The sequence below is a fragment of the Oreochromis aureus genome, linkage group 3 (genome assembly GCF_013358895.1).
Source record: "Oreochromis aureus strain Israel breed Guangdong linkage group 3, ZZ_aureus, whole genome shotgun sequence".
NCBI classification, from domain to species: domain Eukaryota; kingdom Metazoa; phylum Chordata; class Actinopteri; order Cichliformes; family Cichlidae; genus Oreochromis; species Oreochromis aureus.
Window position 1 is genome coordinate 75,029,465 of NC_052944.1, and position 72,089 is coordinate 75,101,553.

The 72,089-nt window shown below is 40.8% G+C and overlaps 2 protein-coding genes across 2 annotated transcripts; both read right to left on the minus strand.

The window, feature by feature from the left end:
* Positions 1–8,084: 8,084 nt before the first annotated feature.
* On the minus strand, positions 8,085–21,090 carry LOC120437614 (programmed cell death 1 ligand 1-like). The gene is made up of 3 exons (XM_039608164.1): positions 21,061–21,090; positions 8,764–9,099; positions 8,085–8,663 (listed from the first exon to the last, which is right to left on the minus strand). Exons 2-3 carry the CDS (start codon positions 9,026–9,028, stop codon positions 8,494–8,496), a joined length of 435 nt encoding a protein of 144 aa, XP_039464098.1. The 5' UTR covers positions 9,029–9,099; positions 21,061–21,090; the 3' UTR covers positions 8,085–8,493.
* A 20,723-nt stretch (positions 21,091–41,813) lies between these two features.
* Positions 41,814–52,145, minus strand: LOC120437612 (CD226 antigen-like). The gene is made up of 3 exons (XM_039608162.1): positions 52,010–52,145; positions 42,121–42,453; positions 41,814–42,020 (listed from the first exon to the last, which is right to left on the minus strand). The coding sequence occupies exons 1-3, from the start codon at positions 52,074–52,076 to the stop codon at positions 41,839–41,841; spliced, it is 582 nt and encodes a 193-aa protein (XP_039464096.1). The 5' UTR covers positions 52,077–52,145; the 3' UTR covers positions 41,814–41,838.
* Positions 52,146–72,089: the final 19,944 nt, after the last annotated feature.

Consider the following 72,089-nt stretch of genomic DNA (forward strand, 5'->3'; position numbering starts at 1 on the left):
GGTTACAGATGAGCTTCCCAACCCCTGGAACCACGGCCGGCCCGCTTACAAATAGCATATTAGTCCTCTTTTTAAAACGAACACCTCTGTGTTGAAACACACGCAGAAATTAGCATGGTGTGAAAATCTACAGAGAGACTAATATATATTTGACTAATATCATCATGCTGTTAAATGTAAAGTCAGGTCATTATAATCCAAACTGGGCTTATTTTACACATCATCACAGGCTTCCAGTTTCAAGAGAAGATATTAGTCCCACAGCAGAAAGTGGACAGTACAAGTTAAGAGCATTAAAAGTTAAGTAAAAAAAATATAGAATACGATAAAATGATAAAATAATAAAATAATAACATACTTTACAAAATAGAATAAAATAATTTGTTATATCAGGAAAATTGCACATTAGGGAGACTGGGCAAAGATTACCATAGTGTGTGTCTTTCTGTCTGCACGTGTGTGGTCATCTGCAGAGACCATGTTATAGAGTCCGACAGCAGTGGGAAGGAAAGACCTGCGAAATCTCTCCGTCCCACATTGTGGGTGCTGCAGCCACTGAAGTAGATGGTGAAAAGGAACGGAGCCAGAACCGTTCCCTGTGGGGCCCCCGTACTGCAGACGACCCTGTCCGCCATACATCCCTAAGTCCTCACATACTGTGGTCGGTCGGTGAGGTAGTCCAAAATCCATGTAGTGCATTGATGGTCACTAAAATCAATATTGAATCGGTGTGTAACTTTGCCAAAACAATGTCGGACTCTGTAGTTTTCTCTGGTCCCCTCCCCAATCAGACCAGGAGTGACATGTTTAGCCGCATGTTCTCCTTAAATTGCTGGCTGTCTGAGTGGTGTCCCAGAAACGATGTGGGCTTCATAGATAATTGGCAAACCTTCTGGAGGAAACCTGGTCTTGTTAGGAGAGACGGCATCCATCCCACTTTGGATGGAGCAGCTCTCATTTCTAGAAATATGGACCAATTTATTAAACCCCCAAAATATGACTATCCAGAGTTGGGACCAGGAAGCAGAGTTGCAGTCTTACACGCCTCTCTGCAGCTTCTCTCCTCCTGCTACCCCCCAAAACCCATCTCCATTGAGACTGTGTCAGCTCCCAAAAAGACAAAAACAAACTAAAACCAGCAATAAACAACTTAAACATAAAAATCACAAAGAAAGAACAATACAGTATCCACATCTGAACCAAAGAGTAAAACAGTGAAATGTGGATTATTAAATATTAGGTCTCTCTCCTCCAAGTCTCTGTTAGTACATGACTTAATAATTGATCAACAAATCGATTTACTCTGCCTTACAGAAACCTGGTTGCAGCAGGATGAGTATGTTAGTTTAAATGAATCAACACCCCGAGTCATTCTAACTACCAGAAATCCCAAGCACAGGCCGAGGGGCGGTGTGGCAGCAATTTTTCACACCAGTCTATTAATTAATGAAAGACCAAGACAGACTTTTAATTCATTTGAAAGCCTGATGCTTAGCCTCGTCCACCCCAGCTGTAAAACTCAGAAACCAGTCTTACTTGTTATCATCTATCGTCCACCTGGGCCTTACACAGAGTTTCTCTCTGATTTCTCAGACTTTTTATCTGATTTAGTGCTCAGCTCAGATAAAATAATTATTGTGGTGATTTTAACATCCATGTAGATGCTAAAATGACAGCCTCAACATGGCATTTAATCTGTTATTAGACTCAATTGGCTTCTCTCAAAATGTAAAAGAACCCACCCACCACTTTAATCACACTCTAGATCTTGTTTTAACGTATGGCATAGAAACTGAACATTTAACAGTGTTTCCTGAAAACCCTCTGCTGTCTGATCATTTCCTGATAACATTTACATTTACAATAATTGATTACACAGCAGTGGAGAGTAGACTTTATCAAAGTAGATGTCTTTCTGAAAGTGCTGTAACTAAGTTTAAGAATATAATCCACCCACTGTTATCATCTTCAATGCCCTGTACCAACATAGAGCAGAGCAGCTATCTGAACGCTACTCCAACAGAGGTCGATTATCTTGTTAATAATTTTACCTCCTCACTACGTGCACGACTCTGGATACTGTAGCTCCTGTGAAAACTAAGGCCTCAAATCAGAAGTACCTGACTCCGTGGTATAATTCTCAAACACGTAGCCTAAAGCAGATAACTCGTAAGCTGGAGAGGAAATGGCGTGTCACAAATTTAGAGGATCATCATTTAGCCTGGAGAAATAGTTTGCTACTTTATAAGAAAGCCCTCCGCAAAGCCAGAACATCTTACTATTCGTCACTGATTGAAGAAAATAAGAACAACCCCAGGTTTCTCTTCAGCACTGTAGCCAGGCTGACAAACAGTCAGAGCTCTATGGGCTCAAAATGTGGTCATAAATATTTTGTACTTGTAAATCAGTTTTGTATGTGTAAAAAGAATTTGTGCGCACGTAAAAAGATTTGTATGTGTAAAAAGAATTTGTGCGTATGTAAAAAGATTTGTATGTGTAAAAAGAATTTGTGCGTGCGTAAAAAGATTTGTATGTGTAAAAAGAATTTGTGCGCATGCGTAAAAAGATTTGTATGTGTAAAAAGAATTTGTGCGTATGCGTAAAAAGATTTGTATGTGTAAAAAGAATTTGTGCGTGCGTAAAAAGATTTGTATGTGTAAAAAGATTTTGTGTGGACTTAGCCAAAACCCCCTGCAAGTTACAAGTACAATTTTGACCCTATTTTTCTTCCTGTCATCTGATTGGTCAATGTCATGTCAATCACAAATGTAACAATCCAATCAGAGAACAGATGGGTTTGGCTGTCGGAGGGGCACGTTTTTGAACTGCAGGTCCTTGAAGGGAATAAATGCCCTTTTACATGCCAACCCAGCGTTTTCCTTCATCACCACGAAGGAAAACAGTCTGTGGTCCGAGTTTGGTGATTTTTGTGTCACAGGTCTACGTGCCTTATACAGGGACTTCCACAGCCTTTTCAACAGCGGTGCGGACCGCGGGGGGCAGTGTTTTGGAAATGACAGTCTTCATTACAAAGCTTTCTTCATTATGAATTAGCATACATGTTTTTATTGAACATTTGAAGAACTAGCAAAAAAACCAGAAACTGTTATAGAGGACATAAAGTCAGAGATAGAAACGACAAGGAGCAGGTGCATCTAGTACAGGTAGAGCTGCTGCAAAAACCCACAGAGCTCAGCAGCCAGCGCAACAAATTCTGGATCCTTTGCTTTTTAGTTAGCAGTTAGCATTAGCAGCACATCCTGTGTCAGATGTGAAAGGACCTTTATGCTGCACTGTGACTCACAGCAATGGTCCCGGTCAGCCCTGACTTTGTGTTAAACTAATCCTAAAGTAATAATGGTATTTCTAACCACTGACATACCACAACTTTATCCTTTCAACAGCTGCTGAAAGTTAGCGGACCTAGCTTCTATCGGATATTTATATAGAGATCCTCCAGCTTCAAACTGTATTACCCTTCAAGGACCTGCAGTTCAAAAAGTGCCCTCCGACAGCCAAACCCATCTGTTCTCTGATTGGATTGTTACATTTGTGATTGACATGACATTGACCAATCAGATGACAGGAAGAAAATAGGGTCAAAATTGTACTTGTAACTTGCAGGGTTTTTTTTTGGCTAAGTCCACACACAAATCTTTTTTACACATACAAATCTTTTTTACGCACGCACAAATTCTTTTTACACATACAAATCTTTTTTACACACGCACAAATTCTTTTTACACATACAAATCTTTTTTACGCACGCACAAATTCTTTTTACACATACAAATCTTTTTTACACACACACAAATCTTTTTTACACATACAAATCTTTTTTACGCACGCACAAATTCTTTTTACACATACAAAACTGATTTACAAGTACAAAATATTTATGACCACATTTTGAGCCCATAGGAGCTCTACTGAGCCAACCATCCCTTTAACGTTAACTAGTAATGACTTCATGAACTTCTTCACAAACAAAATTTTTATCATTAGAGAAAAAATTACCAATAATCATCCCACAGATGTAACATTATCTACAGCTACTTTTAGTACCATCAATGTTAAGTTAAACTCTTTTTCTCCAATTGATCTTTCTGAGTTAACTTCAATAATTAATTCCTCCAAACCATCAACGTGTCTTTAGACCCCATTCCTACAAAACTGCTCAAAGAAGTCCTGCCATTAATTAATTCTTCGATCTTAAATATGATCAACCTATCTCTAATAATCGGCTATGTACCACAGGCCTTCAAGGTGGCTGTAGTTAAACCTTTACTTAAAAAGCCATCTCTAGACCCAGCTGTCTTAGCTAATTATAGGCCAATCTCCAACCTTCCTTTCATATCAAAAATCCTTGAAAGAGTAGTTGTCAAACAGCTAACAGATCATCTGCAGAGGAATGGCTTATTTGAAGAGTTTCAGTCAGGTTTCAGAGCTCATCACAGCACAGAAACAGCTTTAGTGAAGGTTACAAATGATCTTCTTATGGCCTCTGACAGTGGACTCATCTCTGTGCTTGTCCTGCTAGACCTCAGTGCTGCGTTTGATACTGTTGACCATAATATCCTATTAGAGCGATTAGAACACGCTGTAGGTATTACAGGTACTGCACTGCAGTGGTTTGTATCATATCTATCTAATAGACTCCAATTTGTTCAAGTAAATGGAGAGTCCTCTTCAGACACTAAGGTCAATTATGGTGTTCCACAGGGTTCAGTGCTAGGACCAATTCTATTTACATTATACATGCTTCCCTAGGCAGCATCATTAGAAGACATAGCATAAATTTTCACTGCTATGCAGATGACACGCAGCTCTATCTATCCATGAAGCCAGGTAACACACACCAATTAGTTAAACTGCAGGAATGTCTTAAAGACATAAAGACCTGGATGGCCGCTAACTTTCTGCTTCTTAATTCAGATAAAACTGAGGTTATTGTACTCGGCCCTGAAAATCTTAGAAATATGGTATCTAAGCAGATTCTTACTCTGGATGGCATTACCTTGGCCTCCAGTAATGCTGTGAGGAACCTTGAGTCATTTTTTGACCAGGACATGTCCTTCAACGCACATATTGAACAAATATGTAAGACTGCTTTCTTCCATTTGCGCAACATCTCTAAAATTAGAAATATCCTGTCTCAGAGTGACGCTGAAAAACTAGTTCATGCATTTATTACTTCCAGGCTGGACTACTGTAATTCTTTATTATCAGGATGTCCTAAAACTCACTGAAAAGCCTTCAGCTGATCCAAAATGCTGCAGCAAGGGTACTGACAGGGACTAGAAAGAGAGAGCATATTTCTCCTGTTTTGGCTTCCTTCATTGGCTTCCTGTTAAATCCAGAATTGAATTCAAAATCCTGCTCCTCACATACAAGGTCTTAAATAATCAGGCCCCATCTTATCTTAATGACCTTGTAGTACCATATCACCCTATTAGAGCACTTCGCTCTCGCTCTGCAGGCCTACTTGTTGTTCCTAGAGTATTTAAAAGTAGAATGGGAGGCAGAGCCTTCAGTTTTCAGGCCCCTCTTCTGTGGAACCAGCTTCCAGTTTGGATTCGGGAGACAGACACTATCTCTACTTTTAAGATTAGGCTTAAAACTTTCCTTTTGCTAAAGCATATAGTTAGGGCTGGACCAGGTGACCCTGAATCCTCCCTTAGTTATGCTGCAATAGACGTGAGGCTGCCGGGGATTCCCATGATGCATTGAGTTTTTCCCTTCCAGTCACCTTTCTCACTCACTATGTGTTAATAGACCTCTGCATCGAATCATATCTGTTATTAATCTCTGTCTCTCTTCCACAGCATGTCTTTATCCTGTTTTTCTTCTTTCACCCCAACCGGTCGCAGCAGATGGCCCCGCCCTCCCTGAGCCTGGTTCTGCCGGAGGTTTCTTCCTGTTAAAAGGGAGTTTTTCCTTCCCACTGTCGCCAAAGTGCTTGCTCATAGGGGGTCATATGATTGTTGGGTTTTTCTCTGTATTTATTATTGTGCTATCTACTGTACAATATAAAGCGCCTTGAGGCGACTGTTGTTGTGATTTGGCGCTATATAAATAAAATTGAATTGAATTGAATTGAATGATTCTCACAGTGCTCCCAGCGGTCTCCAGGTGAGAGAGGAACGATGTAGGAGGTGAATGACGGCATCATCCAGTGCAGTGCCAAGTAAAGCCCGCCCTCTTCCTCTGAGCACCAGCTTTTCTATTGGTTCAAACACAGAGGTGGAGGGCTACATTTTTTCTTTGTGAAAAGACAACTTACAAAAAACATTCAAACGTGAAGCTTTTATCTAGAAAAGCCAACAAAAATGTATCATTGAGTAGTTTTTCAAGATAATCTCAGTTTTTGTTGTAAATATTTATATGTACTTATATGCCATAATTTTCCTCTCTTAAGTGCTTTCTGTCTAACATTCAAACTGATGGATGCATCAGACAGCAACTTAGGTTTTGTATGTTGACCAAGGATATTTGGCATGCAGACTGGAGCAGCAAGGGATCAATTCACAAGCTTTATAATTAGTGGATGATCTGCTCTACCTCCTGAGATGAAGCCACTCCAGGAATGCCAACAATTATCCATCTGTTTAATGGAGACATCAGTTGTCCCCTTGTGTCAACATCTTGTAGTTTGGTTAATGAATAAATTTCCTCCCACATAGTTTATTTATGGCCACTAGAGGGAGATGTTGGGCTTTAAAGACTAACATGGATGTAAACAGATCATCATCATTTCTTTAATATTTTGTCAATAATAAAATGACAGTAATGTGATAACACTCACCAGTGTTAGTAATGAACAAAACCACATAAAACAAACAAAGAAAAAACCCATCTCAACATTTATTTATTCAATGGACTTTATTGTTACCAAACAGAACTGTTCTGGGCTCACACGTCCAAGTTAATAGCACCAACATGTACAGATAAAGAGCAACCGTGATGGCTGAACCCGTGGCCACACTCTAAAGTCAGTAACTCTTCATTTTTTCATTTGAACATAATAACACACTTTAGTTTCCAATAACTTTATTGATTGGTTTGGATACATTTGTTCTATTTGTAAGCGCCACATTTAGTTTACTTATGTATTCACACCACTTCATTTTTGACTAACCTTTGTCTTTTTATTTCTTACCTGCTATCATCCCTGGGAGTTGCTGGACAAAAGATGGTAGCCAAGGTTTGAAACCATTATATGCAAAGGGGATAATTGGACCACACCACCACTTCCTATTGAAGGGAGAATATGTGTTTTCTTTACTTTAAAAAACAAGTATTTGTATTTAATTAAATATTTGAGTTTAGGGTTTAATGGTTTTGATTTTCTTCTTTAGTGTTTAGTTTATTAACAAACTAGATTGCACTGCATTGTGTTGTGATTTATAATTGTGGTTGTTTGTTACCCTCATGTGTCACAATGGTCTGATCAGCCATTATATATACCCTTGTATGTCATTTCATGTTAGGTCAGTTATGTTTGTTTGGGCAGTCATTTGGTTTGTTAAGTTTGTAGTCTTAGCCTGAGTTCAGTTTTGTTTCTTTGACCTCTTTTATAAGCTCAACATTTATTGCTTTTGTAAATATAGTTTTGGGGTTAAATAAATGGCAACCCTATTTTTCAAATAATTCCTGTGACTCCTCTTGGTTTTCAACTCGGTCCATCACAGCAACAAATCACAAGTTCATCTACTTCACTGTTTCTTTTATGTGCAGCAGGTTTCAAGCGTGACAGAGATTCTCTGCTACAAGCGAGTTGTTAAGCCGTACACTAGACAATAGTATATACCACTAAACAAAGCTCCAGCTGTGGGTCTTAATGTTATGGACATGTGCTTATGTTATTTGGAGAATGTAGAAATATTCTTGTACTTGATTCTAATCTGCTGTCAAGTCTCATATACAGAAAAATTGCAGTTACTAGAACACAGAACAAACACCAGGTAAAGCTGTTCAATCAATAAAACTAATTTCACTTTGATCTGAGACAAACTGAAGTGATTCACACATCTCTGTTATCAGATTGTGTTGAACTACCCTCACAGTATACACTGCAGGTTTTTTCATCTCTGTGAGACTTGAATTTGTTTTAATATGAGGTATATAAAGGAACTCACAAACTGAATATTTTGTGTTTACAGGCTGAATTTTATTTTATTTTTTTTATCTCTATCAACATTTGAGATTTTTGGGGGTTTGAAAATACAGGATATAAATATGAAAAAAATATGCTACAGAAAAGTACCAATAAGATGAGCAGTGAAGATGAACAAACACTAGTAGTTCACAGAGTCTCTGACAGACAGCACAGAGACACACTAACACAGTCTGAACAGGTTTGATGATAATCAGAGAAATTGAACTCTGACGTTTTTGATGTCTGTCTGCTGGATGATCAGATCATCTGTCTGTACCTGATTGTTCACTGACAACACGGAGTTTGAACAGCAGCAGGAGAAAAACTGAGACATTTCAAACAACCTGCAATTCAACAGGAGGCTGGTATGAATCCTGACTCTGCTTTTGTTTATGTTTTCTGTAGATCAATAATCCAACAATAGCAGCAACAAGAAGCACAGCAGAAACTGACAGACCAATTTTCAGTTCAACAGATCCATCCTCTGTGTGTCCTCCTTGTTTTCCTAGAAATGAGAAACACCTGTGAGATGCTTAGAAAAAATAAAACAGCAACCAGGAAGCAGCTTCACCTCTGATCACACACACTCAACTCTACTCACTCACCTGGAGGATCAACGACCAGGTTGGTGCTGTTGATTAGAGTCATAGGTCCTTCTACTTCCTGGAAGACACGACACTCGTATGTTCCAGTGTCATTAATCGTCACGTCCTTCAGAATCAAAGACACGTCTCCATCCTTCATCTGTCTGTCCTGCAGATCCACCCGGTTCTTAAAAGATGGATGCTGGTCATCTGGTTCAAATCGGCCATCTCGGTAAACAAACACGTATTCATCTCTAAGGTCAGCTCTGCTCCACTCTACAACCATGATGTTGTTGTTTGAAGCTCGACATGTCAGAGTAACATTCTGTCCAGATGCAGCTGTGATATTTTTCTGGTCTGAAAGAGGAAACAACACAGAGCAGAGAGGTTAAAGGTCAAAGTACAACTGTACAATTCTGCAGATGAGTCCAGATTGTGGGATGGATGGACCTTCCTCCTCCTCCCTCCATGGCATTCTCGGCTCACACTCAACAGCCTGGCATACCTTTTCACATCAAGCTCATCTAACAATACTTATGAGCAAGTTCAAGCTCTAAACACTCCACTTCATGTCCAGTTTACAGTCCAAGTGTACCCCAGGTACCGGTAGTCCTCAACGATCTCCACATCAGCCCCTCTGATGGTGACAGGGGTAGGAGGAGGAGCCTGACTCCTAAAGTCCATAATCAGTTCCTTTGTCTTTGTGATGTTAAGTTGTAGGTGGTTTAGCTCACACCAAAACAATCTTGAATTAGAATCATAAATGGATCCAGTTGCACATTCAGGCCTGTGAGACTCATGTAGACACTCATGCTACATGCACACATCTCTGCATCTCTAGCATTCAAACACACTTTGTAGACTTTATGTAATGAACTGTATATTTGGTCTTTTTCAAGGAAGAAATTTTCAATAATTGTTTTCTCAAAAGCCTTATTTTATACATTTACTACTACTCGGGAAAACACACATTAGGTTTAAGGCCTCGACAAGTCTGAAACGTTTTGTCCTTCATGATGGAAAATGGCTGAAAATAAAAAAAAGTAATAAATTCAGCTCTGCAATCTCCAATATCACTGAAATGCAGCCAGATGCTCATTTACACTTTCACTTGTGTCTTCACTTTTTCCCAACACACTTGCATTTAAATCGGTTTCATTCTTTGTGTGTATCTGGCCTAAACATGCTGTCTTGGGAATGTCTGACCCCTGCCTTGTTTCACATAACAGTATGATCAGAGTCTGTCTTTGCCTGTGATTGGTCGCATGGTGTGCCCATCAAAATAAAGGCCAATCAGCACACATTGCTGATTGCAAGCTTATATAAAATAATATATACATTTTCTAGCTGTATACTGACTCCTGAAACTACAATGCATCACACATTACACTTCTTTGTGTCTGTCACAGCTGGATTACAGTCCACCCAGCCTCATGTCACCTTCACACACACACAAACTAAATCAATATGAAAATAACTCTTTGAGAAATATTAATAATAATTTAACCAGAGTGACACTCAGTTTGTTTTATAACAGTTAAATCTCACCTGCAGAGACAAACAGGACAAACATCAGCGTGGAGCAGAGTGACGCAGTTACAGCAGACATGTCCGTGTTCTCTGTTTCTGCTGATCTGACTCTTAGTTTGTTCTAAATGTCTGAGTCTGTTGGTGTTTTCACTCAATAACTGAACCTGAGTTTAAATCTGAACACATCAGATTACATTTAAGGTTTAAATAAAGCTAAAGCTGCGGTTCAAACTCTTCCGTGTCCCGTGAGGACGTCGCGTTAGAGTGACATTTGGTAGGTTGGACTGAGGATGCGCAGAAATAAGTGCGTCACAACAAACGAGGCGAAGTGGAAAAGTTTTAGCGTTCAGTTGTTGAACGATCTCCACAGAACAAAATCAGAACCTCTCATGTGTCGTCATGTATGAACAGTTTGTGTTTCAGTCGCTGAAGCAGAAATACGTTTTCTTTCTGACGGCAGTTAGATTCTCGTTTATCCGCACAAAGAAATACTGAATCAATATTTCCCACGTGTGGGACTAATAAAGGTTATCTTATGACAATAAGTCTCAGGGAAATATTTTTACTGTGCAGCCAATACTTCCTGTTTTATGTCAAAGTTAAATCTGACCTGCAGATACGAACACGACAAACATCAGCAAAGTGGAGCAGAGTGACGCAGTTACAGCAGACATGTCCGGGTTCTCTGTTTCTGCTGATCTGACTCTTAGTTTGTTCTAAATGTCTGAGTCTGTTGGTGTTTTCACTCAATAACTGAACCTGAGTTTAAACCTGCACACATCAGATTAACTTTAAGGTTTAAAGAAAGATGGAAGTTTTGTTGTTTAGCCACTTGTCAAACTAGAAACTTATGTAAGCAATGCAATACTCGAATCCGACAAATTATAAACCCTATGTTATATCTTTAGATGCCGAAAAGGCATTTGACAGAATCGAGTGGACATATTTATTAAATGTATTAGAAAGATTTGGCTTAGGTGAGGGTTTTATTGCATGGATTAAAACTATCTACAAACTTCCAGAAGCTTGTGTCATAACTATGTTGTACAATCATCAGCATTTCCACTGCAAAGAGGTAAGAGGCAAGGCTGTCCCCTGTCCCCTCTCCTCATTGCATTAGCACTTGAACCTCTAGCTGAGGCCATTCGCCAGCACCAAGATGTGCATGGTATAACAGTGGGTGGAACAAATCATAAGAAAGCATTGTATGCTGACGATATTTTGCTGTTCTTATCAAAACCAGAACAATCAATACCAGCCATTATGTCCACTATACACGAGTTCAGCTCATTCTCTGGTTACAGAATTAATTTTAGGAAATCAGAAGTCATGCCACTGGGTGATCAGATTAACTCTTTGCCAGATATTTCTAATCCCTTTCAATGGTCCCCCAGTGGCTTTACATACCTTGGGCTAAACGTTCCACCAGTTCTTAAAGATTTATGGAAACTGAACTTGTCACCAGTTATAATAAAAAATAAAAAAGATTTAGATAGATGGCAAAATTGCCGCTTTCTCTTATGGGGCGTGTGAACTTAATCAAAAAGAGTATTCTCCCGCGTTCATTATATCCCCTACAAATGCTACACTGTAAAATATAACTTGTTGTTTCAACTTAAAAATATGAGGTAAAGGGCTGCCTTAAAATTTTAAGTTAAGTCAAGAAATAGAGTTTGTTCTTATAACACAACCAATTGTTATCTTAATGAAAAATCACATGTTGTCTAAACTTTCGTCTTAGTTCAGTTGACTGAGATTTGTTAGTCAGTTCAACTCCTTTAATTGTCATCTTTACTTGGGAAAACCCTTTCAGCTAAATTAAAATAATCTATTGTTTAAACTCTTGTCCTAGTTCAGTTGACTTGGGTTTTTTAGTTAATTCAAATACTTTAGTAGTTCTTTTAACTTAGGAATCTATTTTAGCTTAACTAACATAATCTGTTAGCTAAGTTGATTTAAGTTTATTAATTAACTGAGCTCCTTAAGGTAGCTGAGTGAACTTGTAAATCAGTTTCATTTTAATTATCAGAGTTGATTGACTGGATGTAAAGAAAAATGTGTATTAAACATCTTAAGTTTTGTTTTGTTTTTTTTTGGCTTTCTAACATCCATTTCAGCAAAACTACCTGTTAGGTGTATCTTAGATCTCAGGTTTAAATATCTACATTCCTTTAAATTAATTTTCTGTTGTTTACAGAAAAAAATAAAACCCCACAGATTCCATTAAAGTCTATCTGATCATTTCATACAGAAAGTTTGTTTTAAGAACATGACAAGACAATTACTCATGAGCACCCAACATTCACCATTTATTGTGCCATCTTAGTCATCTGAGAAACAGAAAAATCAGTGACGTAGCTCATCAGGCTCACAATCCATCAAAACTCAAAGGCTGCTCCTGTGAAACAATAAATTTGAACTTGGTCTTGAGCCCAGTTTGGGTGAAGATGAAATTCTGACCAATACTCTAGGAGCAGTAGTGATTCTTGTGAAGTAACAACATAAAGTCTGCATTAATGTAATGTATCAACGGAACACTTGCTATTTTAGAAAAGTTATTCTTTACATTTACAAAATTTTTAAACTTCATTGTGCTCAGTCACACCTGTTAGCATAAAACTTGAAATATTAAAATAGTACAAAACCTTTGATAAGTGACAGTAAAGATCAGTTTATAACAACTAAGACATCAAACTCTTGTATTTGTCTTCGTTTACAATTGCAACAAATTCCACAGAACCAATATCTCTGAAAATGACTGCATGCTTCTGAAACATTTGATAATATGGATATTTCAGAAACATTAGTTTGAGTCTGCTCAATTGCAAAACAAAGGAAAAACTACTGACTTGCATGAGATAAGCATCTGCAAAGTCCACCATTATATTGTTGTTCACATAAGTTTCTTAAACCATGAACAAATGAGTAATTGTCTAATCTGGAATGTAAAGTGTAGTCATTTAGTGACATACAAAAGTGAGAATGAGAACTTGCAAGAATAAAAAACAAACAGTAAAATAAAAACTGTCCTTAACACTAAGGATCATACAATTACAGTTCTGCATGGCTTTCTGCAAGAGTCTGTTTCTTAGACCATGCACTAGTGAGATGCACTGCCTTCCACCAATGTTCATTAGGATGTTCTGAATGACTTCAAAGATGTCCTTAAGTTCCTTTGGATAGTGTATGTTGAGGGCAAAAAGAAGGCCCATCAGCATGGAAATGGCACTTGAGACATCCCTCAGATTAGACAGGATTACTGCCGCCTCAAGGACAACCAACACATCGATGTCTTCTTCTTTCACCATCGCAATGCCAACTTTCATCCTCTTAGAAAACGTGTCTTCAATACCTGTCGGCTATAAAAGGGTTCAAAGAGAAAAAAAAAAAAAAAATTACACAATTACAATTACACAATATCCCTTGTGCTTAACAATTCATGTCTTTCAAAGAAGAGCCATACTGATGCCTTGGATGATGGTGATTGGCTTTGGGTAACACTTATTAGTTGTTAAAGTTTTTCAGAATGAGATATGCACCCCATGTTACAAATCCATTTCTTGCTTTAAACAAAGACCATGTTCATAAATAACTGAGCATGTCTTCAATTGCAGAATTCAAACAAAATTTTCAATTTAAATGGTAAATGGCCTGTATTTGTATAGTGCTTTACTAGTCCCCTAAGGACTCCAAAGTGCTTTACACATTCAGTCATTCACACACATGGGTGGATGACTGAATCGTGACTCAAGAGTTGACAGTTCGTCTTATAATTGGAAGGTTGCGGTTCGAGCCCTGGCTCCGACAGTTTCAGTCGTTGTGTCCTTGGGCAAGACACTTCACCTGTTGCCTACTGGTGGTGGTCAGAGGGCCCGGTGGTGCCAGTGTCCGGCAGCCTCGCCTCTGTCAGTGCGCCCCAGGGTGGCTGTGGCTACAATGTAGCTTGCCATCACCAGTGTGTGAATTTAAATCTACTTATGCTAAATATTGGCTGTGCTCTAAACCAAATCTGGCTGAGAATACATGAATGTGCAAACTGCAGCTACACTACAGGATCAGATTATGGCTCCATAGACAATGCTTCTTTAATCAGTTTATTGATTAAAGTTTTATTTTTCCCCTATATTAACAGCATGAAAAAGAGCATATAGACATGGCTGAACAGGTTGCATAATTGGCACTGAATATCAACATCCACCTTTACCCAGCTGCCCAATGACTCTCGGCCAGTAACCTTTAATTGCTTACCCAGTCTACACAGTCTCTTTTCCAGGGTCCAGGACATTTCACCAAAGTATTGCCCCCACAGCTGTAGCAGCCACTGCAGCCCCTTAAATATCCTAATATCTCTGCCATTACAATATACAATGTGAGAAATCAAACGTAAAGCTGAAGTGAACAGTACAGTGGCGAAATGTCAAAGACCCTGGTGAAGACATGAATAAACACAAGACACTAATAATATCAATGCTAGCTTGCCAGTTAGTTTCTCTGAAACCCAGACCAAATCCAGTGTCAAACATCTTGTAATAATACATTTGGTGAGGAAAAAGTACACATGTACTTTTTAATTTAAAATCCACTGTGGTGCTGTCATTATTAAATTTACTAAAAGAAACAATGCTAACCTTCACAGTCTTGAAAGTGTGTGAGGGATCTTCCTTTAGAAAATGAGGTCCTCTGTCCTCTTCCTTTGTGTAGGGCTCTGGTCAAAGAAGTCAAAAGAAAACAAAAACACTTTTTAAACAGTGTTTATGAAACATGTAGACAGCTCCAAATTCACAGCTTTTTGATGCATAATTCCATCAATATATGATTACCATTGGAGATTTTGAATCAGGCTTATCAGGACATTCAAGTAGAATATGATATCCAACCTACCACCAATATACATAGATTCTGTAAAAGTTACCACACTAAATGTCCAGTTGTGAAATATGATGACAGACTTTACTTATCAGCTTTCTTTCAATGAGTTCATCAGTTGAACTGGATAACCTAAAACTTAAACAAAGGATTAGATTTCGCAGTTGAACACTTACATCATCTCCGAAGCATCTTATGAGCCTAGTTAGCCCTTCTATGCCACTCTTGATTTTGTACAGCTCCACGAACCTCTCCATAATGGTCAAGCACAGCAAAAAGGAACCCTTTCAGGTCAACAGATGTAAGACGGGCAAATTCTGCTTCAACCTGAGCAATAGAAGAAGAGGGTGGAGAGTACAGGCAGAATAAAAAAAAGATTCTTTGAGACCCAAATTTAAGCAAACAGTCATCTGAGGCCCATTAGAGAAAACACAAACACACAAAAGCAAACAAACAAAAGATGCACTTTACCTGCCGTTCAGCAAACAAGGAAGTTCAGAGAACAATAAGCTCTGTCTCGAAATCTTTTAAAGTAGAATGATTGTGAAAATGACTTATGTGATGTAAAACTTTAGTAAGCGTGCGATTAAAAGAACACTGAGTAAAAGGACAAGTAACAATTTCCTTATTCCTCAGATGTTTACCTTGATGAGCAATACTGTTTAGTCCAACTGCCTCATTAAAGTTACACAACAGGCTTTTTACATTAAAGCCAGCAAGTCCATTACATACTCCCTTTTAGATCTGAAATACTGTGCACATTCTGTGTATATGTAGTGGACAGCAATTTACCCCAAAGAGCGCAAAGTTTGCAAGTCCACCTCATTTAAATGACAAAGTCAAATGTGATCATCTAGACCTGTGAAAATAAATTAATGACAAACTTGCAGTTATGGATGTTATTACAACCACAAGAACCTAAACAGTCTGCTCCATTGCTTTTGTTAATGAATCATTTGTTGGTAGCACGTCTGAATATTTAGTTTATGCCACCTGCATGTGATCATCAATAGTGCCATATTACTTCTTAAGAAGTACCCTGACACTACAATCTTTATATCATTTGTTCTACAGAGCTATTAAATTACAATATAATCTGAGGTGTTTCCAGTATGACAAAATGCACAAATTGTAACTTACCATTTGACTCCACTGACAAAAATAAATCCCCAGCATCAAGTTTGGCTTCACAGACCTAAAATAAGTAAAATAAAAATATATGTTATAATTATATTGTTTTCGCCATTTATTCATGTTTGCTAATTTTCTGACATATAAACAATGTTAGTTTTGTTACAATACAGAGAATGCAGTTTAATTAAAAGGTAAATTATGCAAAAAAAAAAAAAAAAACTTCTGCAGTATACCATGCCAAAAATCAGTGTCTCTGATGCCAATTATTTTATCACTACAGCTCGTTTAGTATGGAAACTCACACAATCTAGTCATACTGATCACAAGAGTTCAAAAATAAGTCAAAATAGTGAGCTGTTGTTAAGCATAAAGCATTTCAGGGTAACAAATAACTGCACAATATAATTAAAGCAAAAAAATAAACACACTGGAGGACTATCTGATAAAAACTAATATAATGCTGGTTTGTAGACCATATTTTGTCTCAGTCCTCAGTGCACTCTTGCAGCTTAGCATGCAGCAGTTAATAACACCTTAAGTGATTACATAGGGGTAAACAGATGACAACAAGCATCGGAGTCCTGCCAAAAAGTTCTTTTTGAACCCAGCCAGTTATTGGAAATATTGCCAAAATGAACTTCCACCAAAATACAACAGCCTGTGAACTTGAAAGAAATTTACAAGTACAGAGACAATATGAAATAAGCTTTATTAATTAGCTGAGTTAGCTTGCTAATATCGCAACAGGGTGAGTGCACAACCTTAAAGCTAGCGGCACAATACTTGTGATTTGCTCAGCGCCACATTAAACCCATAAAAAAGGCCATGTGTCAGTTTATTAGGTCAAGTTTGGTCATGACACACAAGCTGGACCTTGTCGGCTAAAGTTACATTAGCTAAAGCAAACATTTCGGTAAAAGAGAAAAACACACGTCATGCCATAAATTCAAAACATGTTCCAACTTTTGTAGCTCTCTTTCCTTATAGTTATAACCAATGTTACTCACCTTGAAAGCATATTCCAAAGAAACGATTAGAAAACGTCCAAGTAAAGTGAGCATGTCGTTAACCGCCAATTCCCCATGATGCACCTCGGTAGCAGTCACGTGAGGCAGTTTTGAATCCTGCTGTGCTCAACTTACCCGCATTGTCAAGTTCACATAAGTTTCTGATTTAGCTGGACATGAGTTTTCAAGTTAGCTTTTTTTGGTGTAATTGGGACGTTTTTAACTTGTAATTCTATGTTATAACAACAACTTCAGTCATCTATCGTCAAACTGATATAGAATAATATGTTGAAATAACAAACAGCTAGAATTACATTTTACAGTGTACCTTTACTGATCACCCAGAAAGTTTCTTGTGACATAGAAAAAGCCTTTTCAAAATTTATCTGGCGTGAAACCTAGATTAAGGATTGGAACTTTACAACTGCCTATATAAAATAAAATATAATATGTTTCTTTTTTTAAATAAATAAATAAATAAATAAATAAATAATTTCATGGTTCAGGCTTTACAGGGTTAACATCCATTATAAAGGATATGACATTTTAAATCAAGTCTCACTCATTTTTGAAACTTTTTAGGCAAAAGGCTGAAAATTATTTTAAAAGATACAGCAAATACTTACTTTTACTGCTGTTCTTAAGAAAGTCTTGAATCCTCAAACACTCTTCTGATCATCAGGTTGGGAAAAAAATCCATATGAAGATAAAAAGTGTGAGCTTGGTATAATCCATCTGCTTTCTCTGTAGGTCAAAAGGAACCTGATTAAGGTTTGTTCAACACGAGCAATTTAAAAAAAGTGAAAAAAATCTATAGCTGAACTCAAATCTACCACATAGATGAATGTGGCGGAGTTTTGCACGTGTGTGTGTGTGTGTCGCATACGTTACAATGAACTAACTGACTCTTGTTTCGCTTTGACATTCTGTTTTAGAGACGTGCCTCAGGTATGTTTGCTTAGCAAAACCCACACGTTTGACGACATATGCAGTGGAAAAAGGGGTTAGTTTCCACCAGGGGCGATTTTAGCCCATTTTTGGGGGTGCTTCAGCACCCCCAAAATGAATCAAAGCACCCCCAAAGATTTCTTACTTTTTTTTTGACAATATTTGCTGTTTGTGTGACACACTACTACTAAAAATAAAAAGCATACAGTACTTGGTTGAGACGGAACATTTTAACAACAAAAGTATAGATAACCCTCCCCTCCCAAAATGGTTTGTTCCAGCTCGCCCCCCACTCCGGCTCTAGGGTCGTTGCTGCCACAGCGATGGTAGCTGAGACGCAGCGGAGCGGAGGTGGAGTGCCTGGATTAAAACAGGACATATTAGCAGCATTTAACCTTCAGTTACTCTTTATGTAGTTAGATAGGAGTCATGTTTCTTTTTAGCTGAAAAACCTTACACCCAGGTAACCTGCAGTGTTGAAAACGTGTTTTCCAATGATGTTTGCTACCCTACAATCCGTCCTGCTCTGTAGTAAATTCAGCGACATTTGACCGTCCTGTTGCTCCCATTGAAATGTATACAGCCTATTTAAAATCTAAAACTTAACATTGTCCGTAGCCTGCTGTTGTTACCACTGTCCTGTTTGAAATGGATACTAACTAGCTAACTGACTGAATGCCCATTAACCTTATAACTCCTGGTGTGTGTGTGGGTGCGTGTGTGTGTGTGTGTGTGTGTGTTTGTGTAGAGAGAGACAGCCAGGTTCATAATGGATATAAGGAAGTTTTTTCAAAAACAGGAGCCACATTCAGGTAAAAGTGTAAGAACAAATGATCCGTCAATAAAGGATAATGTTGGATCAGTGTTTCAATATTTTATATCTTTTATTAGATGTTCATGTGGTTTGGTTATTTGCCTTTTGGTTGAAAGTACACTGAGAGAGGACTTTTCGCTAGTGATCTTAATAATTTTTTTTTTTCATATTAATGTAATTTTTTCATCTAATTGAATCCAATCTATTTGTGTATGATTGTCAGTCCAAAGAGGGAGAGGAAAGAGGGGAACATGAGGAGAAAGTACAAGGTCAGGAAGAACCAGGAAGGAAAACAGACAGGGAACAGTGACAGGCAAAACAGAAACTATTAAACTGACGAAGAGAAAAAACCTGATTTTACTCATACAGTCTGGAAGTTGTGTCCTCCCTATATTAAAGCTGCTATACAGAATCTGCAAAACAAACTGGGTTGAAACATTTTTGACCCTCTTCAACAACATTCCAACATAACATTATCATTGATTGGGGAGATTAAAATTAATTATATATTTTTATGTGGTTCAGCCACAACTCTACTAAAACCTCAGCCAGTAATAGGTAGGCCAACTTTTGGACTGTCCAGTTGTCTGTATGAGAAACACTGATAAGTGTTTCTCAAACTTTTTACAGTGTGTACCACCTGAGAAAAATGTCAAGCTCTCCCAAGTACCACTATGAAAGCATGAAACTCATAAATCTTACAACACAAAATTAGTATTATTAAATTAGTTAAATTAGTATCTGCAGTAAAGATTTTTTCATACATTGTATACATTCTATCACAGGCAAAGTTGCCTCCATTTTTATAGTTTTTTATTAATATTTTGTAATAATTTATTCTGTTTTGGGAGTGTTTTTTATGTATCTGTATTATATTATACATACACATTAAAAGTGAATCTCTGTCCAAAACATTCACTCAGTTTACTTCTTACTCACTATGAGCATCATTTAAATAACCTTTATCAGATTTGATGGTTTTGTTACAGACTTCTCAAAAAAGTGTTTTGCTTTTCTTTCACAAATGTGGGGGTTGTGTTAAAATGTACAAAACGGTGATGTCATGTTTTGTGACGAGGACCCAGGCAGAGAGAGACTTGATGAATTTAAGAATCTTATGATTTAATAAAGAAATTTGCAGACTTGCACAGAGATGGTAAAATTATGATGACTGATAGCGGAGATGAAGACAACAGACGATGAGGACAGGGAGGAACAGGGGTTTAAATGCACCAAGGAGACAGTCAGAGGGAACTCGGGACAACTGGAAACATTTAAGGATGCAGGGACTCACAGAGACAGGGAAGAAGTCTCATCGTGACGTGTAAAGTTTATCTTGCCTGGCTGGGCAGCTCTGTGGGTGCTCAGCACCCCCAAAGCTCTGATCCTAGAATCGCCCCTGGTTTCCACAGTGTATTTATGTTGTGTAGGTATTATGCACCATGCTAGTGGTTGACACATTAGATAGAGGTATGAGTTGTTTGTGTGAATATGAAGGTGTCGTCCACAAACCTTTCATCTTTCAGTGCAGATTGAGACGCCTCACCACAAGCTGCAAAAAACCCCTGCAGTGTGAACTCTCACATTCAGACCAACTGTGGTCATCAGCAGGAGGTTGATGCTGTGTTTTACATGCAGAACTTTAGAAATGATGCTTCACGCATAACTAAAGATCTTTGGTCTCTTTATGTGTCTCATCTCAACGACTTGTTTGTGAACCACATGCGAGCCTCATAGGTGCAGCTACTGCACTGCCAAATACTCTGTGATCCAGATTGTGGCCAAAAAATCATGATATCAAAGGCTAATAACGTAAAAGCTATATGACAGTTAGCTAAATAGATGCAGCTGATGCCATCCAGCATCACAGATGCTAACAGACCTGCAGTTGGTCCTCGTGGTGTTTTGAACTTGAATTCAGCCTGATTTGTTTTTCATGTCTTCTCCTCCATCATCAGTTATCAGGAGAGCAGACAGTCAAAGTACAAGAATTCAAACAAACACAGAGATTCTACTTACAGAGCAGACACAGCACAGATGTTTCCTTCATCGTCCTTCTCACTCATTTGAGCTTTTTTCATTTCTCTCACTGACACCAAGTAAAGCCCGCCCTCTTCCTCTGAGTACCAGCTTTTCTATTGGTTCAAAGACTGTGGCGGGAAACTGACTTTTTCTATTTGCTTAGAGAAAAACCTTTCAGTTAAGTTCATTCTGCATGTGCTGTTTTGCTTGTAAACAAAGAAAAAGGCCCTAAAACATTACACACACAAAATCTCTCATTTTCATGACAGAGGTGAAATCTATTTCCTTTCCATGTAGTGGACGTCCCCCTCAGTGAGAGAGGCAGATATGAGCTGAAACACAGGAATCAAACCAGGGACGCTGCTGTTATGGAGCTGAACTGGAACCATTCAGACACTGAGGCCCTCTGAACACATTTTAATTACAGCTGTGCAGAGACACACTGATGACTGACTGGAACACTATGATTCACATTTTACATCAACACCATCCTCACACATGGTTTATATATGACCACTAGAGGGAGATGTTGGACTTTATATACCAACACAGATACAAGCAGATCAGTGATGCTTTCAGTTTCTTTTGGCATGCTGAGCATGTACTGTTCATGATAAAATGGCCGTTTACTTTATTTCAAATATAGTCAGAGTAACAATGAGATCTGGGCTCTTTGACTGAGTTCAGTCTACTTTCTGATCAGGTTAGAATACTTCTACTGTAAACTGTTTATTCCGTAGTACAGTGAACATATTTCATAAATACAGTCAGCATTAAAAAGTACTTTCTGCTTCCAGTCTGTACTTTGCTGATCCACATATGTGCTGTTAAAAAGAAAAGATTGAGAGCTGACATACAAAGTAAGAAATGGAGTTTATCTGACATGTACAGAGTCTATGTACAGTCTGTGGGTGGAGGATGATAAACAAAGATAATCACCATTAGCTGATAAATTAGCAGTCCACACTGTATGCTCATTCTCATCCCATGGGGACAGACTCAAAATGATTTGAATGTTTTTCTTGGTTACCTCTGTTCTTCCTGCCTGCTCAGCAGTTTATTTGGGCTGATTCTAGATCACAAAGCATCTGGATCAGCTGGTTGAACAGGTCTGAAAACTTTTTGCAGCCACATAAAACAAATGAATAATGACTACAAACATTCTGTGCCAATATATGCAAATCTTAAGTATTGTTAAGTAATGGACAAAGTCATGGATGAAAAATAAATCATCAGAGTGTAAACAGCTCTTGAAATGTTCAAGTTACAGTAAAAGACTGAAGATCCTTTCTCATGCAAGGAAGAGTTAAAAAGTTAGTGGGATCAGGCTAATTGATGAATTTAAATTGCTCATAGTTGTAAATGTGAGCATGAATGGTTGTCTGTCTGTGTTGGCCCTGCATCAGGCTGGCAACCTGTCCAGTGTGCACCCTTCCCCTCGCCCAGTGGTAGCTGGGACAGGATCCAACCCCACCTCATGTGGCCACGACAAGAATAAGTAGAAGAGGATGGATGGTGTTGTGGAAAATGTAACAATAACCTGCAACACACCGAGTGAGCTTGATTTGAAGTGTGTTTAATAAACACATTGCAATGTGGAGAGAGCATCCCAGTGAAACACCAGGACCATCTCTGGATTGTGGTCACTGCCCTTACATCTTATATACAGACACACAGACAAAGAACATTCCTCAAACTCTTACATGTTGGCCCCTCTGACGCTGTTATGTTTTTAGCGTCTCCCATTACAATGGCCTCACTGTGTGTGTAGAGCATAAAGCCCCTCTGTAGTGAACATGCATACAACTAAGTGAGAAAGTTAAATTACTGTTAATAATGTGAAATGATTAAATACGTGATTAATACAACAGAAAAGAAATCTGCTTCCACAATGGAAGGAAGATTTAAATAAAGCTTCAAGGATCGATGGAGGAAACGTCTGACTCTGCAGCTGCATTTAACACATTTTCCCTTTAGTTTAATGACAGTGTAAGTCTCAGTCATTGAGTTACAACTGACAAAGGAATCCTGAACACTATCAGATTATTGATGAGCTATAATTCACAGTATTTTATATGTTCATAATCACATAAAGTGTTTCTGTTGTCAGTTGGCTCAGTATTTGTAAATATTCTGTAACAGCTGATTACTACATGAAGTTTGTGTGTTTCAAGCCTCACAGAAGAAGCTTAATGTTATAAACAGCTGCTGAACATGAAGTTAATTCAATTTTATATGTATAGTGTCAAATCACAACAGTCACCTCAAGGTGCTTTATATGGTATCATTGTGGGTAAAGGTAATACAAAAAAAATATCAAACACACACTGATTCTGATTTCATGAATCATTGGGTGAGAACACTGAACATGTGAGTTCATGCAAAACAGTTTAAACAAATTTAATGAAAATCTCACAGACGAACACACACAGTAGTTCACAGAGTCACACTAACACAGTCTGAATACGTCTCATGATAATGTTAAAGAGAGCAAGCAGCACACAGGCTCAAGAGCCAGTTCTGTGAAAGTGTGGATTAACAGAGAGAATCGGACTAACTGTGTTTTGGATGACAGATGGCAGAGGAACCACAACAAGGCCTGAGAAAGACAGACTAGAGGGAGGGAAAGAGAAACAGGGACAGTGCTGTATAGCTCTAATTTCAGAGAGTGTTGCATAACTTTAATATTATTTCTAGCAGTTAGTAATGAATCCATTCACTCAATAATCTCACTCATAATTTCCTCAGGGATTAATCTGATTCTGATCTACACAAACATAATACAAATCAAATAAACCAAAATATTTCCCAAACAAAAATAATGAAGTTACATATTTCAAAAGTGAAAATGATTTCAAAATAATTGAACATATCTTTACAGACACACAACTGAATTTAAACTGTCCACAACATTTGCTCCCAATACATGATTACTGTTAAACACGGTAAACATAGCGGTTACCATGAATGCCATGTTAGTCATAACACAGGAATCCTTTTAACTCATGTACTTGATACTGTTTGGTTAACACACTCTGAAACCTCAGGATGCAGAGAACACAATTGTTTTTCAGCTGATATCTGTTTTTGAACCAGTTTGGCAGCATAACAGTAACTTTTGGAGTTTTGCACCTGTGGAATATTTGTAATGCTAAAATATAATTATTGTTGTTATGCATAAATTTTCAAATGTACTATTTTACAAAAAAACAGAAATAAAAAAAAAAACACTAACTAAATCATATTATTTTTTGGTTGATTAAGATGCTAAGTTATAGTGATTTACTTGTATTCCTGAGCAAAGAAAAATTATTTCAGTAGTTTATTGTTATGGTTGATTAATTTCTGATTTCCCTGTGAAGTGTGTTTGTTTCAATACAAATTGGATGTCTGTCTGCTGGATGATCAGATCATCTGTCTGTACCTGAATGTTCACTGACAACACTGAGAGTCTGAACAGCAGCAGGAGACTCAGAGTTCATTTCAAACAGGCTGCAGTTCATCAGGAGGCTGGTATGAATCCTGATTCTGCTTCGTTTTACTTTTTACTTTTCTATAGATCAAAAATCCAACAGCAGCAACCAGAAGCACAGCAGAAACTGACAGACCAACTTTCAGTCCAACAGAGCCATCCTCCTTCCCTCCATCTTTGTTCCTTCCATCCTCTTTGTTCCCTCGTGATTGACCTGCAGGTAAGAAACAGGTGAGAGGTGTTCAGAAAAACATGCATAAAAACAGGAATAGAATAGAATTTATTGTTGTTGTTCATGTAACAAAATTGTGGGTGCTACACACCAATTGTGCTGGAATAAAATATAAATAGCAGACAGTAGGAATATATACAAAAATAAGAGAAAGGCACATATTAGAGAACAAAATAGTGGTAAAGTGCTTGAAAGTATTGCAAAGAAAAGACTTTGTCTGAATAGAGTTCATGTGTGAGTGGCTGAGTTATGGGGGTTAGACCGCTCACATTGGTGAGGTGGGTCAGCAGGACTGGTGTGTGGGGGGACAGTGTGATAGGCCCAGAGGAAGAAGCTGTTAGTGAGGCTAGAGGTGTGTGACCTGACTGAGCTGAGGTGCCGACCAAAGGGCAGCGGGTCGAACAAGTGGTGAGCAGGGACAAGGGGTCACCTGTGATGGCCCTGGTTTCCTGAGACAAGGCGATCTGGTGATGGTCTCCAGAGGTGGCAGAGGGCAGCCAATGATTTTTGGCAGTAATAACAACCCTCTGCACAAACTTCCTGTTCTTCCTGTGGGTCCAGGTGGGATCAGCTGAGATGTGGGTGCCCAGAGACCTGAAGGTGGAGACCGATTCCACCCATCCATCCATTTTCTGCTTAACTTTTTCTCCCTGGCTGCTTCCTCCAGCCTTTCCAGGGAAACGCCAAGGAGTTCCCAGACTAGCATAGAGATATAATCTTTCCAACATGTCCTGGGTCTGCCCCAGAGCCTCCTCCCGGTGGGACATGCCCGAACACCTCATCCAGAAGGGACCCTTGTTGTTGTAATGCATAGAGTGGAAGATTCCACCTGTTCTCCATTTATACTCAGGGGCAGTGGACCTGTCTGTGCTTTCTGAAGTCCATTATGAGTTCTTTTCTTTAAGGACGTTCAGCTTCAGGTTTCTGAGCACCAGTGGAACAAGTTCTCTACATCCACCCTGTACACTGTCTCATCTCCATCAGAGTAAGACCCAACCACAGTGGTTTCATCGGCATACTTAACAATGATGTTAGTTGGGTGGGTTGGTGTACAGTCATAGGTGTACACAGCGTACAGTAGAGAGCTTAGAACACAGCCCTATGTGGATCCGGTGCTGAGTGACAGTGGGGAGAGAGGTGGGGCCGAGTCGACTGATCGAGGTTGGTTGCTTAGGAAGTCTTTGAGCAGGATCAGGTGGCAGGGGGATCTGAAGGTGGTCCAGTTTGGTGGTGAGGATGTTTGGTATTATGATGTTGAACGTTGAGCTGTAGTCCACAAAGAGCAATCCTAACATAGCTTCTCTCTGTGGCTCAGTGGTCTGTGAAGGGTGTTGGTGATGGCATCCTCCATAGACCTACTTGCTCTGAAAGCAAACTGGTGCGACAAGATTGAGGCCCCAACTTCACAGAGGCACAGTGCTCCCAACTACTGTGCACATTTCTGTGTTTTTTATACCTTTTATTGCATCTTCCTGCAACACACTGATCACTCTCAGTTGTCAGGAATAATAGACATCGGCCTCAGCCTGAACCTGGACTTCGGATTGGACAGACAGCACCCCACCTGTATCCCCTTCTGGTAAGGAAAGTAGTGACGTGCTCTGTTCTTATGTGCTTATGTGCCATAACAGTAGAAGTATAGACAGTCACTGTTCACCAGGCTTAGAGATTTAAGAGGTCTGTGCAGGCCTTTCTATCTCCCTCGCAAGCTAGTGGTAGCAATAAGTACCATTTTTTACATTCCCCTGATTCTAGCATTACTCAGCACTGAATAACCTCCAATTTATAATCAGAAAACAATAAGCAAGGAAGCAGCTTCACCTCTGATCACTCACCTGGGGGAACAACACTCAAGTAGACACTGGTGATGAGACTTAAACTTTCTCTCTGTCTCTGAACTCGACACTCGTACGTTCCAGTGTCATTAATCGTCACGTCCTTCAGAATCAAAGACACGTCTCCATCCTTCATCTGTCTGTCCTGCAGATCCACCCGGTTCTTAAAAGATGGATGCTGGTTGTCTGAGTGAAAGTGCCCATCCCGGTACAGAAGCACATATTCATCCCCCAGGTCAGCTCTGCTCCACTCTACAACTAAGATGCTGTTGTTGTTGTTTGGAGCTCGACATGTCAGAGTGACGTTCTGTCCAGACTCAGCTGTGATGTTTTTCTGGTCTGAAAGAAGAAACAACATGGAGCAGAGAGGTTAAAGGTCAAAGTACAACTGTTCACTTCAACAGCAGCCAAACAGAGTGAGGAGTACACACACATGTGCTGATAATAAGTGAACATAATGTGTGAGAGAAAGCAGCCTCTCATTATAAGACACTGTGAGTCTATGCATGCTGCCTTTATGGAGCTACAGCTGTTTGTATACATATATATACACATATATACATATGCATATCATAAAAATATTGCCTGCCATCCTCCAAGGTGCACCTAGGTGACATGGCCCACTGGCCAAAGAACACATGGCTGGACAGATTCTACCACCATAACAATGGTACTGAGTTGCAGTGTCCTTGTGCCTTGAGTCATCATACACTTACAGTTTCCAACATGTTTTCTCAGCATGATGGTTAATTTTGATAGTGGACAGCCCTAAACAATCAGTCCCTGTAGAACAGAAGGTAATATGAAGCCTTAACATAGGCATTCAGAACCTTGCTGCCACTGAGCCACCTCATGGATGAAGAGTTTCATGATCTTGTGTGAATGAACAGCAGCTGCATTAAACTGCTTGCTGCAACTGTTGCTATCATCCTTCTCTGATCAATCTTGTGGCCTAGTAATACTCAGGGATAAAAGCAAACAAAAAACTGGAAGTGACCAAGGTCTCCTTAGGGCTAAATGAGATCATTCCAGACCAGGAGTGACATGTTTAGCCGCATGTTCTCCTTAAATTGCTGGCTGTCTGAGTGGTGTCCCAGAAACGATGTGGGCTTCATAGATAATTGGCAAACCTTCTGGAGGAAACCTGGTCTTGTTAGGAGAGACGGCATCCATCCCACTTTGGATGGAGCAGCTCTCATTTCTAGAAATATGGACAAATTTATTAAACCCCCCAAAATATGACTATCCAGAGTTGGGACCAGGAAGCAGAGTTGCAGTCTTACACGCCTCTCTGCAGCTTCTCTCCTCCTGCTACCCCCCCAAAAACCCATCTCCATTGAGACTGTGTCAGCTCCCAAAAAGACAAAAAACAAACTAAAAACCAGCAATAAACAACTTAAACATAAAAAATCACAAAGAAAGAACAATACAATATCCACATCTGAACCAAAGAGTAAAACAGTGAAATGTGGATTATTAAATATTAGGTCTCTCTCCTCCAAGTCTCTGTTAGTACATGACTTAATAATTGATCAACAAATCGATTTACTCTGCCTTACAGAAACCTGGTTGCAGCAGGATGAGTATGTTAGTTTAAATGAATCAACACCCCCGAGTCATTCTAACTACCAGAAACCTCGAAGCACAGGCCGAGGGGACGGTGTGGCAACAATTTTTCACACCAGTCTATTAATTAACGAAAGACCAAGACAGACTTTTAATTCATTTGAAAGCCTGATGCTTAGCCTCGTCCACCCCAGCTGTAAAACTCAGAAACCAGTCTTACTTGTTATCATCTATCGTCCACCTGGGCCTTACACAGAGTTTCTCTCTGATTTCTCAGACTTTTATCTGATTTAGTGCTCAGCTCAGATAAAATAATTATTGTGGGTGATTTTAACATCCATGTAGATGCTAAAATGACAGCCTCAACATCGCATTTAATCTGTTATTAGACTCAATTGGCTTCTCTCAAAATGTAAAAGAACCCACCCACCACTTTAATCACACTCTAGATCTTGTTTTAACATATGGCATAGAAACTGAACATTTAACAGTGTTTCCTGAAAACCCTCTGCTGTCTGATCATTTCCTGATAACATTTACATTTACAATAATTGATTACACAGCAGTGGAGAGTAGACTTTATCAAAGTAGATGTCTTTCTGAAAGTGCTGTAACTAAGTTTAAGAATATAATCCACCCACTGTTATCATCTTCAATGCCCTGTACCAAGATAGAGCAGAGCAGCTATCTGAACGCTACTCCAACAGAGGTCGATTATCTTGTTAATAATTTTACCTCCTCACTACGTACGACTCTGGATACTGTAGCTCCTGTGAAAACTAAGGCCTCAAATCAGAAGTACCTGACTCCGTGGTATAATTCTCAAACACGTAGCCTAAAGCAGATAACTCGTAAGCTGGAGAGGAAATAGCGTGTCACAAATTTAAAGGATCATCATTTAGCCTGGAGAAATAGTTTGCTGCTTTATAAGAAAGCCCTCCGCAAAGCCAGAACATCTTACTATTCGTCACTGATTGAAGAAAATAAGAACAACCCCAGGTTTCTCTTCAGCACTGTAGCCAGGCTGACAAAAGTCAGAGCTCTACTGAGCCAACCATCCCTTTAACGTTAACTAGTAATGACTTCATGAACTTCTTCACAAATAAAATTTTTATCATTAGAGAAAAATTACCAATAATCATCCCACAGATGTAATATTATCTACAGCTACTTTTAGTACCATCAATGTTAAGTTAGACTCTTTTCTCCAATTGATCTTTCTGAGTTAACTTCAATAATTAATTCCTCCAAACCATCAACGTGTCTTTTAGACCCCATTCCTACAAAACTGCTCAAAGAAGTCCTGCCATTAATTAATTCTTCAATCTTAAATATGATCAATCTATCTCTAATAATCGGCTATGTACCACAGGCCTTCAAGCTGGCTGTAGTTAAACCTTTACTTAAAAAGCAATCTCTAGACCCAGCTGTCTTAGCTAATTATAGGCCAATCTCCAACCTTCCTTTCATATCAAAAATCCTTGAAAGAGTAGTTGTCAAACAGCTAACAGATCATCTGCAGAGGAATGGCTTATCTGAAGAGTTTCAGTCAGGTTTCAGAGCTCATCACAGCACAGAAACAGCTTTAGTGAAGGTTACAAATGATCTTCTTATGGCCTCTGACAGTGGACTCATCTCTGTGCTTGTCCTGCTAGACCTTAGTGCAGCGTTCGATACTGTTGACCATAATATCCTATTAGAGCGATTAGAACATGCTGTAGGTATTACAGGTACTGCACTGCAGTGGTTTGTATCATATCTATCTAATAGACTCCAATTTGTACATGTAAATGGAGAGTCCTCTTCAGACACTAAGCTCAATTATGGTGTTCCACAGGGTTCAGTGCTAGGACCAATTCTATTTACATTATACATGCTTCCCTTAGGCAGCATCATTAGAAGACATAGCATAAATTTTCACTGCTATGCAGATGACACGCAGCTCTATCTATCCATGAAGCCAGGTAACACACACCAATTAGTGAAACTGCAGGAATGTCTTAAAGACATAAAGACCTGGATGGCCGCTAACTTTCTGCTTCTTAATTCAGATAAAACTGAGGTTATTGTACTCGGCCCTGAAAATCTTAGAAATATGGTATCTAAGCAGATTCTTACTCTGGATGGCATTACCTTGGCCTCCAGTAATGCTGTGAGAAACCTTGGAGTCATTTTTGACCAGGACATGTCCTTCAACGCACATATTAAACAAATATGTAAGACTGCTTTCTTCCATTTGCGCAACATCTCTAAAATTAGAAATATCCTGTCTCAGAGTGACGCTGAAAAACTAGTTCATGCATTTATTACTTCCAGGCTGGACTACTGTAATTCTTTATTATCAGGATGTCCTAAAAACTCGCTGAAAAGTCTTCAGCTAATCCAAAATGCTGCAGCAAGAGTCCTGACAGGGACTAGAAAGAGAGAGCAGATTTCTCCTGTTTTGGCTTCCCTTCATTGGCTTCCTGTTAAATCCAGAATTGAATTCAAAATCCTGCTCCTCACATACAAGGTCTTAAATAATCAGGCCCCATCTTATCTTAATGACCTTGTAGTACCATATCACCCTATTAGAGCACTTCGCTCTTGCTCTGCAGGCCTACTTGCTGTTCCTAGAGTATTTAAAAGTAGAATGGGAGGGAGAGCCTTCAGTTTTCAGGCCCCTCTTCTGTGGAACCAACTTCCAGTTTGGATTCGGGAGACAGACACTATCTCTACTTTCAAGATTAGGCTTAAAACTTTCCTTTTGCTAAAGCATATAGTTAGGGCTGGACCAGGTGACCCTGAATCCTCCCTTAGTTATGCTGCAATAGCGTGAGGCTGCCGGGGATTCCCATGATGCATTGAGTTTTTCCTTCCAGTCACCTTTCTCACTCACTATGTGTTAATAGACCTCTCTGCATCGAATCATATCTGTTATTAATCTCTGTCTCTCTTCCACAGCATGTCTTTCATCCTGTTTTCTTTCTCTCACCCCAACCGGTCGCAGCAGATGGCCCCGCCCCTCCCTGAGCCTGGTTCTGCCGGAGGTTTCTTCCTGTTAAAAGGGAGTTTTTCCTTCCCACTGTCGCCAAAGTGCTTGCTCATAGGGGGTCATATGATTGTTGGGTTTTTCTCTGTATTTATTATTGTGCAATCTACTGTACAATATAAAGCGCCTTGAGGCGACTTTTGTTGTGATTTGGCGCTATATAAATAAAATTGAATTGAATTGAATAGTCTTCAGCAAACCTGTCCCGCTGGGCTTGTCGTAGGACCTCTATTGCCCAATAGTCTTTAGGGCAATAGAGGGGAGAGAGTTTGACTTGGCATGGATTTCCTCTTCTTCAGAGCCACTCATAATCATTCAGTTAGATATGAGACGTCTACTTGTCCACTGGACTTCTCCAGTCTGGTGTTAAACTTCCAGGATTCTGGGAGTTTATGTTCAGATGCATAACCACACCTGCATGGACATGCATAAATATACACCACACACCTCTCAGATGCATCTGTTTATTCTTGTGTGCTGCCTTTGGTAAACCCACTACAGGAGTGTACAGTCGTGGCCAAAAGTTTTGAGAATGACACAAATATTAGTTTTCACAAAGCTTCAGTTTTTTTAGATCGTTGTGTCAGTTGTTTTGTGATGTATTGAAATATAATTATAAGCACTTCATAAGTTTTAAATGCTTTTATTGAGAATTACATCACGTTTATGCAAAGAGTCAATATTTGCAGTGTTGGCCCTCTGCAGTTGGACTTGGCATGTTGTCAATCAATTTCTGGGCCTAATCCTAACTGATAGCAACCCATTCTTTCATAATCAATTCTTGGAGTTTATCAGAATTATTGGGTTTTTGTTTGTCCACCTGCCTCTTGAGGATTGACCACAAGTTCTCAATTGGACTGAGGTCTGAGGAGTTTCCAGGCCACGGACCGAAAATGATTTGTTTCCGAGCTACTTAGGTATTACTTTGGCCTTATGGCACGGTGCTCCATGCTGGTGGAAAAGGCATTGTACTTCATCAAACTATTCTTGGACGGTTGGAAGAAGTTGCTTTCAGAGGATGTTTTGGTACCATTCTTTATTCCTGTCTGTTGTTTGGCACAATTGTGAGTAAGTAAAAAGTTAAATTTTATTTATATAGCACATTTCTAGATAAAAGATCATTAAGTGCTTTACAAGGTATAAAACAAAAACAGACAAAAGTTAACAAAATGCAATTCTAAAAGATGTGTTTTTAGTTGTTTATTAAAAGTAATCACTGAGTCCGCAGATCTTAAGTTCTGAGGAAGAGAGTTCCACAGTCTGGTGGCCACAGTGGCAAAAGCTCTATCTCCCTTGGTTTTGAGCCTTGTATGCTGAATAACAAGTAGGCCCTGATCACAAGACCTCAGGGATCTACTAGGGACATAGGGCTGTAACAGTTCAATGATGTAGGCTGGTGCTTGTCCTTGAAGAGCTTTAAATGTCAGAACCAGTATCTTAAAATGGACTCTGAATTCAACCAGCGAGCCAGTGCAGCTGTATACGCAACGGTGTCACATGAGAGTACTTAGATGTTCTTGTCAGAAGCCTTGCTGCAGCATTTTGGACAATCTGCAGATGCTCCAGTGAATTTTTGTTTAGACATGTAAACGGTGAATTACAGTAGTCCAATCATGATTTTCATGGCAAAGAAGGATTTTGCAATTCATCTGGTTACTCTCCATAACATTCTAGAGTATATGGAAATTGCTATCATAAAAACTGAAGCAGGAAAGTTTGTGAAAACCAGAATTTGTGTCATTCTCAAAACTTTTGGCCATGACTGTACATTATCCTGAGCATTTCTGATCATATGTATCACAGTGGTTTCTACAAATAACTTGACAGAGGATTCACTAGCAGTTCAGTTGCCACGTCAGCAACATTCCCACATTCAGCCATGCCATTACGCACGTAAGCACCAAGAGCAGGACCCAGTGACATCAACACGAATGCTGATATGCACAATGTGGTGTATTTGATCAGAAATGCTCAAGACAATGTACACGTCTATAGTGGGTTTACCAAAGACAGAACACAAGAATATATAGATGCATGATGAAAATCTGGACTTTATTTATGGATGTCTGTGGATGTGTGGTTATGCATCTGAACATAAATTCCCCAAATCCTGGAAGTTTATCACTAGACACAGTTTATATCTATCAAACCGTTTCCGACTTGAGTTGGTGGCTCTGCTCTCCCAGCCACAGGATGCCCATGTCGGCAACATTCCCACACACACTGAATGGTGCCTTTAGGCATGCAGTGGTCTACACGGTCAGTGCTTCATAAAAGTCAGTTTCTTTTTTAAAATTTTATATGTGAGCTCCATTCTGAAACATGAACCCAATCAGGTCATATCAGTGAGCATTTCTCAGGTTTAAACTGTGACAGAAGAAGGTTACTGACCTTGGTTTGTTGTGCAGCTCAGCAGTGAGATCAGAACTAAAGAGAAATGACACTCAGGTTGATTTGAGGTGAACATAAAGAACAACTCCACACAAACAGCTGACAAACACACAAACTCGTCTCTGATTCATCTGCTCATTTTCTATTTGATGCCAGAAACATGTTTCAAGTACAGTTTGCACAACAAAAGACTGAAAAGTGTGTGAGGTTGAACAATAAAACAGAAATGTTTTGTCTGAGATCATCCATCTTCTTAACTAATTTTTCTTTCTGTCTGCAGAGATTCAGTCCAGCTTTCACTGGCTGAGCAGCAGTGCTGAAATGTAAAATGTCACTAATGTCCAATGATGGGATAACAATGTATACAACACAACAACAATAATCACACAATCACATCCACACTTCAGGTAAAGTTTGAGTCCCCGATTAACCTCATACACCAAGTTTTCTGTCTGAGGAAAGATTTTAAACAGTCTCTGCTCCTTTTTATCTAAACATCTCTTTAAATCATCATTATTGTTACTGTAGGTGCACTGACTGCACTGTGGAGATATAAAGATGAATATGCACTAAATATAAATATTACTGTTACACTGTGCAGCTATGTTGATATAATGAGTGAATGATTTGAGCTTTTCACTGCCTGCTGTGTTTCCTCGACTCCTGAGCAAAGATAAAGAGTCAGTTCAGACCTGCAGTTGGTCCTCGTGGTGTTTTGAACTTGAATTCAGCCTGATTTGTTTTTCATGTCTTCTCCTCCATCATCAGTTATCAGGAGAGCAGACAGTCAAAGTACAAGAATTCAAACAAACACAGAGATTCTACTTACAGAGCAGACACAGCACAGATGTTTCCTTCATCGTCCTTCTCACTCATTTGAGCTTTTTCTCATTTCTCTCACTGACACCAAGTAAAGCCCGCCCTCTTCCTCTGAGTCTGTTTCTTCCTCTATTTGTACAGAGATCGTGGTGGATTTCTAACCTCTTAATGATTCATGTGATAAATTTCTTCCAGAATATGAACTTAGACACTCTGTAGTTCCTCTTTTGTTGCAAAACAGTTAAAATTAAGTTGCTTTTTTAAGTGTAACACACCCAGCAAACCACAAACCATTTGTGATTTCAAAGTTAAGAAACCAGCAACATTGTGTTGACATAATTTGAGGTTAACTGAGATGATTACATGATATTTGAGTTTCTCTGTGATGATCGACAAAGCACATCCTGACATTATGACTTCATTCACAACAAATAAATTCAAAAGTATCATTTAAAACATCGACTCCACTTCAGTCTGCTGTCAGTGTTGCAGCTTAGTTAATGAACCAAACTAAAACTGATGCTGTTGTCTCACTGGAAGAAGGTGCTGGGTTTGAATCCAGCCTCCATCTTTCTGTGTGGGGTCTGCATGGTTGTTTCTGGGCACTCTGATTCTCCCACAGTCCACAGTCAGGCAGTTAGATTAACCTGTGAATGTTTGTGTGTCTGTGTTAGACACAAGACTGATAGGAGACATGTGCAGAGTTTATCTGCTTGTTAACCTGTGGTAGCTGGAATATAATGAACACCATCCTCACACATGGTTTATATATGACCACTAGAGGGAGATGTTGGACTTTAATATAACATAAGCAGACCGTCAGTCTTTCATATTTTGTTGTCATGGTCTTTGGATTTTGTGTAAACTCTTGGTTTAATATACTTGACCTTTGAGTTGGACAGTTTTTATAAGTGTGAAAATGTTATGTGTGTACTTTCCAATGAAAAATGTGCCTGCAGAGGAGCCCTGGGTCATAAACACTCAAATATTGTACCAACACACTTTGTTGGTGGACACAGGCTGAAGCTGGTCAGGAACCAGTTCCATAACCTGGCCCTCTGTCAGACCATGAAGAGCTCAGCACACACATCATCATAAAGTGTGTCAGCACTGAGATCAGCTCATCTCCACCTGCAGGTGATGCTCCTCACAGCTGCTGCTCGTAGTCTTTCTCCACAGCATCACAGGAGGTCTGTTTCATCGCTGTGTCGGCTACATATCAGTCATCTCCAGCTTCTCCTCCTGCACCATCTACAGATTTAACCCCTTCAGTGAAAGTTGGGAATTCCCTTTCTCTACATTTCACAGCTCTGATGTTTCGGGTCTCGGTGTGTCACTCCTCAGACGGAGGTTGTTTCATAATCTTTCTGTGGTTTTATGAAACAATAAGGAAGAAAAACTGATTGTTTCACAGTTGTGGGTAGTTTCACACTGTGTTATCAGGCTGCTGAGGATGTTTGTCTGAGTGTTTGTGTTATCAATCATTGCTGCTGCAGTGTGGTGCTGATGCAGGCCTCACACTGTCACAGGAAGGAGGAAGTGAAACTGACACAGACGGTAAAACCTTCTTGTTACAGCATTTCTCTCGTCTGCTGGGGATGAAGAATCATTACACAACACTGAGAAGTTATTTTATATCTGAACAGATGGAAAAGTGTCGCATTGGAGCGCTTTCATAATCAATGTGACCTTTTGGCCCATGAGGTCAACTCATCATCGCCCCCTGTTGGTTATTTTGTGAGCTGAGGTTTAATGCAGGTCACACAAAAGGCTGGAATTTTAAATAAGAAGGAATAAACAACATGAAAGAGAAATGAAATGTTTGCAAAGTGAATTAAGTCAAACATGAACTTGTTTTTTAAAAAAATTCTCCAAAAGTAAACTTGTTTTAAAGCCAATAATATCACATCAGTTGTTATTTTTAACTTTTTATGTTCAGTGGTTTCAGAAAAATCTCCGAAACATGCTTCACAGTATTTCCTCTGGATGGCAGAGTAACTGGTTTGTTCTGTTTTTCTTGCATAAAGCAGCTGCTCTGCTGTAACACTCAGTGTTACCAGTAGATGGCAGCAGATTTATACTGAGTGTGACACTGAGACCTTCGTCAGGAGCAATGACTTAAAAAAAAACCTGTCAGAGGATGACCAGGTGGTGACAGCAGCAGGTTTTTCTCCCCATTCACGATGTAATTGTAAAATTTCAAAGATAACAGAAAAACATCAGTGATTTTTCACTGAAGCTGAAATCCTGTTCAATTAGGGTTTGTTTGTGTTTTTAATAAATACATTAAAAAAAAGTTTCATACAACTTGAGCCTGGAGCCCACAAAGCTGTAACAATTTGTCAGTCAACTGCATTAAATCACATTTTAAAAGGTCAATGATTTGCTGCTTCCAGCTTTGCTCTCATATTTAAGCAAAGCTTCTGTTTTATTATTAGAGAATTTTATTTTTATGTGCTATCTAACAGCAGCAGGCTTAATTAAGTGGAACTTAAGTCGACCTTTTCTGCTCATTTCCAGCTCCATGTTTTACCCTTGAACTCTACAGCAGCTCTGCATGATTCATATTTGAAATAATCCTTCTTGATCTGATACTGGGCCTCGGTGCAGCGTCTTAGCTCATCGTCTTTGTGAAACCAGATGTTTTAGTCATTTGTAATCATCAGAGCCTGTATTAATGTATACTGTACATTCTGCTGCCCAGATCTCCTTTAAAGAAGAAAAAGAAACTTTTTTATAAAAACAGCTTCTTTCTGACAGAGATGAGTCTCAACATGATTCCCTTTGCTTAGCTTAATGCCTGAAACTTGCATTAATAATAAGTAGCTGTACCTCTGCTCTTCTTTAGTTTGATGACTATTTGTCCATAAGTGACGTCTTCAGTTCTCACTGCTGAGTCGACTGCAGCTGGATCAGTCTCTGCACAGTAAAACACACACACACACACACACACACACACACACACACACACACACACACACACACACACACACACACACAGACTGGTGTAGAAACTACTTTGTATCAACAACTTCCCATCAGGATGCACTCAGAGGGTTAGAGTATCCCCTCAGATGTCTACAGCTGTGTGCTGAGCCCCCTGCTCCATACTTTCTACTCATACGACTGCAGCCAGCTACACATTCATAAAATCTGAATGGGCAGAGTTTCAGGCTGAGAGCAGCCAACAACAGGAAGTTTCTGCTGTGGTTTTACTCAATTCTGTTTGCAGAAATTAAAATAAAAGGTTTTAAAACTGCATTAAAGAACAGTTTGAGAGGCTGAAAACATTGTTTGGTCTGTTCAGCCTTCTTTATACATATATATATATATATATATATATGTATATGTATAAATTCATCCTTTTAGTTGTGCAACCTTTAAGGCACAAATAAAAGACAAAGAACTGCTCCAGTGTTACAGATCACATGACCATCCTCAGGATGCTTGATAGGTTTGTAGCTTAAAACTATTTGCTGGAACGTTGAAGACAATGTAATTACACAGCAAAGCAAGACCCGGATAGGCAAAGTTCTTTATGTTTCACGTGCACGGGAGAGAACTGGACAAACGCCGTCCCTTCGCTTGTGTGTGTGTGTGTGTGTGTGTGTGTGTGTGTGTGTGTGGTCAGAGTGTTACCGCATAAATGACTTCCCTAAACCTGCTGGCCTGGAAGTCCAGCAGTTCATCTAAACAAAAGGCACTTAGCCTAAAACAGACATAGATACGTTTATCCTACCATAAAACAATAAGAGAAGGTACGACCTCTCCCATGCTCCCAGGATGTGGGTGTGAATGCCAGATCACTCTGGAACGCACACAAAGTCTTTGCAGACTATTAAAGATCAAACCTCTAACAACATGACATTGATTATAAAACTCTAAGCATATATGAGTAGATATTTCTAAGCATAAATGACAATCAACAATACAAATCTAACAATGCTTTAATCCAGAAGTGAAGAAGAGCAGCTTTACCTCTCGTCTTTGATCGTTTGTTCTTGTCTTTGATGATTTTTCCATAAGTGACGTCTTCAGTTCTCACTGCTGAGTAAACTGCAGCTGGATCAGTGTCTGCACAGTAAAACACACACAGAGGACGTCACTGCAGACAGAACAGCTGATAACAGACCTGAAACTGCTGCCACTCACAAATCTTTATATAAAACACTCAGAGTGTTTTCAGTTACTGTTCAGGTTATTTTAACTTCATGTTAAAATAGTTTAACATGAAGTTAAATGTGAGATAAACAGACCTGATAAAGGAGGAACTGAATGGTTAACATTCAGTTCCTCAGAGCAGCTGAATGAAGCTGTGAGGAACTGAATGTTAGTTAATTGCACAGAATATTAAATAACATTAAAGAAGTCTAATTTTGATCAGTTCACATGTTAACTGATCAAACTAACAGGGTGTCATGCAAACTATTAAATTATTAACTTTATAAAAAGTAAATTCAGAATTTAGTGAGACAGAAGGAACTTAAGATGCTGGTGTCATAAATATGAAAGACTAAATGCTAAAAGGAAAACTGAATAATGCTGCAGGAAATTAGTTAAATTTACAATAATTATTAAGTATATTTTCATGTTTAGTAAATATGATAGCAGTCTTTGATCTGTCGGAGTTTAAAGAAATGCTCTTCATGATAATAATAGATTGCATGTATATAGCACTTTTCTAGGCACCCAAAGCACTTTACAATTCGTTCACTCTAACATTCACACACTGGTGAAGGCAAGTTACACTGGTAGCCACAGCTGGGGCAGACTGACAGAAGCGAGGCTGCCATATTGCACCATCGGCCCCTCTGGCCAACACCAGTAGGGTGCTGCAGCCACTGAAGGAGCTGCTCAGGGATGACAGCTTAGCCACCATTCTCCCTCACTCACCACACTGGAAGTCTACCACCAGCTCCTTGGTTTTATTAGTGTTGATCTGGAGGTAGTTCAGCTGGCACCAGTCCACAAAGTCTCTGTACTCCTTGTCGTCCCCATCAGTGATGAGGCCGACTATTGCAGAGTCATCAGAGGACTACTGCAGGAAGCACTGGGTGGAGTTGTGGGAGAAGTCTGCAGTGTAGATGGTGAAGAGGAACAGAGCCAGAACCGTTCCCTGTGGGGCCCCCGTACTGCAGATGACCCTGTCCGCCATACATCCGTAAGTTCTCACATACTGTGGTCGGTCGGTGAGGTGGTCCAAAATCCATGTAGTGTGTTGATGGTCCACTCCAGAGTTCTCCAGCTTGTCCTTCAGGACTGTGGGAAGAATAGTGTTGAAGGCACTGGAGAAATCAAAGAACATGATTCTCACAGTGCTCCCAGCGGTCTCCAGGTGAGAGAGGGAACGATGTAGGAGGTGAATGACGGCATCATCCAGTCCAGTGCCAAGTAAAGCCCGCCCTCTTCCTCTGAGCACCAGCTTTTCTTTTGCTTCAAACACAGAGGTGGAGGGCTACGTTTTTTCTTTGTGAAAAGACAACTTAAAAAAACATTCAAACGTGAAGCTTTTATCTAGAAAAGCTAAAAAATGTATCATTGAGTAGTTTTTCAACATAATCTGAGTTTTTGTGATAAATATTTACATGTACTTATATGCCACAATTTTCCTCTCTTACGTGCTTTCTGTCTAACATTCAAACTGATGGATGCATCAGACAGCAACTTAGGTTTTGTATGTTGACCAAGGATATTTGGCATGCAGACTGGAGCAGCAAGGGATCAATTCACAATCTTTATAATTAGTGGATGATCTGCTCTACCTCCTGAGATGAAGCCACTCCAGGAATGCCAACAATTATCCATCTGTTTAATGGAGACATCAGTTGTCCCCTTGTGTCAACGTCTTGTAGTTTGGTTAATGAATAAATGTATTTCCTCCCACATAGTTTATTTATGGCCGCTAAAGGGAGATGTTGGACTTTAAAGACTAACATGGATCTAAACAGATCATCAACATTTCTTTAATATTTTGTCAATAATAAAATGACAGTAATGTGATTACAGTAACAGTAATGTGATTACACTCACCAGTGTTAGTAATGAACAAAACCACATAAAATAATAATAATAATAATAATTTACCACCATCTGAACATATGTTAGCAGAGTTAACATATTACAAGCACTGAGACCCCCACTCTGCATCCACTGGGTCATTGGCCTCTTGTTGTCTTACATTTACAGACAAGCATGTGAAGAGTCTCCTGCAAGCCTACTTCTAAGTTATGACAGTTATGAGCGTTTATTAAATTCAGGTACAAGCATCAGCAAACTGTACTTGAAACATCAAACCTCATCTAAGCAAAGTTAACACATCATATTGTAATAATTGTTTTCTTGTACTCACACTATATACCACTAAACAAAGCTCCAGCTGTGGGTCTTAATGTTATGGACATGTGCTTATGTTATTTGGAGAATGTAGAAATAATCTTGTGCTTGATTCTAATCTGCTGTCAAGTCTCATATACAGAAAAATTGCAGTTACTAGAACACAGAACAAACACCAGGTAAAGCTGTTCAATCAATAAAACTAATTTCACTTTGATCTGAGACAAACTGAAGTGATTTACACATCTCTGTTATCAGGCTGTGGGACATAAAGTTTAATGTTTAAAGGGGTCCAGTGTAAAGATCCACAGCTCTAATGTGCAGCCGTCACCTTAAAAATAAACACCAGCACTGAGAGTGTGCTCAGTGGTTAAAATATTTCTCATCACCATCTGATAACAACTGTGATTGTGTGGAAAAAGGGTCACATGACTTGCAAAACACTCCTTTCAGTGTGAGTGCAGACAAGAGTCTGAGCAGAAAGCCCAGCTGAACACAGATCGATAACCAGCTTTCTGATACCAGTTATCTGCAGCTGGAGTTTTAATGTAGGTTTGTCAAGCCAGCTAATGACTGACTGTGTTCAACTATCCTTACAGTATACACTGCAGATTTTTTCATCTCTGTGAGACTTGAATTTGTTTTAATATGAGGTATATAAAGGAACTCACAAACTGAATATTTTGTGTTCACAGGCTGAAGTTACTTTTTTATTTTATTTTTATCTCTATCAACATTTGACATTTCTTTTGCTTGAAAATACAAATCCAAAATACAGGACATAAATATGAAAAAAATATGCTACAGAAAAATACCAATAAGTTGAGCATCTGGAAGCCAAAAAAACATTCCCATCAACAAATCCCACAAAAACTGTAAGGATGAACAAACACTGTAGTTCACAGAGTCTCTGACAGACAGCACAGAGACACACTAACACAGTCTGAACAGGTTTGATGATAATCAGAGAAATTTATCATCAAACCAACTCTGGACATGTTTGATGTCTGTCTGCTGGATGATCAGATCATCTGTCTGTACCTGAATGTTCACTGACAACACTGTTGAGTTTATGTGGAAAAAACTCTGAGACATTTCAAACAGGCTGCAGCTCAACAGGAGGCTGGTATGAATTCTGACTCTGCTGTTGTTTATGTTTTCTGTAGATCAAAAAAACAACAGCACCAACAAGAAGCACAGCAGGAATACAGACACCAACTATCAATGCAACAGATCCATCTTCCTTCCCTCCATCCTCTGTGTGTCCTCCTTGTTTTCCTAGAAATGAGAAACAACTGTGAGATGCTTAGAAAAAATAAAACAGCAACCAGGAAGCAGCTTCACCTCTGATCACACACACTCAACTCTACTCACTCACCTGGAGGATCGACTCTCAGGTAGATGCTGATGAGCTCCCATGATTGTGTTTCTTCCATTAAGACACGGCACTTGTATGTTCCAGTGTCATTAATCGTTACATTGTTCAGAATTAAAGACACGTCTCCATCCTTCATCTGTCTGTCCTGCAGATCCACCCGGTTCTTAAAAGATGGATGCTGGTTGTCTGAGTGAAGGTGATCATCCCGGTACAGAAGCACATATTCATCTCCCAGGTCAGCTCTGCTCCACTCTACAACCATGATGTTGTTGTTTGGAGCTCGACATGTCAGAGTGACGTCCTGTCCAGACTCAGCTGTGATGTTTTTCTGGTCTGAAAGAGGAAACAACACAGAGCAGAGAGGTTAAAGGTCAAAATCCTACAGCAGCCAATCAAAAACATACACACACAATATTTACTATTAACATTTACAAAAGAACAGCATATTACAAAACTTACTGTACAAAACTATATAAAAGTATTTTTGTTTACTGCTGCTGAGCATCTATTGACCAAAACACTGTCTTTAGAAAACAGAAAACCTAAATACAGGAAGTGCTGAGTGGACTGTACCAAGTATCCAACATCATGGGGGAATAATTCATAAATGATTGGAGTCATTTTTATTCTTTAAGAACTGAATTTAAAATTCAGTGTTTCAAACAGCTCAACAAATATCAGGAAACACAGAAAGTGTTTGTGGGCAGCTGCAGTCAGTAGAAGGACATCAGCCATGAGAAACAATGGTTTCTGCTCATCAGTGAGAAGGTTTATAAAACCATTTTCATATAATTCGATCTTCATCATTCTACAGAGAGAAAGATTATTCACAAGTGTGCAACACTCAGAGAAATTGCAAGAAACCTAAGAGCTACATCTCAAACTCCACAGCGTCATCAGCACAATAGAGGTTGAAGTTCAGCACAAGTAGAAAGAGGCTGAAAAATGCAAAGTTGCATCTGAACAGACACAACAGTGGTGGAGACTCATTCAGCCAGATCCCTCGCTACTGAGGCTGACTATAGGGACATTTTATTTTTCACCACTAAATTTAGTTACAACCAACACAACTACCTGGTTGTTGTTCCTCCAGGTGAGTGAGTAGAGTTGAGTGTGTGGGCGTTTATCAATATGCGTACTTGTGCGTACTTGCGTTCTCGTGTACTCGTGATACGTCATCAGTCGGAGACCAAGTACTGTTCCAATTGGCACGCATCACGCCGAGAACGCGAAAAAGTCCCGGATGTGTTCTCGATCCGCCCATTTTATCGAGCATGCATCGGTGTAGACTTGGGACAGCTATATATCCCAGAATGCATTTCGTCCAAAACTCAACAGCGGACTCCCGGCACATCGACCCCAGCGCTATGGACTTCTCACTACTCAGGTTAAAGAAACCCCAGCAGCTGTCTATAGTATTGAGTGTCCACTAGAATAGAAATAAAAGCGTTCTAACATCTCACCTGCTTGCTTTTTTTATTAAGGTATGTACACGTATGTACATGTACACTACTTTTATTAATAGAGGTTTCACTACTGAGGTTAAAAATGATATATAAGTCACTTAGATCACTTCTAAATGTTAATGTTTGGTTTATTTCAGTGTTTTATTTGTTCCTGAGTAAACCGGTTTGGCTGTGATTACAGTTAAGCTTCATAACATGTTACTCACAGTTAAATTAGGAGGGGACGGCAGTAAAAACTCCGGACCTGTGACATCATCACGCACGCTGGTGTTCCGACTGTACAAATCACGAGTCCGTGTCACATTTTGAGAATTGAGAAACGGCCCACGAGTCCGTGCTTTCGCGTTCTCGGCGGCACGCACTCCCGTGCGTGCTCGGCTAGTACGTACTCACCGAGCACGCGAGTACGTACTCGCGTACTTGGGCATTGATAAACGGCCTGAGTGTGATCAGAGGTGAAGCTGCTTCCTGGTTGTTGTTGTGTGTCTGTGAGCAGTGTGTGTGGAGAGCAAAACATAACTATTTCTGTGTTCAAAGGTTCTACAACAACAAGCTTTAAACAAAAAGCTTTGTAGATGTATACTGACTCCTGAAACTACAACTGTTACGTCCCCACATAAAAAGCTAGGCGATGAGGGTGGGGGGCAGTAACAGTTGGATCCGGGTGAAATGAAAAGAACGCCAGGCAGATGGTATTTAACACAAAATTAGTCTTTATTATAATCAATTAACTCAATAATCATATAAAAGGTAACAACAGAAAGAGACAGCACCGCTGCTTTAATTATAACTCAAAACAGGTCAACCCAAAGAGAATGGTGACCACTTCACCAAAGAAAACAACTATAAGGCTTCAACAGAAAAAGACAGCAACGCTGCTATTAGCAAAAACTGGGCAGGCCAAACAAAGTAATGGAGGCTGCCGACACCCAAGCAAGAACACTGCCCCGTTGAGCTACTCACGGTAAGCTACGCACAGTAGGGCTAGTCACACGCACACAGCAGGCCTTTCCCACACCTAGGCTGGAAACACACACTATCCAACACAGAGGAAAATCCACCAGAAGCCTCTCCCCCCTCCACACTGCTCTCCTCCAGCTTATATCACCTCTCAGGGTAATTGGTGGTAACGAGGGCAGATGAGCAGCAGGTGTGTTCTAAAGGAGAAGGAAGGGGCGGAGAGAGACAAGGGGAGGGGCAAGAAAGAAAGAGGAGGAGAGGGAGAAGACAACCCCACGCCCACACACTCCCACAGCCTCACAGGATGTAACATTCCCCCCACCTTATATTCACACTATACAAAACACAGAACAGACTCATCACTATGCACTGCGTGAGAGTGCATCAGCCACCAGATTGTCAGTCCCTTTCTTGTGCTGGATAACCAGATCATAATCCTGCACCAGCACTGCCCAGCGCATCAGTCGCTGGTTGTGGTTGTACATGCGTTGGAGGAAAGTAAGGGGATTGTGGTCTGTATACACCGTTACTGGAAAGGAGCTAGAGCCCAAATACACAGTGAAGTGCTGCAAGGCCATCAGCAGTGCTAGAGCTTCTTTCTCTATGGTGGAATAGTTTAGCTGATGGCGCTTGAACTTTGCAGAGTAGTAGCAGACTGGGTGACACACACCCTCTGTGTCGTCCTGCAACAGCACCGCACCAGCTCCGGTGGCACTGGCGTCAACCTCCAGTTTGAAAGGCTGAGAGAAGTTGGGGGCGGCCAGAACTGGGGCGCTGCAAAGGAGGGATTTTGCAGACTCAAATGCATGCTGGCACTCTCCTGACCAACCAAAAGGGATTTTGGGGCTACATAGCTTTGTCAAAGGGGCCACAACTACCGCAAAGTTCTTGCAAAAACAGCGATAGTATCCAGTCATGCCCAGGAACCGCTTTAACTCCCGCCTAGTGGCTGGGGCCGGGTAGCTGAGGATAGCCTCGACTTTTGCCTCCACCGGGCGAACCTGCCCGAACCCCACCTGCTTTCCCAGATACGTGACTGTCGCTTTGGCAAACTCGCACTTAGCGAGATTTAGAGTTAACGAGGCATCGGCCAATCGCTGAAACACTGCTTGTAGGATGGCCACATGCTCTTCCCACGTGTCCGTGTATATCACTACATCATCCAAGTACACATTACACCGAGGCACATCCCCCAACACCAGCTGCATTAAACGCTGAAAGGTGGCCGGAGCATTTTTCATGCCAAACGCCATCACGGTGTATTGCATGAAATGGTTGGGTGTGACAAATGCAGAAATGTCAGAGGCTCTGGGGGTCAGAGGCACCTGCCAATACCCTTTAAGAAGGTCCAGTTTGGAGATGTATTTGGCAGGACCTATATTGTCAATGCAATCCTCCATACGAGGAAGTGGAAAAGAATCAGAGACGGTCACTGCATTTACCTTCCGGTAGTCGGTGCAGAAACGTGGGGTGCCATCAGACTTAGGTGCAAGCAAACACGGGGAACTCCAAGGGCTGTGGCTCGGTTGTGCCAAACCGTTCTCTACTAAATAACTGACTTCCTTCTTCATCACCTCACGCTTTCCCATGGGGCAGCGGTACGCATGCTGTTTGATTGGGGTTGCGTCACCAACATTGATGTCATGTTCACAAACACTAGTACGTGAGGGCACATCACCAAAGAGAGAAGGGTAGGAGTGCAGTAGGCTAAGCACATCTTCGCACTGTGAAGGGGACAGATGAGACAAGTGGGCTGTTACCTCGGCTAAATAAGCTGAATTTGCCAACCGCCCACACCGATGTCCCTCAGAAAGCATATGCAGATCATCGTCAGCACTCGCCTCTACGCTCAGCACGGCAGCAGAAACAGCACTGGGGGTTGCTGCGCTGGCAACGGTCTCATGAGTCTCCCTATCATGGTAGGGTTTCAACATGTTAATGTGACACAGGCGGGTTTTCCTCCTGCGTTCTGGGGTACTGAGGACATAATCTGTCTCGGACACCTTCCTCACTACAACATATGGTCCCGCAAAACGGGCCGAAAGAGCAGAACCAGGCACCGGTAGCAACACTAGGACTTTGTCTCCAGCCTGAAAGTGTCTTTTTACAGCTTTTCTGTCATACCATTTCTTCATGCTTGCCTGGGATGCACACAGGGCCTCTTTTGCTAATGAGGTAGCTTGTTGCCATCGATCCCTACACGTCTTCACAAAATCTACCACGTTAGTTTTTGGAACACCCCCACTAAGGAACTTCTCTTTCAACACCTTTAGTGGGCCTCGCACATCGTGGCCAAACACAAGGGTAGCCGGGCTGACCCCTAAGGACTCCTGCTTGGCATCGCGTATCGCAAACAGCACGAAGGGGACGCCTTCATCCCAACTTCTGCCCGTGTCATGGCAGTACTTTTTCAGCATGGCCTTAAGTGTTTGGTGCCAACGCTCAAGTGCACCCTGCGACTCTGGGTGGTAAGCACTAGACACGGAATGAGAAATGCCAAGGGAAGTTAAAGTCTGTTTAAATGCTCGGGATAAGAAATTAGTTCCCTGGTCCGTTTGCACTGTTTTTGGGAGACCAAAGGTGGTAAAAAACTTGATTAGCGCCTTAGTGATGTTTGCAGTGGTGATCCTCCGCAGAGGAATTGCTTCAGGGAACCGCGTGGTCAAGCACATTATGGTCAATAAAAACTGGTTACCTGCCCGTGTTCTTGGCAACGGACCGACACAATCGACCAAAACGTGCTCAAATGGCTCACCAACAGCAGGTATTGGACATAGTGGGGCGGGGGGCACAGTTTGGTTTGGTTTGCCCACCAGTTGACACGTGTGACAAGTATTACAATACTTTGCAACATCTGTCTTCATTGCCGGCCAGAAGAAATGCTGCAGAATACGGTCATATGTTTTAGTTATCCCCAAATGTCCTGACCATGAATGATCATGGGCTAATTGTAGCACATGCTGACGCAAACTAGCCGGGAGCACTATCTGTTGAACTACACTCCAGTCCTCCCCTGGCTTTGAGGTCCACCTGCGCATTAACAATCCATCACAAACAACAAATGCCTGCTTCCTGTCTCCTGTCGGACCATCACTCTCATCTACGGCGGCAAAACATTTGGCTAACGACGGGTCCTTTTTCTGAGCGATCATAAGGGCCTCCCGTGTGAGGAGAGGGGGGGCTGCAGGTTCAGGAGCAGGCTCAGCTACTTCTTGAGCCAGTTCCTTGGCATCAGGACCCACCTCGTCCTCGGAGGGCATCATATCCTTTTCCAAAATAGAGCCGACCACTGACTCTGACAAGTCAACCACTTCTTCCTGCCGACGGGCGTGTGACCGGGTAAGAACACCTACAGGAAATACATCCGGGTGCTGCTGGCTTAAAGCATCTGACAAAGGACTTTGGCCAGGGGTCTTTGTGACCTCTGGGGTAGGATAAACCTTCCCGCCTGCAATGTCATTGCCCATTATGAAATCCACGCCATCAATCGGGAAGCAAGGACACACAGCCACAGGAAAAACACCACTTACTAGGTCACTCTGCACCCAAATACGATGGAGGGGGGCGGGCACATAAGTCATTCCAACGCCCCGAACAATAACATCAGTGCCACTGGCAGTCTTTTCATCAAAGGCAAGTGCACTGGCCAGTATGAGGGACTGTGAGCCACCTGTGTCACGTAAAATGGTCACAGTACGCTCATCTTCAGGCTCACCAGAGAGTGACACCGCTCCTTTGAAAATGAAGGGTTTAAAGCATTCATCAGGAGTCTCAGTGCTAAGGGGTCTGTTAACAGGAGAAGCGGTTTTAATCAGCCCCATCCCTTTTGACTTATGTGGTGTTGAGGCTGGCTGCTTTCGCCTGTAGGCCTCACAGTCCGCTATTAAATGGCCAGATTTAAAGCAGTAAAAACATTTCCGGTCTGACCTGGGACGTGGCACAGGCACCTCCCCCCTTGTGCCTTGCTCACCACTAGCACCGCTAGCCTTTGCTAGTGTGTCGCGTCGCTCTTGCTTAATGACACTGGCTTTATGGACGAGTGCGAACTCGTCAGCCAGTGTCGCGGCCTGCTGCAACGTGGAGACTTTCTGTTCGTTCAGATATACTGCCATCCGCTCGGTGATGCAGTTTTTGAATTCCTCAATGAGAATTAACTCCCGTACCGAAACTAGATCTGCAGCTTTACAGGCCATACACCATCGGTCAAAGAGGACACTTTTTTCCCTCGCGAAATCCAGGAAGGATTGACCCTGCACCTTTTTCAACCCCCGAAATCGCTGCCTATAAGCCTCGGGGACTAGTTCGTAGGCTAACAGGATAGCACTTTTTAGTTTGTCGTAATCCAAACTGCACTCAGTGGATAACGAGGAACAAACCTCCTGTGCCTTGCCCACCAGCTTGCACTGCAGCAGGATGGCCCACGCATCCCGCGGCCAACGCAAGGCTGTTGCTATCCGCTCAAATGATTCAAAGTAAACCTCCACCTCAGTGTCACGAAACACAGGGACCAGACGACTATTCCTGCCTACATCAAACTGCACCTCTGTCTGTGACAGAGAGGCCGCCACAGGAGGGGAGGAGGCCTGCTGGAGTTCCAGCTGTCGCATCTTGACCTTAGTCTCCGCCTCCACCTTCTTTAGCTCGACCTCCCTAGCCCTAGCCAGTTCTGCGTCCAAACGCCTAAGCTCTATTTCCCTTTTCAGCTGGAACTCTCTCTCGAGCTGCTCCTTTTCCAGCTGGAGACGAGCCAGACGGACTTTGAGCCTAGCATCCTGCTTAGAACCCTCCGATGACTGGGTGGAAAGCGGATCAAAACGGGGCAGCGTTATTGGCCCGCCCTCGGGCAGCCCCTGGCCCACAGGTGTAGACACTGATGGTTCTACGACCTGGCTTGGAACATGAGGCGCTGCACTTGGTCCAGCCGGACCGGGTGTGCTCGGGGGTTGCAATACAACCACCCCCTTCTCCAACAACCCGGACACCAGAGCGGCCTTCAGCTCCGCTTTGCGTAGACCAGTGGAGACACTGATCCCGTAATGTGTTGCCACCTCCTGCAGATCCCTCTTCCTACAAACATCCAGCACAGCGAGCGACGGCCTTGCCGTAAACCCAGCAATATCAAAAGTGGCCATGAAAAACTTAAATTGGCCCAAAACACATAAGATAACCACCCAAGGGCCACACAACACCTTTACTACACAAACAAAAGAACAGGCAAAACAAAATGTGTTGTGTCAAGTCAACCATTAACTAAAATACTACCAACCCTCTCCCCAGTCCTGCCTACTCAGAATCTAGCCTCACCTAGCTTCTGGAGCGTACCAGGCTCGAGGCCACTTTAAAGGCAAATCATCAAGTGCCAAAGGCACCGAAAAGCCTACCCCCAACAGAGAATTAATCCCCACCCGGGTTTGCTCCGAAAATAACAAAGGCAAAACAAAAAAAATGAGTGGCCGAAGGAAGAGCAAACGCTCAGCTAGACACTCCCCTGTTCTAGCCAGGGAGAGCAGCAGCTAGTCAAATGACCCTCACACAACACACAAACACCTGTTCACAATCGCAATTAGCTCAACTCCTTTCATTCCGATCCCGGACGAGCCCCCACTTTGTTACGTCCCCACATAAAAAGCTAGGCGATGAGGGTGGGGGGCAGTAACAGTTGGATCCGGGTGAAATGAAAAGAACGCCAGGCAGATGGTATTTAACACAAAATTAGTCTTTATTATAATCAATTAACTCAATAATCATATAAAAGGTAACAACAGAAAGAGACAGCACCGCTGCTTTAATTATAACTCAAAACAGGTCAACCCAAAGAGAATGGTGACCACTTCACCAAAGAAAACAACTATAAGGCTTCAACAGAAAAAGACAGCAACGCTGCTATTAGCAAAAACTGGGCAGGCCAAACAAAGTAATGGAGGCTGCCGACACCCAAGCAAGAACACTGCCCCGTTGAGCTACTCACGGTAAGCTACGCACAGTAGGGCTAGTCACACGCACACAGCAGGCCTTTCCCACACCTAGGCTGGAAACACACACTATCCAACACAGAGGAAAATCCACCAGAAGCCTCTCCCCCCTCCACACTGCTCTCCTCCAGCTTATATCACCTCTCAGGGTAATTGGTGGTAACGAGGGCAGATGAGCAGCAGGTGTGTTCTAAAGGAGAAGGAAGGGGCGGAGAGAGACAAGGGGAGGGGCAAGAAAGAAAGAGGAGGAGAGGGAGAAGACAACCCCACGCCCACACACTCCCACAGCCTCACAGGATGTAACAACAACACACACTCTTTGTATCTGTCACAGCTGGATCACCGCCACAGATGTTGACTCTACATAGAAGCTACCAAGCCTTGTGTCAACTTCATAAAAACAGACAAACTGAATAAATATGAAAATAATCCTTTGAGAAATATTATTACTAATTTAACCAGAGTGATACTAAGTTTAGTTTCTTACAGTTAAATCTCACCTGCAGAGACAAAGACGGCAACCATCAGCGTGGAGCAGAGTGACGCAATTACAGCAGACATGTCCGTGTTCTCTGTTTCTGCTGATCTGACTCTTAGTTTGTCCTAAATGTCTGAGTCTGTTGGTGTTTTCACTGAATAACTGAAACTGAGTTTAAACCTGACTACATCAGATTAAATTTAAGGTTTAAATAAAGCTAAAGCTGCGGTTCAAACTCTTCCGTGTTTGTTGAGGACGTCGCGTTAGATTGACGTATAGAAGGGTTGGACTGAGGACAAGCGGAAATAAGTGCGTCCGAGCAAACGAGGCGAAGTGGAAAAGTTTTAGTGTTCAGTTCTTGAACGATCTCCACAGAACAAAATCAGAACCTCTCATGTGTCGTCATGTATAAACAGTTTGTGTTACAGTCTTTGAAGCAAAAGTGCATTTTGTTTCTGACAGTTTGATTCTCGTTTCCTCATCACAAACAGAAATCCTGAATCAATATGACAACACGACAACCATCAGCGTGGAGCAGAGTGACGCAGTTACAGCAGACATGTCCGTGTTCTCTGTTTCTGCTGATCTGACTCTTAGTTTGTCCTAAATGTCTGAGTCTGTTGGTATTTTCACTCAATAACTGAACCTGAGTTTAAATCTGACGACACAAGATTAAATTTAAGGTTTAAAATAAAGCTGAAAGTCACTGACTGTTAGAACAGATCTGTCGTTCAGCCGCTCGGTCAAACTTAACAGTTCAAACACACTTTACAGATTCATATGGAAGTTGTGTTGGCGTGATTGATCAATAAAATTTTAATTTTCTAGAAATAATTCCATGTTTCAGGTTTTACAGGGTTAACATCCACTAGAAATGACATTTTAAATGACGTCTCACTCTTTTATGAAACAGTTTTTGTGTTAAAACATTTTTGTGGGTGGATGTTAACCAAACTGTAACTTTGTACCTAAAAAAAAGAAAATACTTTTAGAAAAAGACAGCAAACACTTACTGGTTTTTAAGAGATCTATTAAATCCTCAAACACTCTTCTGATCATCAGGATGGAACAAAAATCCATATAAAGATAAAAAGTGTGAGGTTGGTGTAATCCATCTGCTTTCTCTGTAGGTCAAAAAGAACCTACTGAAGGTTTAAACAACAGAAACAATTAAAAAAAAATAGAGAACAGAAAGTTCTGTGGCTGATGTCTACGCTGTACCACGAAGCTGAAACAGCTGACTTTTTACACTTTGACATCCTATTTTAGAGATGCATCTCAGAAGTGTCTGGTCAGCAAAACCATTCAACCTACATTTGATCACGTATAAAAGGGGTTAAAGGAAATGAATTTGTTTAAAAGAAAACAGGTCCACTCTGTGTGTGACAGCTTTTCTTGAATTCAGTTCATATGAGGTGTTTTGACAGGTGAAATCAGCCAATAGTAAATCAAATGCTTTCCACTAACACCACCTGTATCACTGTTTTGGGTCTTTGAAACAGGATTTTGAGTTGTTTCATTTTTGTTCTAAGAAATGATTGATGTTCTAACTTTATTATCTTGAGTTACTGATCTGATCTTTTGTGCTTTTTAGTTCTTTTTCTTTTTCCTGCTGTTTTATTTTGGTCTATTATTCCTTGTCTCTTGGGTCTAGTTCTACTTCCTGTGTCTCGTCGTCTGTGATTGGCCCAGCTGTGCTCCCACATGTTTTCCTGTGTGTGCATGTTGTCTCAGTCTTCTCTTGCTCTTTGTTGTGCTCTCCCTCACGGTTGTGTCCCATGAAGATTATAGTTAACCTTCATGTGACACTAACCTAGTTGACACAGTGATGAGTAGATGATGTCTTGGAGTGTGTGGGACATTCACTTTTCTGTGTCCACACTGTGTTGGTGTGACACTCAAGAGCGACATCTGTTGGATTAAAAAAATCACTGCAGATAACCTGGATAAAGACTGAACATAACCAGTTACATAACCAGCTTATGATAAAGTTATAACTGAATGAAAGGTAGTGTATGTATTTCAGTTAATTTGATTATAACAACATGTTACGACTGACTAATCATAATCTAACTAAGTAAGTAAGTGAAAAATACTACATAAAAGGTGAAAGTTGTGTTTATGAAGTAAAAGTGCTCCTGACAGTGGAGTGCTCATGTACTTGTAATGTAGGGCACAAGACACATTTACCTACAGGAAAAAAATAATAACATTCATCTCAAATAAAAAACAAAGATTTAAATGAAGAACGAAACTGGAACATATTTAACTCAGATTGTTGGGTAGATAGCTTGGACTGGGAGGACTGTAAGGTGCTAGTTCAGATTTGCAGCTACCAGTCCCAGGAGTGTCGGCCAGAACACTGCTCCAGGCCCGGATGAATGTTCAGGAGGGAGACAATGAAGACACCGAGGATAGTGCAGACTCTTACATTGACTTCACACAGTTGAAGGAAACAGGGATATTCTCAGAGGAGCAGGTATTGCATACAGGTTTAGGTGCACGGGTGCGTGTGTGGTGTGTGGAACAGAAAGAAAATACTACATTACTAAGGTGTTCACATCAATAACTCAAGAGTACATCAACATAAACACAAGTAGGAAATAAACTAACATCCCCTTTAAACACTATAGGCCATATATTACCCATGACTCACGTATAGACCCACTGAGAGAGCTAACACATACACAATTATACCCAGCCACACAGCAGGAGAGTTAGCTTAGCTCCCGTTAGCAGCACAGACAGAAACATAGTGAGTTCCCCATTAACCTCAGACACAGTCCTAAACACATCTTATCATCACATACTCACACATCACAAATTTACTTCGATCATTAACGCACACTTCTCAAGGAATGACCCTCTCTGCCGGTAATCTGGAGCAGAAACGCTCAGGTGCCTTGCCCACGTTTCTCCCTGCCCATAGTCTCTCATACAAAGCGGTGGGTGACCTCTACTGGCCACTCTACAAAACTACCAGTGAAACTAACCGCTGAACAGAATAAAACTACGGGGCCTTTTGTACATAGATGACATAGATAACTGTACATAGATGACTGAGCAAAAGCAACAACAGGAAAGGAAAAACACTGACCTTATTTGACATCATGAGATCAAAAAATCCCACACTGCCGAATATGTCCTTTTTCTCGGTAGTTCTGTTGTAGTGTTTTTTTTGCCAAAAGATGAAGTCAAACAGCTCAAACAGCCCGGCTTCATCGTTGTCAGACCCCTGCAGTCTTTCACTGCCTGCTGTTTTGTAATATAACTTTGAGAAGAAAGAATACTTGTGTTGAAAACATATTTCAGATTTTTGTTTGTTCACTAAAACTTCAAAAGAGAAGGAAACATTTTGTTACTGGTAATTTTTCTTATACAGATAAGGCATTATTTCTGTACCATTATTTAATTCCCAAGGTTTTTAAGTTATCTTTTTGCACACAGAAGGTATCGTTTAAATATGTTAAAAAATTTTCTTTAAATAATTGGTATTATTAAAGTTTTTCATGACTGGGCCAAGTGTCCTCTTTTTGGGAAATCAAAGTATGGTCACCCTATGCAGTGCACAAAGCTGGATTGAGGCATTATCCATGTTTTGCACACACACTGAATTTAGTTGTAAAGGACAGTATCAAAGCTGTCCCAAAAGTGTTGCAGTTGCTGGAAAAATGCTGTGCAATTGTGTCCTTTTTTCACCACAGCACAAAGGCTACAGAGAAGCTCGGGGATATTCAGCAACATTTTAAAGTAGCAGAACACAAGCTAATTCAGTCAGTAGTACCTGCTGGAACTCTGTCTTTTACATGTTGGAGCAGCTCTGTGAGCAAAATGAAGCTGTGACCACAGACCTCTGCCTTTTAGGGAAGAATGCATTGTGCTTAAATGTGGGAGAATTATCCCTGATCAAGGAAACAGTTGATGCACTACAGCAATGGAAGAAGTAACACAGGAAGTTTCATTTGAAAAACATGTTTCAGTCTCCAAAGTTATTCCAATTGTGTCACTCATTCACAGGGCTGTAGGGCTGTAACTGGTAAGCCTCGGCTCTGAATACTTCTTTTAGAATATTTGTATATTGATATTTATGCTTGTGCTTTTATATGCTGTTTGAAATCATTATTAATAAAATGTTGACCTGTTTTATCATTGAACCACGTCTCTGTACTGAGTATAACGAACCTAAGTGCCTTCTTGGTGATTAGTATCATCTCGATCCAGTAATCTCTGGGTGAAATTCCCAGGGTGGCGGTGTTGGGTTTTTATCAAATTGTGAAGAGTCTCCATTTTTCCCCACCTCGTGCTGCCACAGATATCAAGCTCCAAGAATACCTGTTGCGTTGAAGCTGGAAATCAGAACCTTTTGTGGCCGACTACCCAGACTACATATAGTAGCATCTGAAAATCTACTAAAATACATGAATGCATATAACTAAGTCTAAAAACATGGGTCCAGTTTCATAAGTGGGGCGAGAGGAACTAATTGCAATCAATGAGTACTTGGCAGCACAAATGAAGCAGCTGCTAATGAATGAGATGCACCAAGAAAGGCTGACTGAAGGCAATATGGTCCTTACTGCAGGAGCTAAGAGTGAAGGAGACCTGTATTCACTGGTTAAAAGTAGAATAGGAGGGAGAGCCTTTAGCTTCCACTCCTCTCTTCTGTGGAACCAGCTTCCAATTTGGAGACAGACACTATCTCTACTTTTAAGATGCACTGACAGAGGCGAGGCTGCCAGACACTGGCACCATTGCACCCTCTAACCACCACCAGTAGGCGACAGGTGAAGTGTCTTGCTCAAGGACACAGCAACCGAGACTGTCCGAGCCGGGCTTGAACGGCAACCTTCCTATGACAAAGGCAAACGGCCAACTCCTGAGCCACGATCGCCCGTAGGCTGCTGGGGATTCCGTGAAGCACTGTCACAGTCACCTTTCTCACTGTGTGTGAGAGTCCCCTTGTGGCGACACAGCGACATTAAGCAAGAGTAAGAGACTAAGCCTGGGGCTGCATTACTGTGCTGTTGTGTTAATGAATGACAGTAAAGAAAGGATGATTTTATTGGAGCGTCCTGACTGTCACCACTGCTATCCAACCAACACCTATCCAGTCCTGAGTGAGACCCAAATTAATACTTTGTGCTCTGTCATAACTTATAGCGGTGAGATCATGTGTATAATGAATTAACATCCTTAACATACATACTTCTTCAGTAGAGTGCTCATGGATTTTTACATTCCAAAGCCAAAATGAGAAATTTTATCCAGCTAATCACTTGTAGGTTCATTATTTTTTAGATCCAATTAAAAATCAAACCACTGAAAAAGGAAAAGAACAGAGTTTATTGAACAGAGTGATATAAACAACAAAACAAAACATAAGAAAAGGAAAACAATCTAAAGCAACCCTGGGGTGTGGATACTTAAGCATTTCACACACAGCAGGTAAAAAACAATGACACAGATAGATGGAGAGAAAAGAGTAGAGCCGGAGACAGACTTTCTATCTATCTTTCTATCAAATTTTCAAGTCAGTATGTAAATATGAAGTAAATTTTCAAGTAAAAATGACCCAACAGGAAGTATTGCTAAATTAATCAACAGTTTATTTATTAGCAGAGAGAGGAAAATAATTAATCCCAAATTATATCTAATGACTTCCCTTTTTTAAATCCCAACAAACCCACAATATGTGAACAGCAGACAAGGATCCCCCGAATGGAAACAAAACTCAGAGTTGTCTAAAGTCCAGTTATAGCTAATCAATGAATAATGAATACTTTCAGTCAGGGTGATTACTGATCATGTGAGAACTTCATTTACACTCACGGAGTCATGATGGTCATATCATAGCATGCACATAACAGCTTATCTCTAGCAGGTGATGCCCCCTTATTTCCTCTTACAAAAAGCTATTGAACCTGAGAGTTACAACAAACACACACTGGGCTTCTTTCACTAAAAGTGAAGAAATGTTCACATGTAAAATTACATTTATGAAGCATGTGTATGTTAGTGAATCACTGTAAATCAGCAGGTTTGGCTCCCACATTTCTCTGTATGAGGAAACGCCTTACATCACAGGCTGAGGTGTTGAAAGCAGTGATGATGCAGAGAAGTCTGCATGTTTTCAAGAAAAAAAGTGTAATGTTATGTGTAAATGTCAGATTTGTGTGAAAAATTCGTACATAGTTTGTGAATGAGGCCCAGTGTCATTATTAGTCATTATTCTAATATTAGTCGATTCAACCAATGGAATTCTGTAAATCAGTTTTTCTCCAACAAATCCCACAAAAGCTGTAAAGATAAATAAACACTGTAGTTCACAGAGTCTCTGACAGACAGCACAGAGACACACTGACACAGTCTGAACAGGTTTGATGATAATCAGAGAAATTTAACATCAAACCAACTCTGGATGAGTTTGATGTCTGTCTGCTGGATGATCAGATCATCTGTCTGTACCCGAATGTTCACTGACAACACAGAGTCTGAACAGCAGCAGGAGACTCAGAGTTTATGTGGAAAAACCTCTGAGACATTTCAAAAAGGCTGCAGTTCAACAGGAGGCTGGAATAAATCCTAACTGTGCTGTTGTTTATGTTTATTGTAGATCAGGAAAAAAACAACAATGGCAACAGCACCAACAAGAAGAACAGGAGCAACTTAAAGACCAACTGTCCTTCTGGCAGATGCGTCCCCTGTCTTCTTTCCTTTTTTTTTGTTCCTCCATCCCCTGTGACTTCTCCTGTCTGACCTGCAGGTGAGAAACAGGTGTGAGGTGTCAGCTGTCAGGTAGGTGATGAGTGAAGAACAGAACAGAATCCATTTCCTCTTCAAACTGCTGTCAGACATTATCTACTGCACTCTGATCACATCACTCAGACCAGCTGCTTTCTACAAAGTCTCATCAACAACATCTTTAGAAACAAACATCAACAACCAGGAAGCAGCTTCACCTCTGATCACACACACACTCAACTCTACTCACTCACCTGGAGGATCAAGAACTCTCAGTGTGATGATGCTGATGAGCTTCAAACCAAGTGTTCCTGTCTCAACGACACCACACTTGTGTGTTCCAGTGTCATTAATCGTCACATCCTTCAGAATCAAAGACACGTCTCCATCCTTCATCTGTCTGTCCTGCAGATCCACCTGATTCTTAAAAGATGGATGCTGGTCATCTGGTTCAAATCGGCCATCTCTGTACAAAAGCACATATTCATCTCCCAGGTCAGCTCTGCTCCACTTTGCAGCTATGATCTTATTGTTGATGTTTGGAGCTCGACATGTCAGAGTGACGTCCTGTCCAGACTCAGCTGTGATGTATTTCTGGTCTAAAAGAGGAAACAACACAGAGCACAGAGGTTAAAGGTCAAACTATAACTGTTCACTTCTAAGAGATGAGTTGGGCCTCCCTCCTCCCTCCAGTCCAGTCTGGACTCACACTCAGCAGCCTGGTACACCTGTTTCTCATTAAGCTACAGTTATCTACCAATACTTATGAACAAGTTCAAGCTGCAAACACTCCTCTGCATCAGGATTTCTGCTTCCAGCTTCACTGCTTCCCCTCCCAGGACTTCCTCCTCTGTGAGCAGACTAACCAGTCACCTCTTGCAAGGATGGACTCACTGACCTCCCCAACTAAGTCTAAGGCTACGTTCACACTGCAGGTCTTAATGCTCAATTCCAATTTTTTGATCATGATCCAATTTTTTTGTCTGCTTGTTCACACTACAAATAAAATGTGACAGCAAACACGCTCTAGTGTGAACGCTCAAAGCGGCCCGCATACGCAAAAGAAGACGTCACACACAACGCGCTCTGTTTAGACACAGAGCAAACAGTATTGTTTGACTGATGGCCTTAATATAAAGTCTTGTTTCACACTTTACGTTTCCCAATTTTGCTTTAAGTTAAAGTTATTTTGTTATTTACATATGGCCTAATAATGATCCTTGTTGCTGTTTTAGAGGAGCGGTGCTTCAAAGGATAGTTGCAGATTTCTGTCAGAATCTGCAGATTATACAGTACAAATAAAATGTTCACGTTTCTCCAACGTGGTCTTCCCAACAGTTTCACTAACATCTACACGGGATGGCCAGGAAGCGTTCGCGATGTCTTCTCCGGTGCTGATAATTGGCGTCTGTCTTGTGTCGGACGGATTTAATGCGACATGACCGTTCACACAGCAGTCGCTTTCTAAAACATCAGATACGTATCGGATTCAGTACCACATACGAAAGTGACCCAGATCGGATTTGAAAATGTCGGATTTGTGCCGTTCACACTGTCATACCATGATATGAGCCGCATAGGTTAAAAAAAAAGTCGGATTTGATGCGCTTTCGCCTGCAGTGTGAACGTAGCCAAAATGTCTTCATACCGTTTCTGCCAAAAATAATTTTTAGGGATTTCCTTGTGAATTCTTTTTTTGTCCCCAGTTATTGACCTGATTGTTCTTGATTCTGAAACATGTTGTCTCCACCCTTCACTGTAGAGTGAAGGGTGGAGACAAACAGTACTGTGTTTTCATTTTTGGCTCATTTTTCACCCACTGTGCAATCAAACCACTGAGGGCATTGTCTTCACTGTGGGCTCACCTGCCTTCTCCCCTCATGTACACAAACAGTGCTCGTGATGATGGAGCTTCATAAAAACATGTTTTACATTTATTTCATAGCAAAAACAAGCAAAAAAAAAATTGTAAGTTCTCTATTTGACACTGTATTGACTTGTAATTAGTTAGATTATGATTAATCAAACATTTGCTTTAATATTCAATCGGCATATATACAATTCTTTCATTCAGTTAACATTTTATCATCAGCTAGATGTGTATACAGGAACATTTGGTCATTTAGTGTCCAGATGTGTTAACAAATGATTCTAGTTCATTCTCTCACCGTTGCCTTCAGAGAATTATTTATTTATTTTTTAATCCAACAGGTAGCTACTGAGTGACACACAAACACAGTCTGTGCAGTAAGTAGAATGTGTTATACACTCTATGAGGTGTAATCTACTCATCACTGCCACTAATAAATGTTTGTAAAAAAAAAAAGTCTACTCATCAACCAGACTGTCCAGTTTTATTCATAACTATGTTTTTAAGGAAAAAATGAAGGTTCTATAGCTGAAAGTGAAAAACTGAACCTTTCTGGCATGTAGTTAATTATTCAATTACTGTGTGTAGTATAAATGGCAAAAGGGAGGTTTTTATCAATAAGAAAGTCTGTATAAACTCCAAATTGTCTCCTTGTGCTTGTTTGTGGTGCGCAGCAAATCAAACAAGTTCATTAACAAGTTAATATTCAATACTGAACTGTAAATTGTCTTTTTGAAGGAAGTAATTTTGGCCTCCCTGCTGCTGCGGAGCCTGGGGCGGTCTGCTTGCCTCCACCCCGGGGGAAAGGGTCACATCTCTTGGGTCTGGGTGCCGTTTCCCCCTCTGGGGGCGAGGGTACCTGGACCCGGGGCATAGAGTATGTTTGGGGAGTATGATTGTGTGTACATGTCCATGTATGTCTGTCCCTACGTTGGGTGAGTGCTGAGTGTTTGTATATGTGTGCATGAGGGTGGGAAAGCATGTTTATGTCTGTGTGTGCCTGTTTGTCTGTGTCTATATGTCAGGTCGGGTCTTAGACTCCACCTCCCTGGGTACTCCCAGGCCCTCCAAGTGTGGAGGCCTATCTCCCCTCACCACACTCCCTGCTGGTAACTGATGCCCTCAGGGGTTGGTGCATTGGTGGTTCTTGGTGTCCGGGCTGGGCGCTCAGGTATGCACCAGCTCACTCCCGGTGGCTACTTGGCGGGGCCTGGTGCCTGTCGCTCGGTCAGGCCTCTTCCGGGCAAAGGGGCCCTCGTGCCTCCGGCCTCGGGGCCTGCAACTCGGTTCACTCTGGCACAGCTGGCTGCCGGCAGAGCCGGCGGGCACGCCAGTGCAGCCCCTCTGGCTTCTGCTCCGTGGCTACTGGGTGACCCCTCGTCTGGGGATCTCCTCAGCCCTTCCCAGGAGGGTGGCACGGATGCCCCTCCGGTGGTACTCCTTGGGCTCAAGCACTCTGGGGCCTCTGGATGTCTGGAGCCTGGATCTCCTCCATGCCTGCTTTCGTGCCCTGGGGACGGGGCTATGGGCCTCCACACCCTCTAGCAGACCGTTACATGGGGAAACCTTTTTGTATACAAGCGCTGATCCACACAGGTGTGCACACGGGTGTTCACTGTTCGTAGACATAAACTACACCTTTCTTAGCTGCTACTTCAAAGCACATTGTGCGCTGTCTGTCCTCGTGCTGCACAACAACTTTCAATATTTAGTATTTACTGCTGTTCACACTTAGCTAGATTAACGTGATGGTGTTGTGTTTAGTATGTTGCTTGTTTTTTTGTTTGTTTTGTTTTTTTGCTTGTCTTCTCTTCTTTTTTCTCTCAACAGGTGATCCAGGAGATTTTTTTTTCTTTCTCTTTGTCTTTGTAAGTGCCCTTTCTCACTGTCCCTCTTCCCTTCTGTTTTTCTTTTCCTTCCTCTCTTTCTTTCTCCCTTTCCTATCCCCCAGTCATGTCTGTCCCATCTGTAACAACTGAAAATAAAATAAATAATAACAACAAAGTTTGATCAAATGGACCAATACGGCAATGCCATGATGATCCATTTGGCAAAATAAATCCATTTGGTATCCTTGTTGGTCTTCAGACAACAATTCTGACGGCTTAAGAACCAAATGGGACAGACAAAAAAAAAAGAAAAAAAAAAAGGAAGTAATTTTCAATAAGTGTTTTCACAAAAGTCTTATTTTCATGCATTTACTGCTACTCGGGAAAACATACATGAGGTTTAAGGCCTGAACAAGTCTCAAGTCTGAAACTTTTTGTCCTTCATGATGGAAAATGGCTGAAAATAAAAAATAAAAAACTGCTCCTAATTTTATAAATACAATCAGCACACACTGCTGATTGTAAGCTTATCTACAATAATATATACATTTTTGTAACTGTATACTAGCTCCGGAAACTACAACACATCACACTGACACACACATTACACTTCTTTGTCTCTGTCACAGCTGGATTACAGCCTCAGTCCACACAGACCCCACCCAGCCTTGTGTCTCCTTCAAACACAGACAAACTGAATAAATATAAAAATAACTCTTTGAGAAATATTATTAATACATTAACCAGAGTGATACTCAGTTTAGTTTCTAACAGTTAAATCTCACCTGCAGAGACGAACACGACAAACAGCAAAGTGGAGCAGAGTGACGCAGTTACAGCAGACATGTCCGTGTTCTCTGTTTCTGCTGATCTGACTCTTAGTTTGTTCTAAATGTCTGAGTCTGTTGGTGTTTTCACTCAATAACTGAACCTGAGTTTAAATCTGACTACGTCACATTACATTTAAGGTTTAAATAAAGTTAAAGCTGTTTGTCCAAACTCTTCCGTGTCTCTTGAGGACATCACGTTAGAGTGATGTTTGGTAGGTTGGACTGTAGGATGATCATAAATAAGTGCGTCATAACTAAAGCGGTGAAATCTAAAGCAGGTCTGAGTGTTTAACAGGTTCAGTTCTTGAATGATCTCCACAGAACAACACAAACACAACCTGTCTCATCATCAATCATCAGATACATCAGCTAAAGGATTTCAAAATGACATCACTGTATACAAATGTATATATACAGACACAATTCAGATCTGTGACATCAGCGCCCACAGCGTCACCTTAGCAACCACATTCCTCCACCTATCAGATGTGAGTTCACATATTTGACAAACAAATGCCACAAAAACAAAGTCACAGCTGACTCTGAGCCCTCACAGTCAGCTGATCTTTCTGTCAAATAACTTAATGAAACCCTGAAATACAATAAATGTTTTCAGGTCCTTGAAGTACACACGGGTGGGGGCTGGAAACCCACTCCACCTGTCACAGTCTGAAGACAGAATGTGATTCCTGTTCAGTGTGTGAGGATCAGTATGACGGCTCTGTGTGTGTGTGTCTGTGTGTGTGTGTCACTTTTCTGGTCAGACTGGTTCAGCATCACGTGTCTCTGTGATATTTAAATCACATCAGATTTCCTCTTTGGTGTTCAGCACATTCATCAGCTCTATTTGAACTTGGAGCTCCATTATTTTTCTTTCAGTTGTTTTGTACTCGTCATCTGTTTGAATGTAAAATCATTTCAAAGCTTCATAGCGAAGCTAACATACCTGTGGTTATCTCTGTATGTTTAACAGATCCAAATGGTTTAAAAATCCCAAACATTTAAGCTGAATCTTCTTTCATCTTTCTCCTTTTTAGTTTTAGTTTCCATACTAAAATAAACACTTTAACACCTTAAGGGTCATCGTTTTTTCTTCTAATGATTCAAATGATCAGTAACTAATTTGAAACGATCATCTGAGAAAGTTTGTTAGACAACAAACAGAAACTAAACCTCCAGCTTCCCTAAATGTAAAGGTTTTATTTTTTCTTCCTCTGAGGCGAGAACAAAGACAGAAATATGTCAACATGATCATTTAAAATCCAGGAAAGTTGGATGAAAGTTGAAGAGAAGTTAACATTTCATTGTTTCTCTTGGTCATATTTTAACTTCCTTTCTCTGCGCTGCCAGTGAGTAAAGATTAGATAGAAAACAGTTTGTGGTCATGAGCTTGTCAGTAAATTATTCTGGGTATTTTTTGTCTTTTTTTATTAGTCTGTGGAAATAAATTAGGATCACTTTTGATTTCAAGGCTGTGGGAAGCAGCCTTGAATTAAAGGGTTCGGCAGCACTTTCTATTGTATGTTACAAATAATGCATGTTAGGTTTATAGTGTTAGGTTTATATTGTGGATTGTCATTTACGCTTAGAAATATATACTCATATTTTTAGACTTTTAGAATCACAGAAGAAGTCACAAAGCTCTGCAGTTGCCGCTTTCTTAAAAGATGAAATCTTTTTCCAGGGACAGGCTATAACAGGGCAAAGTAGGGGCAAGAATAAAAGAGGCGAAGGCCCACGGAGACCTAGGGGGAAACGCGGCAAGAGAAATGATAAATGTTATACATGTGGAGAAAGGGGCCACCATGCAAGACAGTGTCCTAATCACAGCCCTGAAGAGTATAGACATCGCGAACCCAAGAAACCTCAACTGTAATAAATGACTAGTACCTGTCAACACTGCAAATGCACAGATGTTTAAATTATTCTTTAGATTGCCCTGATCAACAGTAGCCTGTTCTCCAGACCATAGATTTAACTGAGGTGGATAAATGCTAAAAGTAATCTGCATCAAGCTAAGGTTAGCTCAAATTCAGCACAATGACATATGAGATGAAGAATACAAGGAAAATATCTAAACTAATTAAGTGCATAGAGGCACTTGACCTGTTTGAAAAACTGTCATCCTATTATGAGACATTGTCGGGATATAGAGCACTCCTATACAAACAACTAATATGCTAACCCCTGTATGCAACAGCTAAAACTACAAGATGGAGAAGCTGAATTAAATATGTGGTCACTTCTAAGCTGATGAGCTGATGACACATTATCAGAGCAGGAGCTGGCTGAGAACGCATCAGAGTGAGGGATAGAGATATGATAACTCGAGCATGCAGCTACAGAGGCGGAGCCAGACATTTGAAACACCCGGGGCTTAGCCCTAACGGGTAGTATGCATGTGGAATTTTTATTTTTGGGGGGGGGGGCTAGAAATGACTGAAAGATTAATTGGCTCGGTTTTGAGTTTTGTTCAAAAAAGAATGACTTCATATAGGGAAAAATATATATCACATATGCAGGACACCTTAAACTAGTTTTTGATCCAGAATTAAAACAGGACTACAACAGTTCAAAATCAGGACTACTTAGGATTTAATCAAGACAGAACCAGAATCAGAACTAGATGATAGAAGCACTAAAAATCATCATAGACCTGCACTACACTTATTTTTTAATTCTACCAAAGTGCACTATTTAGATTCAGAAAAGTTTATATAATTATTTAGCCTTGTTGTGCAAACAAGCCTGCATAACTTAATAAATATATAACTTGAAAAATAACAAACCTAAAAAGAAACACTAGGTACGAGATACATGAGTACCTATGATACGGTGATACTTTTGGTAAACAACCATTTGACTAACATGTGTGTCTCACCTGCTCTTGTTCATCTCTGTTCCTCTGTCTCCCTCTCTGCTCCTCTCTCTCCCTCTCTGTGCTGACAATCATCAAATATACAGTTGAAATCAGATATTTACATACTCTTCAGATCAAAACACAAACACTTTTTTAATTGTAACATCAAATCAGACCAAATGTTTATTTTTTTTAGATTGATAAATATAAAAATATATTTGTTAACTTTAAGAGTAAAGAGAGAAACTATCTGTATTTCTTTCTTATAAATGGCACCAAATTGTATTCAAAACTGAGCCACACTTATGGAGCTCCACAATTCTTTTCCTGGTGTTTTGGTTGACATCTCTTGATTTTCCCATGTCAAAGAAACAGGCTCTGTGTTTTGCCTTATATGCATCAACAGCTGTGCCACCAATTTACTCACATGGACTCTACCAACCAATCAGAAGCTTCTTCAGCTCAGAATGGAATCGTCTGGAGTTTTCTTATTAATTAACAATAAACTTAGTGTATATGTACTCCTAAATTTGATGAAAGTGATTAAAATAGACAGCTCTGTCTCTCTTTATTCTGACATTTAACTAATTCAAAAGACATTTCAATATTTATTTATCTAAAACAAAACAAGTTTACTCTAAATTGATGTTGTACAGTAAAAAAATGTTCTTGTGTTTTCCATAAAGTGTATGTAAATGTCTGGTTTAAACTGTGAATAAACTGCTGTGTATTGAAATTCCTTTTGTTTTGCATAGAAATATACTGAACAACACACAAAGCATAATATATAAAATAACATCTACCAGAGTTTTTTCTTTGAAAGAAGCTCCTTATGTCCATTCTTGTATATCAGTACATTACTGAAACCGATTTATTTAGCCGTGAAGGGTAACAACTGAAAATATGAAATAAACACACATGTAAGCTAAGACTCTCTAAAGAAACAGCATTGTTGTTGTTCTGCTTTTCATTTCGCCATTTGTTGATTCACTTGAAGAGCAAGTAACGTAATATGGGTCACGTGATCAGTTTGATATCAATCTTTCATGATAAACCGTCATATTTACATTATTTGTACAGTATGAATGATTTGCTTTGGTACCTGGTCAGACTTCAGTTTTCCTCTGTCTGCCTCGCTCCGTTTCTCCAACAGCGCAGCAGCTCCCCCCGCCCCCTCGCTCAGTCGCTTAGTGCCTGAGCTCGGATCATACCAATATTAGTGGGGATTTACGCACAGTCGTAAATTCCCAAAGTGTGCACTATGTGCTTCGAATATTGTGTGTAGTTTTTTGTTTTATACAGTTGTCAGCCAGGCATCTAACTATGAAAAAATTACACTCCAAAAGACCCCGGGCTTCTGAAAGAACAACCCGGGCTTAAGCCCAGTAAGCCACCCCCCCGCTCCGCCCCTGTGCAGCTATCTTAGAGTTCAGTTTCTTCCTCACATCTCAGATGCGCAGCAGTTTTCCTGCATCTTGATTCATATGTGTAACGCGTTCATAGCATTAGCATCATGTTTTTGCTTGTTTGTTTTGTCGGGGTGAAAAATAACTAAATAAACTTTGATCATACTTATGGATCACTTATGAGTGTGAATGTGCCTGATGTCGCAGAATGTGTGTGCGCTGTGTAAAAGTAATTGTCTCCAACTGTGAGAGTGGTGATTCTGCAGGACACCAGCTATCATAGTGGAAAAAGAAACAAAATTTATATTGTAGATGAAAAATAATAATAAGAAACGGTTTTGTGTTTCTCAGCCAAGAACAGCTACAATCTCACTTTCTGTTTTTCGGACAGTATTCAAAAACCAGAGAGAGAGATGTGTGTTGTTTAATCAGTGATGAGAATGATGAAAATGTCTCAGTGTGTTACTTTCAGATTAAAAGCAGACCTGGATCAGTTTTCCACATTTAGTGGTTTGAAGAAAGTTATAGTTTAACATCATTGGAAATGTTCAGGTCATGTGTCTCTCAACCTCACAAGCGAGCTCACTCCTCCCTGAAGACAAGGAATGCAGCTCCAAAGAGCAATAACATGGCAGATAAAGAGACAGCAGCAAAGTCCTGAGCAAAGAGACCCAGCAAGCAGCAGCAGTGTGGACAAACAGCATCGGAGAAGAAAAACAAACCCATCATCCTGACTGATTGGATGAATGGCACTGTGTTTCCAACAAGCTGCAACTTCACTGTGCTGTGACAAGGACTTTTGAGGAGACTGTTGGAGTTTGACATTTGCCACTTTGGGAGTAAAATGGCAAGAAGAGACAGTGGAACACAGGACAAAGCTGAAGGAGAACTGCCGGCTATTGGACTGTTGAAGTGGGAGAGGACAACAGAGTGAGTAGGTGAGAACACAGAGGAGTGCTGTTGTTTAATGTGGGAAATTAAAATTTGGGTTAGCCAACCTGGGAAAAAGAAAACTGACTGCTTAAGTGGGAAAATTGTGAAGGAATCTGAAACACTGCAAAAAGAAACATATACAAAACCACACACACAAGCAGAACATGCATTAACCCTACTAACACAAACACAAGAGAGATTAGACAACATCTTGAGTATGTGAGTCTGTTTATCATCTTGTCCAAGTCACCTCGTGTGATGAAAAGTGATACAAAGACCAGTGGACTCATAGCACATTAGTTAAAAAAATGATTACAATATAGCAAAGAAAAGCTAAACAGTGAGCAGTGAGAGCAGAGCTACGAGGGAGCAGACGAAAGCAAAGCGGAAGGAACAGCGCTCGTCATAGTTCTCTCCCTCGTGCACCAGTAACACAAAGAACTTTGGTGACTTGCTTCTTGCTTTTGACGTTGTAGTAGAATTGTCTCGTTCCAGCGGTGGGTCTGTGCCGGACAGGCCCAATAACGCATGATCAGGGATACATATTAAAACGAATAAATGAATGAATAAATAGATAAATTAAAGAGTTTACAAAAGGTAAGTTCTTTTGTAAACAGCAGAGTGGAGCAGAAAGCTGCAGTTAAGGTACATATGATAATAAACAGAGTCCCAGTAATAGTAATAATTATAATAATAATAATGTGTAAATCCACCTGTACTTCGACTGAGAGCTCAAAGACTATAGAGTAATATATGATTACTCTTTCATAATAAAGTTAAAAGTTATTTTAATAGCTATCTAGCTATTGGCAGCTTCTTTCTTGGCTCTTGACGGAGGCGGTCGCTTTTTCCCTCTCTTGTCTTTCCTGCTTGGCTTCTCATGTCTTTTGTATAGTCTTGCCTATCTCTTACCCTCAAAGAGTCTCTCAGACTTGTTCTCTAAAAATCTAAAGAGGGATTTGATCAACTGGTCCCTTAATGAAATTGACAACCTCTTCTGCCTGGACTTCAGAGAGCCGAATTGTCCTGCGGAGACAGTTGCTGCCAGATACTTGATGGTCCGTTGCGTTGTGTGTCTGGCGACACTCTCGATGGAGGACATTGAACGACATCTACCAATTTGGAACCATGATAACAGAGTTCTGGCTGATTGGAGCTGGCTTATCAAAGAACAAGAAGCAGATGCAGCCGTTCAAAATCCCACAAGGCAGGCCGACATGATAGACGATGGGCAGGGCTGTTAGTACTCAGACTGTGTTTATTGAAAGCAATATGGATAAGATCTTGGAGAAGCTCATGGCTTTGCAAAGGGAATTGAGAGACCTGGTGACCAGTGAGGGACATTAGACCAACTGTAAAATTGGAAGCAGTTTGTTCACACTAACCAAAACAACTACCATCTTCATCTCATGTGGCCCCCCGGCACCAGCTGGATGCTCAAGACAAAAGCTGACAGGAATAACAAAATTCTCCCTTAGATAATAAAACTCTTGTTTTATTATCTGTTCATCCACCACCCCCCCTCCCCCCCACCCCCCACCCCCCCCTCCTTCAAGGCCACCCCCATCAACCAAAGATTGTTAACCTTTGCCTAACCAGGTGAAGGGGCACTTTCTCTCAGTTAAACACAGCACTCTCTCTCACTCTCTCTCTCTCTCACACACACACACACACACACACACACACACACACACCTACACTCACTCAGGATCAATAAAGTTTTATTGAATTGAAAAACATTCTAAATAATGCCTGGCATGAGTAAAACTTCCTACTACCAACAGTTAAATCTCACCTGCAGACAAACACATGGACACCAAAAAACAGCAAAGCTGATCAAAGCAAAACAAACATTCCTCTGTTATCTAGTTTTGATAATCTACTTTGTTCTAAATGTCTGAGTCTGTTGATGTTTTCACTGAAAAACAGAAGACCGAAGAGAAGACAGACAGAAGAGTTTCAATCTGACTGATCAGTAACTCACTGATTACAATAAAAGATCTTCGAGCAACTCGGTTGACTTTCCCATAACTGTTGAAGAAAGAGGGAGTCATGTTAGAGTGATTTTTGGGTAACTACATATAAGTGAGCCCTAACAAAATGATGGAGGAGGCAGCATTTAGCTGTAGCCTCCATAAAACCACAGAGAACTTTGTCCATCTTTGATTGTCTTTAAGTTGTGTTGGAGCCACAGAGAGCAAATCTTTGTTCTTTATGGAGAACCAGTGAGGCTGTTTGGACTTACGAAACATCAGTGCAGGAGTCTCTCAGTACATCTTTTTGCAGTGAGGGACAAAGAAGCAGCAGAAACACCCACAGAGAAAACATGTAGAGACAAGCAGCAGCAAATAGTCTGCAGAGAGAGAGCATGCAGCGCTGCAGTACTTCCTGAAAATCAAATGACTGTAATCAAAGTACAGGAGAGTAGTTACTCTCCTAGGACAGAACACAAAATGGAGTGACAGGAACAGAGCAAAGACCAAGCAGGAACAGAGACCGGGAAGGCCTAAAGAGGCAGGGATACTGGCCAGGTGTTCTGCAATTCCAGCCAACTTCTAGTTCTTTATTTTTTTTTAAAAAAACTCACCATCATTGCAAAAACTAAAGAAATTCCTAAACTGAAGACTCTTTTTAGACTCTGAAGAGTCTTAAAATAGTAATGGGAAAAAGTCAGCTCTCTGAACTCAGCTAAATACATTTAGTTGAGTTCAAACAAAAATCAAACAATCCCCTGTGAGCAAGCACTTGGTGACAGTGAGGGACAGTGAAGGAAAAACTCCCTTCTAACAGAAGCAGGTTTAGGGTATCTGCTGTGACTGGTTGGTGGTGAGGAAAGGGGAGACAGGATAAAGACAGTCGTGGTTAGTGTTTGATGGGTGGTTGGAATCAGAATTGCATTTCAAACTGTTGTTCTAATACAGGGGTGCCCAATCCCAGTCCTCGAGAGCTACTGACCTGCAGTTTTTAGATGCATTCTTATTCTGACACACCTGAATGAAATGAATGGCTTGTTATCAGGCATTTACCAAACTTGATGGCAGCTGAAGAACCATTCTGTCAACCATTTGATTCAGCTGTGTTGCAGTAGGAATGCATCTAAAACTGCAGGACAGTAGCTCTGGAGGACTGGAGTTGGAGACCATTTGTGTCAGGAGTGTCGTCTTGGGCTCTGCTGCAGTGGAGAGGTAGTACGGTAAGCTCACTGGGCGGTGCAGGGAGGCCAGAGGGAACAAGTGAGAGGGATTGGGACTGATGAACGCTCCTCTCTTTTAGTGTCTGGGATCAGCAAGGAGCGGGGTGTGTGGTGTAGGAAGGAGCTGCAAAGCTGGCTTCCCGCTGGAACAAAAGGTGCCAAAGCAGTGGAAAATGCTGTGTTTTCACAATGAAGGCGCCACAGCTGACACTCCCATCATGGTTTTAGAATATTCTTCATATTGCTGTTTTTCGTTATCATTGTTCGACGCTTCCTAATGCACAAATAATGACTTAATGACTGTTTGCGTTATCTTTCTTTTTTTTCTTAGTGTTGGTAATCTTGGGGTTCTGAATCAACACATGAATACCGTTCACACTGGAGAGGAAGAGTTCCTTTAAGTTCAGTTGTTTAATGTATCTTTATTTTACTTAAAGATGTTTTTGTCATGTTATTTTATACTTTAGTGAATTAAAAAAAATGTTTTAAAGGTAAACATTCATTTAAAAAAACAAATCTAATAACTCTCTTTAGCGTTTATCTTTCCTGCAACAGGAAGAGGAGAGACAGGAAATATGTCAACACGACTGAAATAGCAGGATAGGCATAAAGAAGGCTGTCAGAGAAGAGCCAAGAAAAGTAACCATGAAGTGTTTACTTTGTTTCTCTGTGCAGGCACTGAGTGAACACACATTCACCACATTCCCAAACCAGAAACCGTGGATGGACAGATCGATCCGCGCTGCAGTAAACGCCAGGACTGCTACCTACAACGAGGGTCTCGCCACTGGCGATATGAGCACCTACAAAGCGGCCTCATACGGCGTGCGGCGCGCAGTGAGAGATGCCAAACGCCGGTACCGGGAGCGTGTGGAGTCCCGCTTCCACCAGGGCCACACACGGAGTATGTGGTATGGACTACGCACCATTACGGACTACAAACCCAGGGACACTGCGCCGATCAACGCCGACTCTGCATTCACCAATGAGCTGAACCAGTTCCACGCCCGTTTCGAGGTTAGCCAGGCGGCTAATGCCATCTACCGCCTGACTACCGAGGACAGTGACGTCATCAGCGAGAGACCGGTGACCAGCTTCGCGGAGCATGACGTCCGAGCGGCATTGAGGAGAGTGAACACAAGGAAAGCGGCGGGGCCAGACGGCATCACCGGCCGTCTGCTGCGCTGCTGTGCTGACCAGCTAGCAGGTGTGTTCACTTACATCTTCACCGAGTCGCTGGCGAAGTCTGTGGTCCCCACATGCTTCAAAAGATCCACCATCATCCCGGTGCCCAAGAACAGCAAACCCTCATCCCTGAACGATTACCGGCCAGTTGCGCTGACCTCGGTAGTAATGAAGGTGTTTGAGAGGCTGCTGAAGAACATCATCTCCTCCTCGATCCCAGACTCCACAGATCCGCTCCAGTTCGCC

Excerpts from the sequence above, each read along its gene's own strand:
- LOC120437614 (XM_039608164.1), bottom strand. The coding sequence starts at position 9,028 with ATGGTTGTAGAGTGGAGCAGAGCTGACCTTAGAGATGAATACGTGTTT. Across the intron at positions 8,664-8,763 it reads CCTGGTCGTTGATCCTCCAG|GAAAACAAGGAGGACACACA; the intron begins GTGAGTGAGTAG and ends TCTCATTTCTAG.
- LOC120437612 (XM_039608162.1), bottom strand. The coding sequence starts at position 52,076 with ATGGATTTTTGTTCCATCCTGATGATCAGAAGAGTGTTTGAGGATTTA. Across the intron at positions 42,454-52,009 it reads AATAGATCTCTTAAAAACCA|ACCAGAAAAACATCACAGCT; the intron begins GTAAGTGTTTGC and ends TTCCTCTTTCAG. Across the intron at positions 42,021-42,120 it reads CCTGAGAGTCGATCCTCCAG|GAAAACAAGGAGGACACACA; the intron begins GTGAGTGAGTAG and ends TCTCATTTCTAG.